The following is a 72,089-nucleotide window of genomic DNA, read 5'->3' as shown; positions in this document are numbered from 1 at the left end:
TCCAACCTAACTCATAGGCTTTCTTTAGAGCTATAAGGATATCTTGAGCCTTCATTTAACATTAGTTGCAAACCGTATACTACAAGAAAAAAAAAGTGAACAAAAAGAAACTATCCCACTCAACTTTACAAATCCCCACTACACTTGGATTGCTATGAGAAAACCTAGTAGTTTTACTTTTAAAAAAACTCAAAGAAGGAGACCATTTACTTGAGTATGTGCAAGATCATGGGGGGCCAAAAAGTGGAAATGGAAAAAAAAATGCATTTTAAGCTTTTCCAAACACACCAAAATCTGCTTTGACTTTTTGTTTGGGTTGACCAAAATTTGAATTTGGTTTGGTAATACCAAACCAAATCGGATATCCGATATTAATAGATATCTGATATTAACGGATATCTGATTTGTGATGTCACTATTATGATTTAACTATTGCGATGTCACTATTATGATTTCATACTTTTTCAAATCGGATATCTATTTAAATCGGATATTCATTTAAATTGGATATCCGTTTTACTCAACATAAAAAAGTATAGTCTAGTAAAATGGGCATAACTTTTGTGTTTCGTATCGAAAGTTTGATTTTTTATAGTTGTTGGAAAGGTAAATCAGAGGCCTATCAAATGGATAAGTTAATTTTATGATATTATAGACTAAAAATTAATTATAATCATTTGAAGTCAATCCTTCAATTTTAAAACTTTAAATACTCACAAATTTTGCATACAAAGTCTCACTTTTTTCCTATCACCTCCTTTATCTATCATTTGTCTATCTATACTTATATAAATATATTTTATCAATCTCTTTCTTTTCTACTTATGTCACTTCTTTTCTCATCCCATCTAGATAAATAAATTCCCAAGTTACATGCATCTCTGCATATATCTCCATCTTTCTATTCCTATCTCTCCCTCTCCCACTCCATCATTATCACTCCTTAATAATCTCTCTTCTCTCTATTTATCTCCATCATCTACCGTATCCTACCTATACTTATATATTACTTGTCTCTATCACCTCCTTTCTCTCCCTATCTTGTCCCCTCTATCTCTACATCCCTATAGATCTATCTTCATGTATATTTATATCTCATTATCTCCAAATCTCACTTATTCACTCCATCCCTCCCTCCATTTATCTTACTCTCTCTATTACTTTCTATCCATATCTATCTCTAGTCTCCATCTTCACATTTCTATCTCTTTCCCTATCAATCTCTCTTTCTATATGTTCCTCTATCTTTATATATGTTCCTTTATACATGATTAATCTACTTCTCTGTCTCTTCCTCTATCACCCTCTTGAAGTATCTTTTCCTTTCTCTACCTGTATCTCTTTATTTACTCCCTCTTTATATATCTCTGGCTCTCTCCCCTCATCCTTCTCTATAGTGCCTTTATATATCTCTATGTATCCATCTTTCTCTCTCTCCCTCTCTATCTATCCCTATCTATAATCTCTATCTCTCTTTCTCACCTTCTTGCACTATCTATACCTCTCTATCTATCGATATTTCTCTTCCTTTATATCTCTCTATCTCTTCCTTTTTTTTTTATCTCACTCTCTTTAACCCTCTCTATCCATTTTTCTCCATCTCTTTATATATTTATCTTTGTCTTTATCTCTCTCTTTCTCTATATCTATTCAACTTCCTCTCCCTTTATCGTTATTTTTTTATCTCTATCTTCCTCTCTCCTTTTCAATATCTAGATATGTCGACTTCTTTCTATCCATCCTTGTCCTTTAGTTTTTCTCTCTCTCACTTCATACTCCTTAATATCTATATCTCTATTTATGTCCTTGTCCTTTAGTTCTTCTCCCTCTCTTTATCTCTTCATCTCTCTTTACCCTTATATCTCTCCTTATTTGAAACTTAGTACATATGGTCTCCTAAGGGGTTATATGGTGTCCTAAGGGGTCATAGAACACCATATGACCCCTTAGGACACAATATGACCCCTAACGACACCATATGGTCTCCTAAGGGGTCATATGATCTCCTAAGGGGTCATAAAACACCATATGAGCCCTTAAGACACAATAAGACCCCTAATGACATCATGTGGTGTCCTAAGGGGTCATAAGACCCCTAATGACAACATATGGTGTCCTAAGGGGTCATAAGACACCATATGACCCCTTAGGACACCATATGACTCCTAATGACATAATGTGGCATCCTAAAGGGTCATATGGTGTCTTCAGGGGTCATAGGACACCATATGACCCCTTAGGACACCATATGACCCATAGCACCATATAGTGGCCCAAGGGGTCATATAGTGTCCTAAGGGGTCATAGGACACCATATGACCCATTAGGACACAATATGACCCCTGACGACATCTAAGGTGTCATAGCACACCATAAGACCCCTTAAGAAACCATATGACACCTTACGACACCATATGACCCCTTAGAACATAATAAGACCCATAACGACATGATATGGTGTCTTAAGGGGTCATATGGTGTCACAAGACACCATATGACCTCTTAGGACACAATATGACCCCTTAGCACACCATACAACCCCTAACAACACCATATGGTGTTCTAAGGGGTCATAGGACACCATATGACCCGTTAGGACACAATATGACCCCTAACATTACCTAAGGGATCATATTGTGTCATAAGGGGTCGCAGGACACAATATGACCCCTAACAACACAAAATGACACCTAACAATACCTAAGGGGTCATATGGTGTTCTAAGGGGTCATAAGACACCATATGACCCCTTAGAAAACCATATGACCCCTAGTGACACCATATGGTGTCCTAAGGGGTCATAGAACACCATATGACCCTTTAGGACACCATACAATGCATAATGACACCATATGGTGTCCTAAGGGGTCATCGGATACCACATGACCCCTTAGGAGACCATACGACCCATAACAACATAATATGGTGTCCTAAGGCATCATAAAACACCATATGAGCCCTTAGAACACCATACGACCCATAACGACACCATGTGGTGTCCTAAGGGGTCATAAGACACCATATGACCCCTTAGGACATAATATGGCCCTTAACGACATCATATAGTGTCCTAAGGGGTCATAGGACACCATATGACCCCTTAGGACACAATACAACCCCCTTAGAACACAAAATAAACCCTAACAACACCTAAGGGGTCATAGGACACCATATGACTCCTTAGCACACCATACGACCCCTAACGACACCATATGGTGTTCTAAGGGGTCGTATGGTGTCTTGAGGGGTCATAGAACACCATATGACCCCTTAGGACACCATAAGACACATAAAAACACCAAATGGTGTCCTAAGGGGTCATATGGTGTCCTAAGGGGTCATAAGACACCATATGACCCCTTAGGAGACCATATGCCCCATAACAACACCATATGGTGTCCTAAGAGGTCATAGAACACCATATGACCCCTTAGGACACCATATGACCCATAACGACACCATACGGTGTCCTAAGAGATCATAAGACACCATATGACCCCATAGAACATAATATGACCCCTTACGAGATCATATAGTGTCCTAAGGGGTCATAGGACACCATATGACCCCTTATGACACAATTTGACCCCTAACAATGTCATATAGTGTCCTAAGGGGTTATAGAACACCATATGACCCCTTAGAACACCATAATACCCATAACGACACCATATGATGTCCTAAGGGGTCATATGGTGTCCTAAAGGGTCATGGGACACCATATGACCTCTTAGGACATAGTATGACCCCTAACAAAACCTAATAGATCATATGGTGTCTAAGGGGTCATACGATATCCCATGACCCCTTAGGACACGATATGACCCTTTAGCACACCATACAACCCCCAACGACACCATATGGTGTTCTAAGGGGTAATAGGACACCATATGATCTGTTAAGACACAATATGACCCCTAACAATACCTAAGGGGTCATATGGTGTCCTAAGGGGTCATAGGACACCATATGACCCCTTAACACACCATACAACCCCTAACGACACCATATGGTGTCCTAAAGGCTCATAGAACACCATATGACCCCTTAGGACACCATAAGACCCATAACAACATCATATGCTATCCTAAGGTGTCATATGGTATCCTAAAGGTTCATGAGCCACCATATGACCCTTTAGGACACAATATGACCCCTAATGACACCTGAGGGGTCATATGGTGTCCTAATGAGTCATATGATGTTCTTTGGCCCTTTAAGATACAATATGACCCCTTAGCACACCATATGACTCCTAACGATTCCATATGGTATCCTAAGGGGTTATAAGATGCCATATGGTGTCCTAAGGTATTATAAGACACCATATGACCTGTTAGAACACAATATGACCCCTAACAACACCTAAGGGGTCATATGACACCATATGAACCCTTAGGACACAATATAACCCCTAACGACACCTAATGGGCCATATGGTTTCCTAAGTGGTCATATTATAACATCCTATGACCAATTTACAACACACTATGACCCCTTAGCACACCATGCAACCCCTAATGACACCATATAGTGTCCTAAGGGGTCATAGGACACCATATGACCCTTGAGGACATAATATGACCCCAAACAACACCTAAGAGATCATATGTTGTCCTAAGGGGTCATATGGTGTCCTAAGGGGTCATAGGACACCATATGACCCCTTAGGACACCATACAATTGAGGATGACACCATATGGTGTCCTAAGACCTCTTAAGACACTATTTTTCCCCTTAAAACACTATAGGGTGTCATTATGGGTCGTATGGTGTCCTGAGGGGTCATATGGTATTCTATGACCCCTTAGGACACAATATGGTTCCATTAGAGTTCATATGGTGTGCTAAGGGGTCATAAGATATCATATGACCACTGAGGATACCATATGACCCCTAAGGTATTGTTAGGGGTCATCTTGTGTCCTAAGGGGTCATATGGTGTCATGTCAATCCTAAGGGGTCATATAATACCATATGACCCCTTAGGACACCATACGACCCATAATGACAACTTATAGTGTTTTAAGGGGTCATATGGTGTCTTAAGAGGTCATAGGACACCATATGACCCTTTAAGGCACAATATGACCCCTTAGCACACCATATGACCCCTAAAAACATCATATGGTGTCCTAAGGGTTCATAGGACACCATATGACCCATTAGGACACAATATGACCCCTCACGACACCTAAGGGGTCATATAGTAAAGTTAGAGGTGAGGATAGGTATGACAAAGAGATGGTATTTGGGGAAGAGAGAATTAGAAAGAGTTGGGGGTAATTAGGGGTTGGGAGGAGAGGGAGGATGGGAAAGTATCAACAAAGGGAGAGAGGGAGAGATTAGGAGAGAGGTTCAAAGAGAGAGGTCTAGTGAGAAGGTAATTAGGGGAAGGGGAGGGGGGAGAGAGGGAGGGAGTATCAACAAAGGAAGAGGGGGGAGAGATGGGGAGAGATCCCCCTGATTACCCTCTCTCTAGTCCATCTCTTTGTTAATACTTCCCTCTTCCCCTCCACTCCCCCTAATTACCCTCTCTCTATCACTCTCTTCACCTCTCTCCACATCTCTCCCTCTCTCCTTTTGTTGATACTTACTCTTCTCCCTCTCTTCTTATTCGCTAATTACACCCAACTCTCTCTCACATTATTTCTTTCCCTCAATTACCCTTGATCACCTCTCTCCTCCTATGGGTTTATAGATACTTCCCTCTCCCCCTCTCTCCACCCCCTAATTACTCTCTATGTCTCTCTTCACCTCTATCCCCATCTCTCTTCTCTCTTTGTTGATACTTTCCCCTCTCCCCCTCTCCTCCTACCCACTAATAATCTCAAACTCTGCCTCTCATTCTCTCTTCACCCTAATCACCCCCTCCCTCTCTCTCTTCACCTACCTCCTAATTACCTCTAGCTCTCTCTCTCTCTCACTCTCTCTTCCCCCCAATTACTCTCTCCTTCTCATCTCTCTCCCCCTCTCCTTTTTTTGATACTTCCCTATGCCTCTCCTTGTCCCCTCTAAATTTTGTTGCTAGAGATGAGAAGGAAATGCAAAGAGACTAGTCTAGATCTTAGGGAAGAGAGAGTGACACAGAGGAGGAAATTATGAAGAGGTAGAAATATAAGCACCTTGTAGAGCTTGAGATAATTGATGAGGTATTCAATGAAAGTTAGAGATATAGGTCTAGAGAGAGATGTATAAATATTGACAAAAGAGGGAGGAAGAAACAAATAGGTGGAGAGATAGGTTTAGGAGAGAGAGGTGGAGAAAGAAACAAACATAGATAACATGGTTTATCAAAATTTATCGAACTCAATAAAATTCCTAAATTTTCTATTATTAATTACTTATTTAGTTTATTTTGAGATGATTATTACAAAAAAATCATGCAATAGAGAAATCATATGAAAAAGTATGAGCTTTTTATATTTTAAAAATGAAGGATAAACTTAAATGAATTATAATCATTTTTTAAAACAAATAATTGAAAATCTACCTATTCCATATCATAGAGCTCTGAATTACCTTTTCAATGCGTGTAAAAAATCAAAATTTCAATATAAAACACAAAAGTTATGCCCAATTTATTAAAATATTTTTTTTTATTTTTTCAAAATGGATATCCGATTTTAATGGATATCCGAATTTAAAACATAATTTTTTCCCTCCATTTTTTCGTTCGGGTCTACTTTGGGATTTGGCTTGGAAGTGACAAGCCTAGAAAGTCAACTGAAAAAACATGTTTTTTAGTATTCCTTGATTTTCCAGACTTTACACTGGTGGCCGACAACTTTTTTTATAGCCAAAATTGATAAAACGAAAAGGGTTTTTTAAGGACATTCCTAGCTTTCCAACAATATATGTCTTGTCTTATTTCTACTTTAATAAATAATTATTATTTATTTTCTAATTGAATTCTGACAAAAGTCCTGATTGATAGACTGATTGAAAAACACTCATAACTTTCAAATGATATAACATTTTTTGAATTAGAAATATGCATCACATCCTATGATTCATCTACTATAGGGACACATTAAAAAAAATTGAATTTCATAAGGTTTTGACCAAGTAAGGTGGTCAGACATAGGATTTTCTAAATTTCTGAAAAGCTGTAGTAAAAAATTCATAAATAATTATTTACTTTATAAAAAATAATAAAAAAATGAATTACATCTAGACATGAGTCTAATACTTATATTATAAATCTTATAAAAAAATATTATGATTTGATTGTGATTTGGGTGGTCAGACATACACCTACTTCTTATCTTTTTCCTGAAATTTTAGTACCACTGCATTGAAATTTGAAATTTTCATCAAATAGGATTTTTTTTTTCCAAAAAAAAACTAGTAGCTTAGAAACTACATTCAATTTTATATAGATTCTCTTCTTACATATTTTAAAAATAATGTTAATAACTTATTCAATTTTTCATGTCAGGTTGCATAACTCTGATTTTTTAAAATTTCATTGCCATTTAAGGGCCTGTTTTGGCACACCATGATCCTGCACATACCCACCTACTCTATTGAAATTATGAAAATATTTGATCATAGAGCCAATATAATGTTGGAATCAAGGAACGCTGAGGGGGGGAGGGTGAATTAGTTTTATGCAATCTTTAACATTATTAATTTGATTCTTCAACAATCTAATGCAAATCAACAAAAGAAAGATGTAAACACATAAGGAAAACATCCACAACACCACAACACTAGATTTATATGTGGAAAACCTGGTTAAGGGAAAAACCATGGTGGGAGCATATCCACAATGAGATAATACCCTATTAGGAGTAAGTGAAATATTACAATGGGGAATGCACATGCATTTAGGTACACTGCCTAGAGCTCACTGCCTTACATGAAGTCTCACTGACTTACAAAATGATTACAAAAGGTACAAGAAGGTTTGAGGGTGACCTCACAATGCTGGTTCCCACTTTTTTGTACATCCTGATTTTTGCTGAAATCATACATTTTTTTAAAAATATAATGATTTAAGCTTTAAGAGATCCCATTTGAAGTAATTAATTGGAGAGAGTTAGATCAAAGGCTCTTAGATCAAAATTCCTTGGATAGAACCTCTCTACTTCTAAATCATACTTGCAATGGAGTCTCCTTTGCATCTATCAAATGTTGATAAAAAACCAATTTTACATTAGCTTTTGGGGGGTCAAATGAATTCATTCAAAAGTTTTGTTTTTTTAATTATTTAGCCCTTATTATAAGCTTTCCAAATAGTATAATTTTTAATATATTTTTATTTATTTCTTATGAATGTAGAGTTTTCATCGAACATGAACTTCTTTGTTCAATTATTATGGAAAAATAGTAAACATCACACAAAAAATTATGAAAATACACATTAGGTATTGAAGTCCTCTTTCCAACAAAAAAAATTATTATTATTTTCGTTACATATACAACAAGTTATGCAATATCAAATGGACATATGTCAAAATTATTGCTAAATCAACTTCAAATTTTAATAAAATATGAAATATTGAAGATAATGTTACAAAATCAATTGCAAACACTAGATATGGATGCTACAAAACTAAATTCAAAAGAATCATGTTCATATCTATTATATAAAAAAAGTTATGCTATACAGAGTGAGTATCACTCTTTAAAAATGTTGTTTTTTGAAAAAAAAAAGTTTTTGAGGGAGATAGAAAATGGAAGCAAAATGATTCCAAAAATTATCAAAAAATATTTGTAGAATATACATACAAAATGGTACAAATCACTAGTTCACATCATCTACAAATTCCTTATTGTTTAGAAGTAATACATGTCTGAATCTGAAGTTTTTTCTAAAAATGAATATTGCAATGTCAAAGTTGGCAAAAAAGTGTAACCCACTATTGTGGGTTCACCCTTGAACTATTAAATAGCATCAACAAATTTGTGATTTTAGTTCTGGTTAAGCACAAAACACATAATCTTACTCTACTTTGTTATGATATTCTGCATTATATTGGAGCACTAATCTTTTAGCTGCGCATGTGAAACTGCACACAATCACTCATACACACTTCACACATAACCATCAACCACAAAAATAATCAAATCAATCAATCTTATATATCCACGACATCACTTTAGGTCTTCATCATGTCATCCCAAAAACCGCATAACACACAAATGAAACGTGTTACCCAAGTCCGCTCAATCCGATCCAAAACAACCAAGCGGACCAAAACAAATTATCCACACACTTCCCAAATATCAGCTTACTAACCTTGAACACACAACCAATCACCAAAATCACTCTACACAATCTACACAATGAATATTCACATGTTAATGCTAATGAACACCGTACTAACTAGAAAACTATCTACCAAATCTTTCAACTCACTCAAGACTTAACATTGGAAACAATAATCCTGGAATAAGGCATATTACACATCCAAAATGCATCACCAAGATCTGAAACACCAAATACTCAACACAACTGAATCACCAACCAAATGTAGTAAACTTTATCGAATGCTCTATTCTCCTCACCAAACCTCAATATCTCTTCCAGTATGGATGAATCATGAATTGTGGATTAGATATCTGACTCAAGTTGTCATCAATGCCAACATCTGAACATCAATGTTGTGTCTCTTGCCAAAAAACTCCCCCTTTGGCATTGATGACAACACTTAGTGAAAAATGACTAAGTATAGGACCAAAACCAAAACATATACACTGCAACAAGAATCTAACCACCAGACTCCAAAAATCAATAACTCCCCCTAAGATCAACATTTTTCACTCCTCTACTCTCCCCCTTTGACATCAATGGAAAAGGTAGAGTTTCGGAAACCAAAATTTTTATTTACATATGTACACACAGTCTTTTTATACTCACAGAAACTTGAAGATGTCTGCAAAACAATTCTTCAGTGAATTTAGATGGCCATCCTAGCCCTTCTTGAGACTCCCCAACATAGTTATAAGCCCACTGAACAAGTATGCAAGTGCCTCTACTTGCTTGATATCTGTTGGCTCCGTGGATTTGATGGCACTTTGGGCATCTTCCATACCACTAAGCATGAATCCAATTTGGGAGTAATGAGACTCCTAATTTCACAAAATCTACCAACTATTTTCTCTTTTTCCTGACTCAAACTCTTGATTTTCTCAAGAAAAGATATCACTTGGTCTTCGTGACTGCTCAAGGAGACTAATAAGGGATCGAATGAATGAGACATCTATGCAAGTTGATCCTCATGCACTCTTTATCCTTTTTCTCAATATCTTGGATGAATTGAGACAATGTTAGGCATGATTTGTAGATTTTTCCACCCTCAAATAGTGCATCTTGAATGCCCTTTACACAAGTACCCAAAGTGACCCTATCATCAATAATCATCTTCTTCAGTGTCCGGAGCCTTCTTGCATTGAACTCATTTCAGACCTTCTCTTCAGCAGATTTCTCAAAGGATTGAAAGTGGTTGTCCACAGAGTTAATTAATCTTCTCAATTGCCCAAATGGGGTGTCTGATGAGTCCTTTTGAAATGAAGGCATGAGTTTCTCCAAAACACCAGACGCCATATTAAGCAACTCACTATCCTCTGTGTTAGATTTTAGCAAGTCCTCACTAACTTTGGCTTGATAAAATGTTGCTAATTTGAGTGGTTGGATAGGGGACAAAGAAGCTAGGTTGATGGGGCCTTGTGTGAATTCCAGATCCTCTACATGGATCTGCTTCCCATTCACTGATTTCTCAGTGTCTCTTGCCTTAGCTTCAACCTCAACCTTGACTTCTAGTTGTTCCTCTTCTACATCCTTCTCTGTGTATGCTTCTTTTCCAAAGACCAAAGGGTTAGTTGCATCAACTAGAGGGTTATTACTCATGTTCTTACCCTCATCTGCTTTTCCAGCATCCTCTCCACCCTTGTCAACTACATCTTCTTCTTTAACTTCTTCCAGCTCAATAGTCTGAACATATGGGGTAGAAGTATCATCCATTGTCTGCACTTCCATATTAGTGTCACCTTGTCCTTTTATCTGATTTACTTGATACTGGTTATCTAACAAGACTTTTATCAAAATGTTTTCTGTTTCCTTGGCAACTTCATCAATTTGACCAAACATGATCTTATGCACTTTGTTCTTACTTCTAAACTCATTCTTTTCTAACTAAAGTAATCTATCTATCTCTTCCCTAGAAATAACTGAACAAAGATTAACTAATATATATTCTTTCAAGTTCTCATCTTCTTTACTTGTCATTTGTCTCCTAGCATCCAAAATGTCATACAAGCTCTGGGGTATGACTACCATTAATTCAATTAGAGCCTTACTATATACATTCAAATACTCTACAGTAGCTTCCTCTAGTGTCCTCTTACTAGATTCATCAAAATTTTCATACCATTTTGTTAATGGCTTCAGGTTACCATTCATAATAAATTCATTAACAATCTCACTCAAGGACATGAGAGGCTTAACTTCAAGTTTACCTTTCTTTAACACCTCATCAAGCTCAGATTTGGGTTTCTTACAAGATTTAGGTCCACCAGATGGTTTCTCCTTTGAGATATTGGTGACCTTAGCAGCTTTTTCTTTGACTTCCTTGACTGCTTCATCTAACTCAGCCTCTTCTTAATGAGCAAAAATGAATATTCTATCTTGTCCTCACTTCCTTTTTCCTTCACTAGATGATTTGGCTTGAGGCTTAGGTCAACTAACATGTTTCTGACCACCAAAGGAAGATGCAAAGCTCTTTGATTTTTTAGGCTTACGGGAAAGGGCTTCTAGTTTATCCTTCTTTGGTTTGATCATATCTTCTTCTTTCAAAATGTTTTTCTCTCTAGCTCTCTGGACCACCTCTTTGGTAATTCCCATGCTTTCTACCAGCTATTCTACTTCCTTCCTCACCTTCTTCTAAATCTCCAACTTCTTTAACTTAGAGTGTAAGTCCCAAACCTCTCCTCAGACTTATCCACCGGTTTTCTTAATAACTATTGGGCATATGCATCAAGAATGTGTCCTTCAACCTCATACCCCATGGGCATGATCCATGAATTTCTTGCCTCCACAACTTCCATAAGACATTGGTTAGTGTCAACCATAAAATAGATTGTATCCTCATACTTCTACACTATCTCCTTAGGAATTCTCTCTTTGCTCTACAAGGTTTTGAAGTATCCCCAATGCTATTCTGGACTGTATAATCTTTGAGGCCATGAAGTGTTTCATTTATTTGTACTACCATTATCCTTTCATAGGCCTAGTGAAAATTTTCAACTCTTGGAATCTCATTCATAAAGTGGAAGTAGAGACATAGAATCAAAGTTCAAAATTTAAACACATGCTTCTTATCCTACTTGATTTTCTTCAAATTTCTTAAAAGCTCACTCAGGAGAACTTCATGCATCATATTTCTTATCTTCCTTCAACATCTGATAAGTAGCATAGATAGTCATACCGGATACTGAATTATCCTGGCTAGAGTGATATATCTTATATCCCATCACCATTGATGCAAATAAGAAAATCATATTCAACAATATCATTGATTATCATTGACCTTTTGTCAATTTGAGAACCTATTTCCTCTATTACGATCTGCTTCTTAATATTTCTCAAGGCAGGAACCTCACTGATTGAGCTCAAGCATGTTACCACCTTAATTGCATTCTTGGTAATCTTGTGGGGTTTGTCAATCCACATGAACTCATCATGCATTCTTCTTGGAATGTATCAGACCCACTTAGGCTCGTTGAACACTAGAAAGTTTATGAACTTTGTGAAACCCTTCCCCTCAATCAACTTAAATTCAGGTTTTAGGCTTCCCATTCCATCAATCATGTGTTGAGGGTATAGTTTAATCATTTGAGCACTCCTAAGCTCCTCAATGTTACAGTGAATGTAAGCCCTAATATCTTCCACATGCAGTACTCCGTAAGGGACTGATGAAAATGCATCACTCGGATCATCCTCCGTTGACTTATATGGATGCTTCTTCAAATTAGGTCTGGCCCTCTCAGTGATATCTACCACCAACAGGGTCACAATACCAGAAGATGCCATATAAGAAAATTTAAGATTCAAATTGAAAAAGTCTTAACCAATAAATACCTTTCGACCGGATGGAAGATCGTATAACAAATATTCTTTTCACTCTAAATCTCTCAAAATTCTACTGCACTATGCTTTTTTGCTCTCTCACTTCCAATACAAAGTGACAAATGAAGGATCAATTTTCTTTTTATCCTCTGCATACCTAAATTTTAGGTATAATAAATGCTCTTAACCCTAATTCTTTCAGAATCCCTGGATTCATAGAGTTCTCCCAAAAGATCATCTGTGGATCATCAAGTCTGATAAAAAACTTCCGAAAAACCTTCTACTGAGTCAGTAATCATCAGATGAATCATTTGCAACCTTTCATAATCAAGTACATATCTCGAACAGGGGATTTGCAAACTCATCATGAAAAACATCCCCCTAAGGCCAGATGCCTTAGCCTAGTTACTAGATGAGGTTCCAACACCAGAATCAGGTGCAAACCCATTCACTGTATTATCATCACTCTTCTTTACCCAAGTCTTCTTCATCTGATCTCTAATCTCTTCAACTTTTCCTTCAAATGCCTTTCTCATATTACTTCACATTCTTGTTCTTGTCTTTTAGACCTCTCCTATTCACATTTCTACTTTTGCAATGCTTAGCAATGTGACCAGACTTGTTGCAAGCATAGCAAACAACATTTCCTTGACTAGGCCTAAAGTTCATTTGATTTTCTCTTGATTTGCATTGATTAGCAACATGTTGAAACCTACCACATGCATAACATCTAACATTTCTCCTATTTTAAAAGTTATTCACCACACTTCTGCATACATTTTCCTTATGACCATAATTAAGAATTTAAAACATTGATCGGTAAAAGATGGATCATTATTCATCCTACTTCTGCATTGACTAGCCATATAACCAAATTTATTGCAAACAAGGTAGTTACCATTAATCTTGTGAGCATTAGGTTGCCTTACGAGATTCTTTCTTGAGTTGTTCTTCTACTGTGCTAATTTGGAGCTTTCACCTTTCTCAAATCCAAGACCTTGGGTATCATTGGGATTCTTTTGACTTGCAAAAATCTCATCTAGTCTAGCTGAGCTAATCCAAAATTTCTCCTTGTACTCATTTTTAGCTTCAAGGTCAAATTTAAGAAGTAGGACCTTCTTTCCAAGATCTTCCTCATGTTCTCTAGCATCTTGAAGGTCACTCACCAACTGTCCATTCTCATTCTTAATTCTGCAACATTCTTTAGATTTGACTTTTAAAGATTGAGCAAGATTTTCTTCATTCTTCTTCCTTTCTTCAATTTCCCTTGTCAATTTCATCACAATTGCTTCCATCTCATTCTTCTAAACTACATTATCTCTGGCAAGCTTCTCACATTCTTCTGTCTTTTCCTTCAAGGCTTCATCATCCATGCTTAGACTCTCTTTCTTCTTAAGCTGATCAACAAGCTCCTTTATCTTTTCCTTGGACTTACTCAGTTGCTCCTTTAATGTTTGAATGAAAATTTCAGCATCCTTGAGATTTGTTTTCAATTCCCAAACTTTTGTTTTGGACTGATCAAGAGCATCAAGTGCAACAAGTAGCTATTGTCTAAGACCAATGGAATCCATTAAAGCACCTTCCTAGATCTTCCTCAAGCTATTAGGCTCCTTCTGAGGAACTACGCTCTAATTCCAATTGTTGGAATCAAGGCACACTGAGGGGGGGGGGTGTGAATCAATGTTCTACAATATTTAACATTATTAATCTAATTCTTCAACCATCTAATGAAAATCAACAAAAGAAATATGTAAACACATAAGGCAAACATCCACAACACCACAACACTAGATTTATATGTGGAAAACCCCATTAAGAGAAAAACCACAGTGGGAACATACCCACAATGAGATAAAAGCTTGTTAGGAGTAAGTAAAATATTACAATGGGGAATGCACATGCATTTAGACACACCGCATAGAGCTCATTATTCAAACAAGAAACCCAAAAGGGCTACAACCCTTAGGGAAGTAGCACATTCTGGGACAGGTGTTCTCATCCTATGTGATTTCAACCTAGGACCTTGAGAAAAGGACTGTGTGGAATCCTCATGGGTTGTTTCTTGACCAACCTTGAATCTTTTATAAAATTCCTCTTCTTTTGTGGGTTCATCTAGCTCTTTGAATGTCTTGGTGAGCTCATAGTCACTAGAGGATTTATTTGAACCCCATTCCCATTCGTTGGAATCTGTGGAATAGCGATCCTCTTGTTGAATTTTGGCAGCCTTGATTTGTAGGGCTTCTTCTATCCTTTGAGTGTGGACCTTGGAAGTCAGGAAACCAAGTCCTTTCGAGTGTTCCTTTTTGAAAGTCAATTAAGGTTGTAAAGGTTCAATGATGCCTTCCTTTCATAACCCAAGAGGGCTTTTTCCATCATACCCAAATTTTTGTAGGATCTTGAAACCTTTGCCATATTTTTCACATGGTAGACTGATGTGATCTTGTGTATCATCCTCAATGTCTTTGTAAAGAATTTTGTATAAGTCTTCCTCTTCCAATTCGCCCCATCTTTGAAAGATAGTAGGGTCCCATTTGAGTACAATGATGGATACTTGCTTATTAGGATGTGGTCTTCCATATTCTTTTGGTGAACTCATGACTTGTCGTAAGTACATGTTCTGATTGAAAGTGTATTCCCCCATGCCCTTGTCCTAAAATTTGCCTTTAAGCTCACCTTGTTTTGATGTCAAAGGTCTTAATGACTCAGGATCAATATATGCCGAAGAAGGAATAGCTTCCCGATTACTGGGAATGATGGTCTTAGTTTTTGATCTCAGGTTATTGCAGTATATGAATGGATTAGGATCACCATTAACTATTATCTCAAATCCATTGTGAGGAAACTTAATGCATTGGTGATATGTAGATGGGATTGCCCTCATTTCATGAATCCAAGGACATCCTAGCAATATGTTGTATGTGAGATCTAGGTCTAGGACTTGACAAACCACATCCTTCGTAACTGGCCCAACTCTGAGAGGTAAGGTGACTGTGCCTTTGGATGAACGCTCTTCATCATCATATGCCTTGATGGTGATTTTGTTTGTAGAATTCACAGCTTTGTCAGAATATCCCAATTGTTTAATTGTGCTCAATGTACAAATATTTAGACCAGCTCCTCCATCTATCAGGACTCATTTTATTAGATGTTTGTGTATGAAGGCTTCACTGTGTAATGGTGCATTATGTGGCTGACTTACGAAGGCGTCATCGGCTTCTGTTAATGTAAGAGAGTGTGGAATGGAAAGGTATCCCACCATGGCTTGAAACTGGTCCATGTTCAGATCAGTAGGGATAGCAGTGTCTCTTAAGATTTTGTCGAGAATAGCTTTATGTGAGGGGGATATGCGTAAGAGCTCAAGGATGGAGATGAGTGCGGGTGTCTTCCCTAACTATTCTACAAGGTCGTACTCAGGCTTGGTTGCTAAGGAAGTGGTGTTTTTGGCTGGAGCACCTTGCAAAGTGAATTTACCTCTGTAGGTTGTAACATGATATTCAGAGGTAGGCTCGGAAGAAGATCCAACACCTTTTAGGACAATCTTGGGTCTCTGGGTAGAATTCTAAGGGTTTTTGTCCTTGATGATAATGGTAGAGACATAATTGTCCATCAAGATGTGATTGATAGTTGAATCATAGTTGTAGGATGCTCTGGTATAGTTGGTTTGATCCTCTGTGGCTTTAGCTTTTCCCTTGTCATGCTTTGGGAATGGTTCTTTAAACATCTCATGTTCCTAATTGGATGAGTGTCCCTCAATCTCAATGTCACCTCTATCAATGAGATCTTGTATGATGTTCTTCAGTCGATGACAATTTCCTATCTTATGACCCTTTCTCTTATGAAATTCACAATATTCATCATTGTTCCACCAATTTGGTTTGACCTTTGGTTCATATGGAGGAAAATCTAGAACTACGATTACCTTGTTTGCCACTAGCTTCTTGAAAACTGACTCAAGTGGTTCTCCCAATGGAGTGTACTTCCTTCGTGATCTAGAAGTTGTTTGAGTGTTCACTTGATTGTTTGTAGAACTTGATCCTGAAAAAATGAATTTGGGTTGCACTGTGTTGGCATCAACAACACCATCATTGACTGTGTTCTTGTTTTTATTCCAAAATCTTGGCTTGTCTTTTCCTTTAAAGTCATCTTTGTTTTCCTTGAATATCTTAATGACTCCTTGTTCAATTAGGACCTTTTTTGTCGCTAAGCCTTTTTCAATGACGTCTTTGAAGGTGGACAAACAAGCTTTCCTTAGATCATATCCAATGTCTTTGTTAACATTTTGGGTGAACATCTCTACCATTTGTTTTTGTGGAATTTCACAAGAGCATCTACTGGCTAGATTCCTCCATCTTTGTAAAAATGAAGCAAAAGACTCTCCCTCTTTTTGCTTGGTGTTGCATAAAGTAGTGACTGATATGTTTGTCTCTATATTGTAGGAGAAATGTTGAATAAATACCTCTGCTAGGTCACCCCATGACTTAATACCAGGTGGAAGTTGGGAGAACCATTCCATAGCTTGATCACCTAAGCTTTGTGGGAATAATCTCATCAAATATGTCTCTTCTGCTACTACCTCAATGTAGGCTATGAAAAACTATCTTATGTGTGCCTTAGGATCCCCTTTGCCTCTGTACTTATCAAACTTAGGCATCACAAAGTGTGTAGGAAAAGGAGGCATCGAAATGCTCTTGTCAAATAGATAAGGACATATGTCTCTCATTGTGTATGTTGGCTTTGGTGTATTTATGTCCTCCATTTTCTTTTGTAAGTCCCTGATTTGTTGTTCCAAATTACTCTTAGGTGGAGATCGACTTCTTAGACCATACCATATGCTTGAGGCACCAATTGGAGGAGGAGAATGTTGCATATATGGATGATATTGATCATACACATGCTCATATGGAGGAGGGCTATAATGATGCTGCATATATGGACCACTTGGTATAGATTCATGTTGAGGAACGAAATATCTGTTTTGTCCATGTATACCATACTCTACAGGCATGTCATGTTCTAATGTGTTGCCCCCAAATTTGACATGGGATTTCCTTGTGTCCAAATTTTGAGCATGCCTTTGAATATCCAATTGCTTTGGTGGTTGATCCTTAGCATTGGTATGTGATTGAGCATATCTTTCTGCATAAGACTTCCATGATGGTTTGCAAAGGTGAGTATCATATGCTTGACCATGTGTGTATGGGACCTTTGGTTTTTGAAACAAAGATGATGGTGATTCAGGTACCATATATGGTCCTCTATTGCCTCCACTATTAGGTCTCCTTTGATCCATGTTGGAGTGAGTTTGTTGCAAAGGTCGATTTTCCATTATTTGAGACATGTCAAAATCATGAGGTATCTTGGCTCCACTTTGTGCCATCATTTGTAAGAAATATTGTCTATCTCTCCTCATTATTTCCTCAATCAATTGATTAAAGCGGGGGTCCATAATGGATTCTTCCACATCTACTTAATGTATGGAAAAGTTGTGCATATTGTCATTGTGTGTATCATTGTTGTTTGTAGTGTCCATGTTCTCAACATTTGGAATGTTTCTATAGGCATCCATGTCAGGTAATGTATTATGATCAGTATTGAAAAAGACATCATTTTCATACTCATAGACACTCATGTTTGTGGACTCTTGAGCCTCTTTAGTTTCTCTCCTAGATTTTTGAAGACGGGTTTCAACCATGAACTAGGTATTGACCAAGATGTGTTAGACTAGATGAAAATGGAAAAAGTATGGAAGACCAAGAGTTGGATGTAATGTAGATGAATTTGAGGTGTTCTTGCAATGTCCAAAGTGTAAGACCAAGTATGTATGTAGTAGAGTAGGTGTGACTTCCAAAGAGAGGATAGTTTCTCTTGATGAGGTAAGTTGACCTTGACTCTAAGTAAGACCAAATGAGACCCAAAGGTGATAGACCTTGATGAGGGACCACTTAGAAAAGTGTTGTTGTATGTAGTGTGTTGACAAAGTATGATGAGGACAAGCAAGTGACCTTTTGACTCAAGTTTAGACAAATGTGAATGTAATGTAAGGTGTAAAGCAATGATGGACTATGTGAGACCCAAAGATAGGTTGAATGCTAAATGAAACCCTGAAGAAATGACCTAGGAAGCTCAAGAATTCTGAAACTGACTGTGTTTGCTTGCTAGACTGTACAAGTTTTTCAATTCTGAACACAGATGCGCCTGTATACTTCACAGACCCGATTTCCTGACATAGACGTGGTTCTGTTCAACACAGACGCGTTTCTGAGATTTTTTTGTGCAAATTGCAATGTTGATTCTGGGAACACAGACGCATTTCTACCCTTCACAGACATGTTTATACAACACAGACACTATTATGTCAGACACAGATGTGTTTCTGCAAAATTTGTGCAATTTTTTCCAATCTGTGAAGTCGTTTTTGTTGTGACCAAATCTGGCTGCTTGATAGTTTTTCGTGACAAGAGGACAAAGTGTTGATGAAGACCCAATGTTTGCTAGTGTCTAGACTCAAAATGACTCCAAGAAAAGTGTGTTGTTTGATGTAAAAATGTTTTGCATACACTTGAAGACACAAAAGACACAATGTTTTTCTATTTGGTCTTGAATGTTTAAAATAAGTCAAACACAATTCTTATGGCTGGCCAAGACAATAGTTGTTGATCCCACATGGAGTTTTACCCCCAAGGCTACGCTATTCAGAGCGGATACTTAGATGCTTGACCTCACTGGCTCCACCCTCAACACTCACTTCTCAGGTTAGCCAAGCATTAGTCCCAACGAAAACTCCCCGTGGCAAACTTTGTATCTCTACTAAGAACCGTATGTGTGTGGGCCACTACCAGAGGTCTGACCTCCTGCCTCAACAACTAGAAGGATTTGGGCTTCTAAAACAAAAAGGTGCTAGTAAGGGCATCCACTCATGTGGCCATACATGCGGCACTTTCAGCTCTGTAAATACAGAAGGCTCCTACTCGGTAGGGGTTATTCCCTACAACTAATCAAATAAATTTGATCAAACAGGTTTATGGGGAGACATAGTGTCGGTATGAACTAATCAGCACACGTTATTCATAGTTTTCACCATGAATACAGTTATTTATAGTGGTTTGGAAGAAGATGGCTTTTTTTTTGCTACCACTTGGGTCGTTCTCTTCTCACTAGTATTCCTAATGACCACACGGGAAGACAGGCCCTCTAAAGATTAAACAAAAAGAGCCTATTGCTCAAGACACAAAAGACAATGATTCAATTTTAGTGCACCAATTGAAGTGTTTGCTATTCTATTGAAAACAAAGCACACAATAAAATAAATAAATCCAAAAACCCTTGCCAAGGTCCTGCAACAAAGATTTGTTAGTAGTTTGGATTGTTTGAAATAATCACCCCTTCCTGCAAGCACACAAGTTAGGTAAATTTTAAATCCAAAAGACTTTGTGAAAATAGGGGCCTTCAACAAAATGATTTTGCTTTCAAGACAAGCTGCACCAATTTCGTTAGCTAGATCTGAAAATGTTAGCTCAAAATAAATCGGATCTGAAACCTTAAATGCAAGACCCAAAACTAAATCAATAAACTCAAAAAAAAAAAAAAAAAACCGATGCACACAGATGCAGTTACCTTCGACATAGACGTGACTCCCTGACACAGACGTGGTTCTATGAGGCACAGATGTGGCTCCAGAACCCAGATGCGACTTCTGGACACAGACGCGTCTAAAAACACTGCAGATGCGACTGAGGAACACAGACGCGGTTTCTAGAATCTACAAAATAAAATACTGTCGAGAACATAGACGCGATTCCAAATGTCACAGACACGCTAGAAAATAAAAAACGTGATCCGAAAATACGCAGTTGCGAAAATATCAAAAAGCTGTCGAAAATGTCAGATCTGCAACTTCAAAACACAAAATCTGTAATAAGGATGTTAAATGCAAAAGGGACAAGAGTCCCACCGAGCGTGCCAAAATGTATATGGTGAAAATGGATAACAATAATAACGATATTGAAAGGCTAAATGAATTCAACCACAAAACCCTAGCCTAACAACAGCAAAGATCCACCATAACATATGAAGATTACCTAAGACAATGCAAATCAAATGAAATCACAAAGATTATACCATCACATGTCCAATAGGGTTTGGATCTCCATTCTTCCTATCTCCATTGATCTTGCTTGATATATTTGCTCTTAGATTTTATGTGCACAAGAGCTCAACAAAGAACGGAATGTGGTTGCAAGTAGGATTGCATATGCCATGTAGTCAAATTGATCAAGTAGTTCGGTAGTTAGGATATTTGATTAGGGTTTGATAATGAAGGAAGCATCTCCTTATATAGAAGACACCATATGAAATGGGGGGATAAGATTGAGAGGTGTAAAAGGAGGTCGGCTATGATTAGTGGGTAGGTAAAAGAAATAATAAAATAATGAAAGGGGTAGGTAGTGTATGAATTAAGAGGTGAATGACATGTGTCATGGGTAGAAAAGGCTAATGAATTAATTAAATAAATAAAGATTTATTTAATTAATAGAAGAATTAAGCTTAGATAATTAAATAAATAAAATATTTATTTAATTAGACTGGACAATTTTGGGTGTCTACAATATGTAGTATTAAAATCAATGTATTGATTGATTTATTAATGACAAGGTGTAGGTGTAATCTGTTCTATAGTTTGTTGAGAGCATTATGTTGGCATTTGGCATAATTGATGCAGAATGAGATGATGCAGGTGATACAGTTGAAGACCGATGACTGCACCGATAGAGGATAAAAGACTATTTGTGATGAAGAGATTGAAATTTTGTGATTAGATGACCTGATCAGTTATTTGTGTTGTCATTGAAGGCAACTGATGTCAAATGATGATTACTGATGTTCCTGATGTTTTCATCTAAGTGATTTGATTTACCAGGAGACAAGGTTTACCAATAGAGAGCTAAAGTTTGTGAAATAGGACTTTAACCGGTAAAGTAGAGATGTTTTGGTTGAATTGGGTGATTCACGATGATTGGTGATTTGCGGTTTGGAAGGTGAGCTTGTATCATGGAAATGAGTATCTATCCGCAACTGAAATTTGTGATGACTATCGAAAGGCATGTTTCTAATTTCTGATGAAGTTTGACTAAGGTTTTAGTAGGGTTTAAGGACCAATGAAGATATCATAAAATCGGTAATGATTTTTGTTATGGTGGTGATTGAAGATGAGTCTACATGAAGGTGGTAACATGACACAACCCATGTGAAATTTTTTATTGCTATTTTGGTGTGATTTAAGGAATAATTTATTGGGAAACAGTGAAATTCTTAGTGGAGTGTTTTGAGGTTTTGACTTTGGTACAGATTAGATTTTCGTGAACGATCAACCAACAGTTGATATTGCATTGTAATTTGATGTAATGATCTATATATTGATCTGAGATGATCTCTTATGATTTTTTATTGTATTCTCAAGATGTAATTAGGGTTTAGTGGCCGACCTAGTTGAGATGGCTATTTAGGATGGCACAGTTGATGTTTATTGTGTCGATGGTCTTAAGAGAATGTGTTGAGCCATCCAAGAGAAGTGTGAGATTTTCCTGAGAGTTGCAGAGTGTTGAGCATAACTGGATCTGATCTAGCAAGCTAAGAAGTGCAAGTAACAGATCACTTTTTCACTATTGTTCACTAATAGTTGCAACAGGTTAAATCCCTTAACCAGGTAGGTCCTAACAAGCCTTAAAAATTTAAGTCCCCTAACAGGGCATCTCTCAAAAGAGTGTTACGGGGTGATCCTAACAGATCATCAAGCTCCTAACCGGGCTGCTAGGCAAATCCCTTAACCGGGTGACTCCTAAAAGGGTGTATTGTAAGCTCCTAACAAGGTGTACTTGAAAAGAGTACAAATATTTGTGAGTGCCAACTCCCACCATGGTTTTTCCCTATTTGGGTTTCCATGTCAAAAAATTATGGTGTTCATGTGTGGAATGCTTTTCATGTGAAGTTCTTGTTTATGTTACATTTCATGCACTATTTCTGAGTACACCGGTTATGATGTTTTATCAGAGGTTTATCAAAGGTTACCGGTACTATTAAGAGTTGGTAGAAAAAATGTTTGATCTGATAAGATGAGGTTAATGAGTTGGTAAATGATCAAATTTATATGACTGCTTAAGTGGTGAAAGAATTAATAGATGTGGTAAATGATTTGATTAATGTGTTAGCTAATCTGATTAAGAGTTTGTTAGATCTGATAAAAGAAGTTGAGATATTTGATAAATGATTTCAGATCTGATATAAGTTTGATTTTGGTTTAAAGTTTCAATTTGTATTAACACTGATTCACCCCCCTCTCACTATTGACTAGATCTTCATAGGATTAACACTTTGATGATATCATTTTTTGTGTCATCATAAAAAATCCATCTCAAAAGAATATCTTTCTTTGAAGCAATTATATATAATTAGTTTACATGTCTTAATGCATCTATTTAAAAAACATTGCTGCATAGTAATTAATGTATAACTAGTATATATATAAACTAAGAGATATAGTGTTGAGGCATCTAGCTATCTTAAATATTCGAATGATATGCATAAGATATCTATACTAGTTTACTCTATATTTACCTACATAATTATTTCAAAAGTATTGTTATTTTATTTATAAAATTCCTACTTTATTGGGACTCAAACAATAAGGACTTGTATGGATAAGTATCCAAAATGAGGAGATAAAGTGTTTAGAAGAAAATAAAGATGATAGGAGAAATTCTTGTAGAATCCAAAGTCATTCAGACTTTTAATTATCACTTCTTATTTTCTCAAAAATCATAGTTCTATCATGAAATGGTAGGGTTTTGCACAACACCCCTTATAAAAAGCTTTTCAAGAAAATTATTAAGATCCATAATAAGCTTGAAATTCTTTTCCTTTACAAAAATATCTATGGTAGAAATTTCAGCTTCTTCTTCTTCTATGCTTTGGAAATATAGTTCATGTTAGTGTGTAAGAAGTTAAGGTTTTGTTGGAGTATTAGCTTGCCTATGGGACTTTGGTTGGTTTCTACTTTCTTGGTAAGTGAGTAATGTTGAACACACCTAGAGACTGAGAGGGGGAGGGGGGAGAATCATTCTTCACTTAAAATTATTTTACTTCTAATTAGTCATTCATTATGCATTAATGATTAAACAAAAAGAGTAGAGAGAAAATAAATACACAACCATAACACTAGATTTAAATGGAAACCCCATAGAAGAAAAACCACAATAAGAAAAACTTCTGGAGCTCTTGTCCAAATCCAACATCACAAGAGATTATAAGATTACAATAGGTTTCTATGGGATGAGTCTATAAGGAAGTATACACTCCTTTGGAAAAATAGGTCATAAATTATCTTCATAACCTCATCCAATAAATAAGTATTCTCCAAATGCTATTGAAGAATATCCTTTCCTGATGATGAGTGTTGAATATCTTCAAGTTTCTTTTTATAGAGAGGGGATATATTAGACAAGTCAACTTGCCCATCATGTCTTGGTTTTGGAGAAACTACAAAGTCAATATTGGTTGAAATTTCAAGAAATATTTAAACAAATTAGAGGAGGAATAAGTTCATTGGTCAACCTACCCCTCAAGGCTAACTAATTTCCCTTTAGTCTCTTGCTCCTTCTCAGAGCTATCCTTAGTGGTATCACCTATTTTCCCCTTGACTAATTTTTTTGTAGCATTCAGACTCTTCTCAAGATAATCCTTGGTGTTATTATCAACCCATTCTATATTTTTCTGGATGAGGAACACTATGTTCTTCTTGTTGCCTTATAGTTTGTGTATTTAGTTTTCTTGCATTGTTCATCATTCTTGTTAGGTGCAACATTCTCTAATGTGCGAACATCAAAGGATTACAGATTTATATTTTGTAAAAATAAATTAGGCATGCCTTTCTGATTGAAGACATCTAAAGGAGGAGAAAAAGTGTGTTCATCAATTACCACTTGAGCCCTTTTTAGATACTCCAAAATTATGGCTATCTTTTCCTCAGTTTCCTTTTCTATCTTATCTCTATCCCCCTTTTCCATAATCATAAGAATATTTACTCTTTGTTTGGTTTTGAGTTCTTGATCTTTTCTTTGAGATAAATTATCTTTATCTTCTTGTGTGATGGAGGATCTGGCCTTATCAAGTTCTTTCTATCTCAACTTAGTATCCTCTTTTATTGCCCCTTTCCTATTATCATTGAGTGCATGAACAATAATTTCTAGAAGTTGATCAATAATCTCATTTAGTGCCACATTGTACATTATCATATAAATAACTATAGCTTTTTCAATGGTTTTCTTGTCTACAAAAGGCTCCTTTGGATAAATTTTTTTTGTTTTCTTTAGTAATCCAAATTGTGCAATACCATTCAATATGATATCAAGTTGAAAAGGATCTCTAGGAGTTATTACCAAAGGAGTTTTCTTTATATTATTTTCTTTCCTCTTCACCTTAAAGGTTTCCTCTACTTCTTATTCTTCTTCATCACCCTCTATATACACTAGTTCTATCTTTCTTGTTTACCTTTTTTCCACCAGTGCTTTAGAATTTTCTCTTCTTCTAGTAGAGGGAGTTTGGGGAGATCCAAAGGACTACAAAGTAGGGGTGGTGGAAAATGTGGACCTATTGGACCTTCTAGGTCCTGGGTCCCTCTCTAATTTTACAAGAGTTTATTGGGGGTCCATCACAAGAGATTTTGTCGAAGAGTTTAATGGAATTCCCCACATATTATATACTTTTTCTCTATTCTTGTTCAAGTGTTCCTCTAACCTCTTCTTGTTTCTATTATCTTTGGTCTCATCATATATTCCAAACCTTTCTACACTAAGATCTTTAGGCTTTCTAAGAAATATTTATCAAAAGAAATTATCTCCTCTTTAGTGATCTCATAGGAGAGTGTTGGAATCCAAATTATCTTAAGCTATATAGCCTCCATGCAACAATTTTCCTTGTCAAATATGAAGGTGATATGTCCTTCATACTTTTCTATCATGCAGTAGAGATTCTATATATATCTTGCATATATTTTTGAATTGTTTTAAATAAACCCCAATATGCCTAATTGTAGATATTATCATCCCTAAACCCTTTCATGTGATATTTGATTTGTGTGACAACAAGCATGTGCAATTTCTACACTTTACCCTTGAACTCAAGCAACTAATTTAGGAAATAGAACATTAAAAGGATGATTAGAGATCCATATCTAAATTTATATCCAATTTCCTTTTTTCTCTTTGAGTTTTTGATGAGTTGTCCTCTCATTACTAATAGTCCAAGAAATGACTATGCAAAAATTTGGTGTCCTTGACAATGTTTAGTCATTTTGAATTAATGTTGCTCTCTGTGTTACCCTCAGGGTTTAAGGTTCTTAGGTTTAGATGTTCCTGGGTGAGCCTTTTATTTTAAAACCTAAAGCTTGTTATGTTTCTTCATTATCTTTTTCACTTAAACATGAGGGTCTTTTCCATCGACAGAAGGGACCATGTTCTTTTCACTAGGTGTTATTTCTTCTGCCAACCTTTTAATTTTTCCTAGAGACTATGTCTTTTCCATTATGGTCAGGCACCCTTTTAATATTTCTATGGGCATTTATTTATCCTAAGTCCGACCTTAATGTTTTGGCTTATATCTCCATGTTTAAGTATCGAGCAACTAAAACATGGATTTGCATGTGTTTAAATGAATGGTGATGTTATGACCCAAGTGTAAAGACACTCGAAGGATAGTGGTAGGTTTTAGGTGGACTTTGTAAAGCTGCAAGTAATGAACAAACGGATCGGATGACCCTCAGAGTCCTTCGATGAAAGATGTAGGAAAGTTAAAGACAGTGACATCATGAGATGATGCCATGTGTCCTAGGTAGGCTAAACAAGTCTGACAATGCGGCGGCTAACAGAATTGAGATTCAGAGATGATTTGGCAACACTTCATCAAACTTTTAATGGGCCCACTTCCTATGTTGGAAGGTCAATGTCAATATTGACCGATGGTGATTGTGCGATGTGCCATGTTGGACAGATCTACAATGGATATAGAGCATTTTTTCAAAAGGAGTGATTGGGGCTATTTCATTGTTATTCACACAAGAAAATAAAGCAAAAGAAGGTAATCTTGTTGGAATCGAATAAATAGAGATGTGTCGAGGCATGTGGATTCCAATTAATTCTCAAAAGGTCAATTAGGGAGGTGTTTTGTTGGGTCGAGTCGTATTAGTGGACAAAGATGACAGTACCAGAGGTGGCAATATCAACAAGTTTTCATTGTCACCATGGAAAGAAGTTGAGATCTTTAAAAGGATCAAGGGGATAAGGATGATTCATGAGATAGAAGTGAAGTGATCAAGGACCTGTCAATAAAATCATAGGATGCATACTATCAGAGATTCTCACAGTAAGGCGGAAAAGTTGTTGCCGAGAAACTTTCAAAATATAGGGATTCAGTATCCAAAAAAGGGGGATTCTAAAGCAGAAATTTTATAGTCAAGAAATCAAGAAATCAGGAACAAAACCATTCAAGGTGAACTTGGTCAGAAGGGCAGTAAATTGGTAGTTTGAGTTTGATGATGCTTTGATTTGATGCATGTGATTTCTTGAATCCATTTGCTGGCACGATGAGTAGAAAATAATTGGAATGATGATTTTTCCTATGCATGAACACCGCCAACAAAGGCATTTTCATTATAAATACAACTGGGTGGTATTTTCAATTGGTAGAAAGAACAAAAAATTCATTATCTTCTCAGAAGGTTTTGAAATGGTGAAAAATGATTTTTGAGCAGTATCGTGCTAGGAGTTACACTAAGCTTTATGATACCAAATGGAATTCCTTTGGGAGTGAGTATGCTTATAGTTGATGGAGTCTTGAAAGTGGGTGGATAGTTAATGGAGGCTTGAAATCAGTTTCTAATCAGATCAAGCCCTACAAGACTCATCCTCCATGTCTCCTCTGTCAGTCATTGACAAAGGGTATAAGGAAGGACCTCACGAAGGAGCAAGAGTGGAATAAACTTGGGGAGGAGGCAGAAGCCAATCATTTTTGCAAAGACATGCAAGCTGTGACCCCTTATTCTTCTATTATGTTCCTCTACAAGCTCCTCTTTCCACTTTCTCTAATCCTGGGCATAGAGGCTTGAACTCCTTTTTTAGTGAAGGAGCAATTTTACTTATTGCTGGGATATAGACCCTCTTCGAGAAGGGAAGTACTCTGCAGAGAATCAAGGCGCATCTCATGGTCCATCTGGAAGCATTAGGGGTGATAATGGAACAGCTCGGGAAGTTTTGTTTCTACCAAAATGCAATTAGGAATTTTGATTCTAATTCATCATGAACACCAGCATGGACATTCTTTTGGGAGATTGTGAGGAATATTTATGTAACAAAGTTATAACTAGTCTTATGAGCCTATGACAGGTGTCTCCTCTAGCATGAAGCTTGTTTTCTCCCTTGTTTCTATAAAAGGGAATCCAGGGCCATGAGACAAAGGTCAAGAAATTTGGTCCACAAGTTTGCATCTAAACCCTTGGTCATGTATAGTAAGTCTAGGTGAAATGTGTAGGCTGTAATGGGAATTTGCAGAGAAAATAAAATTGGTCTTATGGCTTATTTTGTTTTAGGTTCTTGAAGGAGTTATATGTAAGATAATTTATAACAAAAAATAGCTTATTAAATGAATGCAAGCATAGTTCAAATTTATTTTCTCCAGTGTGTAACTCTATTATGTTTTGAATGAGTAAGATCAAGAGTTTTTCTCATTCATTGCATTGTTGTGATGTATGTGTTTTCTATCTTATGCTATGATCTAAGGGGTCAGTTAAATTGCTAGGATAGGATCTGTAGACTAATGGGACTTACACATGGATTCTGATAAGTATTTTGGGTTGGGACAGATAGATGAGATGCATTGTAAGGAAGTGTTATCTTAAGATCTCCACCTATTAGATCAATGTTTTGTTCAGTTATATTTCATCTTATGTTTTACAATTTCAGTTTCCCAATGGATAAGACACTGGTCATGGCTTTAGTCATTTCCAGTAACAGTTCTTTACTCATAGCTCATTGATAGCTTGTTGTAAATTGCTAATATTAGAATATCTTTTCATTTATGTATATGTCGCTATTTGTCAAAAGTTGTCTTACGCTCTGAAGTAGGTCGAGGATCACTGAGATCTAGCCACTATGTAGCATTCACCCTCTTTATTGAGCCCCTTTTAGGAGTGAGACCTTCTTCTTTATTTTAATGTCGTTTGCAAGTGTGGTGCAGAGATTTCAGGAGCATTAAGGGATCACCTGCCCAGGTTTCACAAAGGCCAAAGTGAAGAAGGGTTAGCATAATCCTTGTCATATGTTGTTCCAAGTCCCCAAGTATCTCTAAAACAGTTTGGAGTTGGCCTCTCTATGCATGATTGGAGGACCCAACTTGATTCCTGCCCCTGTAGTAGTGTAAAACCCCACCGTGTGTAGTCTAGAGGACCAACAAAATTGGCGACTCTGCTAGGGATAGCTATCTAGAATCTCTAGATAGAAAAGATTGAATCATCATATTGGTTGAGATTATACCATTTGAGCCACCAACAAAAATGGTGACTCTCCCGGGGATAGTTTCCTAGAATCCATGGTTAGAAAAGATTAAATCATCATATTGGTTGAGATTACCCCATCTGAGCCACCAACAAAAATGGTGACTATGTTGGGGACACTTGCACATGATTCATGAGCCTATAAGGTTCCAGATCCTTTTTCGGTTGAGTCAATTCTCATAAATGTTGCTTGAGAATCTATTATAATTCATCTTTCAATGTAAGTTTTGTCAAGATTTGTCCATATTTCAGGATTATTTCATAATATCTCACAAATTGTGGGTGGTGACTCTGAGATCTCTGCACCAGTGTGCATTATTTGAAAAAGAACTAAAAGAGAATCATAGAACTTGTAGTAGAGATGGAGCATATTTAAGCTCTTATGATGAAGTAACCCGACAGGTTGACGAAATAATTCACATGATGAAAAAGGAGTTGTAGTACTGGTTTAGGATCAAATCTGACCTGAGAACCTAGAGAGGATGCACAAATATTTTCAGATCTATCTCTATAGCAAGCCATCAAAGCTGATTTCCAGCCACTACACTACTTCCAGGTACTTTGGATTTTCATTAGTCAAATGTATTTTTTGTGAAAGTCATTTGTAGAAAATTTACTTCTCTATCAAGTGAGATAAGCACTAAGGAAGGGAATGGTGGTAATATTTTTACACACTTCTAAAACGTAGGTTGAAAATTTTGTAATAAGTTGAATGAAGTATGTTTCTGAGTCATACATTTGTAGTATTGTAAGACTGTTGAATAAATGCATTGCTGCTTGTATATCCCTAAGAAATATTCAGTGTAAACATGTAGCATATGCAGTCATTGTCAAGCCATAACAGGATATTTTCTGTTGAAAGATATTAACCATTAAATTTTAATGGTATCCAAGGTTTCCTAAACCCTATTCCTGCTAATATTAGAGAACATTTACCAACTTTTAATGGGAAAGGATCAAAATCAACACATCAACACATGTAGAGGTTTTCTGATTTGATAGGAGATTTTGAGATAAGTCGGGAAGATGTTTGCATGAAGTTTTTTGTTCAATCTTTAAAAGAAAATACCAGAGACTGGTTTTCATACTTGCTAGCAGGTTTTATCTCTTCATGGGATGAGATGAATGCAACTTTCATGAAACAGTTTGGTGAAAGAGTTAATCCAAGTTAAAAGGATTCATGGGTATTAAAAGAGAAGAGGATGAGTTGCTCCCTATTTTCAATCTCAGATTTGCAAGAACATTGGAAGACATTCCTAGAGGTTATTGGCCAAATGATGTAGTATGTTTGGTTGTTTACTTAGTTGCATTTGATGAAGAAATGAGCTATTTCCTAAGGGATAAGGATCCTAAAACCTTGTACTAGGCTTATAGGATAGCAATGGATATTGAGAACAATTTGAAATATGGAATCCTTAAGGGTTATTTCACTACAAGAGTTTGTTATCCTGAGGTAGCGGATATTGAAGAGGTGTGAGCCAAGAGTTGAAGATCAATGTCAAAGCACTTACACTTTTTTTGATCACAAAGAACATGTTATAACCTATGATTCAGATCAAAAAATGAGTGAAAAGAAATTGTCTTAGATAGTGGTTATTCCTCATATTAGTGAAGACGAGGTTAATGAAAATGTATATGATAAAAATGATACAATGATGGAGGTAATTTTAGTGGTTACACCATGTGACATAATTATTAGTCCTTTCAATAAGGATGTCACACAAAGGGTTTATCTTCACTCTTATGGTTTGGATGGATATGATAACCTGTATGAAGGAGAATTAAAAGTTTGTACATCTGATGAGGATAATGATGATACACAAGGTTTTGGTGAGACAAATTTATTTTCTCAGGAATCAGTTGTGTATAATGATGGAATATTGAATATTGTTACACCATTCTTTATTGATGATGCTTATAAACTAGAGAACCCCATGGTATTGTTCCAATGAAGAAGATATGCTTCAGCCTATGCTTATGCCATGTCAATTTATTTAGGGTGATGAGTATGAAGAAATATTCAAGGTACATATGCTTGTAACAGGTATTATAAGTAATGATATACTACCTATCCCATTACAAGTAACACTCTATGTAGTGGATCAAATTGTTCCTGAACTCTCTAATCATGAGAACAGATGTGAATCAACAGATGTAGTGGGAAAAGATGAAGAAAAGGGCCAAAGAAGTGATGATGATTTTGTTGAAACTTATGAGAGTTATAACACTAAATATTATGATGTTGAAAATTGTTATAGCTCAGATTATGATTAAATTGTGCCTAATAAGGATGAATGTGAACTTGAGGTAGGTAAAAGTTTCAATGAAGTTTTTAATACAATGTTTGATGAGGATGCAGATATAGATCAACCTCTGCTTTGCCTAAATATTTATGAGAAGTTTTTTCATATGATTTCCAATCCTTTGTATGAAGAGATGGTTGAGAAACTAGAAATGGTGAAGATTGACCAAAATGTGAATGCTGAGTTAATTTTATGTGATGAAGATCAATTTTATCCCATGACTGGTTATGATAGCAGGTTTGTAGGTGTTTTAGAATCTTGTAAGCAAGGTTTATATGATTGAAAAAAGGTCATGCAAGATGATCACATAATTTTATTTAGCAGTGTGCAAGAATACAAGTCAGAATTCCTAATCACATGCCAGTTGAGTGTTTTCCTAATTAGAAGGGACTTGGATGATGTCAAATGCAGGGTTAGTTTACAATTTGCAAATGTTTTTGAATGTGGTCAACATGTATATGGGAATATTTTCAAGTCATTGATCACATATGCAGATGAGAATCAAACCTTTGATAAGGGTAAACATTGGTGCTTCAGTTTGATGGCCTTGGGGCCATTAGTCAGAGTTTGATTTTCTCAAACTATAATATAGGGTGCAGGGAAAGGAGGTCAACTTTGCAACCCAATGGAGATGTACAAGTGTGTTCATACTTGTGTTGGTAATATGGAAATTGAAATACAATTGAGGGACATGAAGCTTTGATGAAATGGAATGGAGTTGGAAGAAAAGCTAATACCAAAATGGAAAATTACAAATGCAGGTCATAAGACTTGTATAGGAAGCAACTGTAATAAGTTTCCAAAAAAAGGTGTTGATCTTGATATGGAATACCAGATAGGCAGATAAAGGAAGGCACGATAAATTTGATGTCATATGCTCAGGCCCATAGCTGATTAAAAGCAAGTGGGGAGAGGATTTCCATTTCTTATCTTCTCCAAGGAATAATAGATGTAGTCCTTGAACTGCCTGTTCATGGGTAATTCTTGGAATATAGCTTCTTTTTGAAGTTTTTATTTTCCATGAGCAGTAGATTAGGCCTTGTACATAGTAGAGTAGATTTGCTTTTTTGCTTTGGGTTGTCTTGTCTAGGTAGTTCTCTTTTTGGTATGCTTTGTATCTGGTTTGCTTAACCTGAGATTCTGGATCCTCGTATCATCCTAGAGTGATGATCATCCCCAACCAGAGCCACTGATAGTCCTGAAAATGACTATGCAAAAATTTGGTGTCCTTGACAATGTTTTATCATTTTGAATTAATGTTGCTCTTTGTGTTACCCTCAAGGTTTAATATTTTTAGGTTTAGATGTTCCCGGGTGAGCCTTTTATTTTAAAACCTAAATCCCATTATGTTTCTTCATTACCTTTTTTCACTTAAACATGAGGTTCTTTTTCATCGATAGACGGGACCATGTTCTTTTCCCTAGGCATTATTTCTTCTACTGGCCTTTTAATTTTTCCTCAAGACTATGTCTTTTCCATTATGATCAGGTCCCCTTTTAATATTTCTGTGGGCATTTATTTTCCCTAAGTCCAGCCTTAATGTTTTGGCTTATATCTCCATATTTAAGTACCAAGCAACTAAATGTTCCAAGAATTTGCACATGTTTAAATGAACGGTGATGTTATGACCCAAGCGGAAAGATGCTCAAAGGATAGCGGAAAGTTTTGGGCTAACTTTGTAAAGCTACAAGTAATGAACAAATAGATCGGATGACCCTTGCAGTCTCATGATGAAAGATGCAGGAATATTATAGACCATGACATCACGAGATGATGCGACATGTCCCAGGCAGGCTGAACAAGTCCGACAGTGGGGCAGCTGACAAAGTTGAGATTCATAGATGATTTGGAAATGCTTTGTCAAACTTTTAATAGGCCCACTTGCTACGTTGGAAGGTAAATGTCAATATTAAATGAAGGTGATCGCATGATGTGCCATGCTATACAAATCTATGACAGATATAGAGTGTTTTTCAAAAGGAGTGATTGGGGCTATTTCATTGTTATTCATGCAGGAAAATAAAGGCAGAAGAAGATAAGCTTGTTGGCATGGAATAAACAGAGACATATAGAGGCACGTGGATGCTAACTGATTCTCAAAAGGCCAATTAGGGAGGTGTTTTGTTTGGTTGAGTCGTATTAGTGGACAAAGTTGGTAGTACTAGATGTGGCAATATCAACAAGTTTTCATTTCTAACATGGAAAGAAGTTGAGATCTTCAGAAGGATCAAGGGGATAAGGATGATTCATAAGATAGAAGTGAAGTGATCAAGGACCTCTTAATAAAATAATAGGATGTGTACTATCAGTGATTCTCATAGTAAGGCAAAAACGTTGTTATTGAGAAACTTTCAATATATAGGGATTCAATATCCAAAAAAGGGGGATTCTAAAGTAAAAATTTTATAGTCAAGAAATCAAGAAATCAGGAACAAAACCATTTACATAAGGTGAACTTGGTCAGAAGGGCATTAAATTGGCAGTTTGAGTCTGATGATGCTTTGATTCAATGGATATGATTTCTTGAATCCATTTGCTGGCAGGATGAGTAGAAAAGCATCGGAATGATGATTTTCCCATGCATGAACACCACCAAGAAAGGCATTTTCATTATAAATGTAGCTTGGTGGTATCTTCAATTGGTAGAAAGAATAGAAAATTCATTATCTTCTTAAAAGGTTTTGAAATGGTGAAATGATTTTTTAGCAGTACCGTGCTAGGAGTTACACTGAGCTCTGTGATACCGAATGGAATTCCTTTGGGAGTGAGTATGCTTATAGTCGATGGAGTCTTGAAAGTGGGGAGGATAGTCGATGGAGGCTTGAAATCAGTTTCTTATCAGATAGATGAGATGAGATGACATGGATTCTGATAAGTATTTTGGGTTGGGACAGATAGATGAGATGCATTATAAGGAAGTGTTATCTTTAGATCTCCAACTATTAGTTCAATGTTTTGTTCTGTTATATTTCATCTTATGTTTTACAATTTTAGTTTCCCAATGGATAAGACACTGGTCATGGATTTAGTCATTTCTAGTAACAATTCTTTACTCATAGCTCATTGGCAACTTGCTATAAATCACTAATATCATAATATCTTTTCATTTCTGTATATGTCAGTCCTTGTCAAAAGTTGTATCACACTTTGAAGTAGGTTGAGGATCACTGAGAGATAGCCACTTTGTAGCATTCTCCCTCTTTGTTGAGCCCCTTTTAGGAGTGAGACCTTCTTTTTTATTTTAATGTCATTTGCAAGTGTGGTGTGGAGATTGCAGGAGCATTAAGGGATCGCCCTCTCGGGTTTTGCAGAGCCCAAAGTGAAGAAGGGTTAGCATAATAATTGTCATATGTTGGTCCAAGTCCTCGAGTATCTCTAAAAAAGTCTAGAGTTGGCCTCTTCACGTATGATTTGAGGGCCCGACTTGGTTCCTGCCCCTATAGCAGTGTAAAACCCCACCATGTGCAGTCTGGGGAACCAACAATTACCTTGTAGAGATTGAATTCCTTTCCCTCTTTTTCCATCTAATTCATGGTGTAATTGTAGTAGCGATGGTTGATCCTTCTCTATTTGTATAATAAACTTTCTATGCAGCACCCATATTGGCATACCTGACCCCTAGACCAATTATATCATTGACACTAAGGGTTTACTTATCAAATTTTGCACTAGTTAGTTTATGACCTCCTCAATTTTTATCACCTTCATTGTTGGGATTTGTCCAATGGAGTATAGACCAGTAATAGCCTTAATTGCCTCCCTAGTAATTTTATGGTGTTTATTGAGATACATGAAGGGATCATGTATTTTTCTTAGCACATACCTAACCCATTCATATTCATAGCAAAAATCAAGGTAATCTTTTTAGGTATCCTAATGTTTTGCTTCTATATTTGCATACTTCATTTTGTAATAGTCATTATCATCAAAGAGTTCATATCTAAGCTTTTCAAACTTGGTATGGAAGACCTCTAACCATAACCTTCTTGGATAAAAGTATCAAACCAAAATAAACTAAATATCCATACCTTAGATGCCGAAGTTTGGAGGGGTATCAAATGATAGTCTTGAAGACTAATTTCTATTGCATTGGTGCACATTTCTCATTCCTAGGAGCTACGACTGTAGATTGGGTTGAAAAACATTTTTATATAATCAAAGGAAACATTTGATTATTTGTCATTAGCATTGCTCCAACAATTTTATTCATCCCATTTTTGTCAAAGATTACACACTCCTTTCTCCATCAATACCTTGTAATCCCTTTGGACTAGTTGTCCAAAATTCAAGAGATTGTGCTTTATACTAGGGGCCAAATACATATTTTCAATCTCTTTCTTGTCACATTTCTTGGTGCAAATCATAATAGACCCTTCATCCACAACTTGAACTATTTTATTGTTTCCCATTTTAATCTCAGACTTGGTATTTTTATTAATAAATACAAATAAAATTTCATTATCACTCACATTGTTTCTACAATCATTGTCCAAATACTAAACTTCAATCTTTTCTACCACCAATGTTGCACATGATGGAAGCATTTGACTGATTACCTTCAAATACCTTTTTATCAACCATATTTGCACTTTTTTTTGGTTGATCACAATGCTTTTTCTTTACACACTTGCATAATGGGCAAGTGTATGATAATAATTTAACACTCTACATTTCTCTTATCATACCTCTAACTTGAGCTAGTGTTGTTATTCTTGGCTCCAAGTTGGATTTATAGTTGTTTTCCCCCTCTTGGTTGTGTGTTCATGTAGAGCTATCTACTCTATAACTTCCTAATTTGAAGTTTATTCTTCCTCTACTTCTTGAGCTTCGTCTAGAGCCGTTCCTACGTCTCCCCATACCTCTTGTGTTACTTTGAACTTTGAATGCTCTCTCTTCAGAAGAAGTTGAAGACCTATTTAGGAATTGCTTGTAGGTTTAAAGTGAAACCATCAACTCATCAACTATTAATTTTGGGAGGTCTTTTACCTCTTCAATGACAATCACTATTGCAACAAACATTGAGGGAAGACTTTTAAGGATTTTCTCTACGATCTTGTATTCTTCCATGGTTTGGCTATTTATCCGTAGTTGGTTTATCAAACCAAAGAATCTCATTTGGAAATCAAAAATGACCTATTTTTCCTTCATTTGGAGAGTCAAAATCTCTTTGAATCATGCGGAACTTCACCAATCCAACTTTATCAATCCCCTTGTAACTTGTTTGGAGGATTTTGCAAACTTAGTTTGTGTAGTTAGTTGTTGTTGTTCCAAGGAAGATTTCCTCTATTAAGGATGCCTCTATCAAACTCAGTTATTTTGCATCTTTCCTTCTTGGCTCCTTCAACTAGGTCTTCTAGTTGTTTGTTGGGGCTACATACAATTCTGGATCAATCACATCTATGAACCCAATGACCACTACCTTGAAAATATCATCTTCAACCATTAATTTTTTTATTTTATTTGGCCAAACATCATAATTTTTTCTATTGAATGATGGTGTCTATTGCCAACTCTTGTTGTCTTCTCCAACCATGTCTACAACTCAATAAAACTTCTGTAGTCACATAAATCTGTCCACTTAATTAAATGAATACTTAGTATTTATTTGATTATTTAACCATCAATTAATAATTAATTAAATTAATATTTAATTAATTCATCTTAACCCTATTCTTCTATTAATTAAATAAATTATTTGATTTATTTGATTTAATTCACTTAACCAAATTCAGACCATTAATTAACTAAAAAAATCATATTTATTTAATTAAATCTTCTCTCACATTTAAATAAATTAATATTTATTTAAAACCCCCAAAATCCCACCTCTCACATTTAAATAAATAAATCATTTATTTAAAATCACCTTTATCCTCCACCCACTTGCATTTTCCTACAAATACAAGTTGCACAATTATTTTAAATAAATAATTTATTTAAATCACCTTTATCCTCCACCCACTTGTATTTTCCTACAAAAACAAGTTGCACAACTATTTTAAATAAATTATTTATTTAAAATCCTATTTATCCTCACCCACTTGAAACCTTTAATGGTTTCCCTTAAAGTAGTCAAACTTGATGGCTTTAAAGTCTTCAAACTTGATGGCTTCCTTCTATAGTCTTCTTAAGACTTTAATGGTTTTCCTTAAAGTCTTCAAGCCTTTAATGGTTTCCCTCAAAGTCTTCAAGCATTTTAAATGCTTTATCTTCTTTTTCTCATTTAAATAAATTAATATTTATTTAAATATTTATCCAAATTCAACTTACACCATTTAATTGAAATAAATGATTTTATTTTAATTGAAAATACCAAAATTTCTCCCACTTGCATTTTCCTACAAAATCCACTTGTATGCCTAAACCCCTTCTAGATTCTTCTAAACCCTTCCTAATTAGCCTAATCCATCCCCTAAATATTGTCACATTCCTAAGCAAATTGGAGTCACTTCTCAAAGACTCCAAAGTCTTTGAAAAGCAATTAATGCTTTGTGTGTTCAACAAATTAACCCTCAAAGTCTTGGATAACCTTTGAAAGCTTCCAACCTTCAACCACTTAATCCCCAAAGTCTCCAATAACCATTAATGGTTAATTCAACCCTCCCACATGGTTAAAACATTTGTTTTGACTCAACCTCTACCCAACCCAAAGGTCTCATCAGGCCTTTAATGCTTTGACCATGATTATCTCTTAAACATTTGCACAAAGGTTTATCCTTGGATTAACTCTTAATCCAGTGGGTAATCTTAATTTAGACTTGACCCTTACCTTCTAGATAACCATGAAGTCTTCTCAGGCCTTTAATGCCTCCAACCTCTTCTCTCAACCCAATCCTATGTTGACACTTGTCACCATTTTATTGGTGCCAATTGTGCACATGGATCCCCAACTTTCAAACTTGGCCCTTGATTAAACCATTCAATCTTAACCCTTCATTTCCCCATTTCTTCTATAAATAGAACCCTTCTCCTCAAGCAAAGGGAGAAGCATTTAGAGTATTGTTGTTATACTGGCATTAGCATAGAGCTTTCTCATAGCATCACTATCTACTCTTGCATAGTATTTGCTTATCATATTCAACCATCTTGAATCTCCATATGGCATCCATGGCTAGTGCTAAAAGCTGAGAGCTACACTCATTTGGGACTTGGAGAGGAGAGGAACAAGGGAGGAACAACTATGAGCATCTTGATTAGCTATTTCATTCTATGTTTATATGCTTTCTATTTCATGCTTAATATCTCTCTTGATATGCCTGTTTAGGATAATCTTTTGTTGCTAACACTAACGTTTGTTTCTTGTGCTCTTGTGTGTGTTGCCATCAAACAGATTTTCTAATCCTTTTTGCAGAGCATCATTTGGTGAACCCGACGTGAATCCAAACACCAAAAAGATCAATTTTTATTTTTTTTTAACCAATAACATGTTTGAATGTTGAAAATGTCACACAGGTTGCACTTTTGACACTGTTTTGGTGCGTTTGGCATTATTTTGGCGCTATTCCCCCTGTTTTAGTGCTTTTCCCTTCTCTGTCTTTCCCTTTCTTTTAATACGTTTGTGTTAAATAGTGCCTCTGTTCAAACGCAGACTAGCGCTATTGTAACAAAACGTTGTACAAATCACTTTGTAACAAAAAAAAAATAAAAAACCAAAAAAAAAATAAAAAATTTAGGCTTGTAGAAGCCCACCAAATAGGCGGATTTTACTAACTATTTTTCTCTTTTGTGCAGATTTAAATTAGATTAAAGAGTAGATTTATATTTTTTACTAACTTGTTTTTGAAGTTGGTTTTAAAAATGAATTCACTTTTTATTTTGGTTTAAAATTAACTTCACATTTCAAATTTGGGCTTTTGAAAAAGAATCACACATTTGTTTGGGGCTATTAAAAAGAATTTCATTGTTCAAAGGTAAAAAGAACCACAAACTTATACAAAAACAACTTTATTTTTTTTGCAAGTTAGAAAACAAACTTCGTTTTGGTGCTTAAAATCAACAAGGCAAATTTTATTTCTTGCATCAAGATAAAACTCACAATCCACACTTCCATTTTTGGTGCAAATAAAATTCACAATCAACTTGTCTCATTTTCAAAGCAATTTTACTTCATGCAAACGTGTTTTTCATTAAGTTGACCAGGATTTCAAATTCTAGTTTACTCAAACAATTGCTTTTGAAAATTAAAAAGAACACCATGATTGTTGGAGCAACATCTCCAAATAGTTAGATCACATTGCAATGACAGATTAAAAAGAACAAGTGTTTTTCGTGCTTGGCACACTTGTGCAAAGAGTTGGTCGAGTGGTCCTACTTCTAACACACACTATCCTCTCCCTTGGCTTTCGTGGTCCTAGGTGCAAGAGAAAAGTGTTAGTAACACTCAAAATTTTATCTTTTTAAGAGAGGCCTGCCAAGAGACACATCACTCTTGGGAACGACCTTGAGTGGTAAATCCTTCGAGCCGCTATAGAAATCAGGTGTGAGCGAAAGCTGTAGCCTTGGGTATAGCTGTTCCTACAGTGTAACTGGCTGAAAGGACAAATGGGCCCCACCACCAGTTACAAGGCTCTTAAGTGAGTCACTGCAGAATGAACTTATGTCCAAAAACATCGAACATGACTAAACACCTTTAAGTAGTAGCCCACCCGTTCTATTGATTGAGGATATTTGAGGTATAATTTAGTGCAAGAGCATAGATGGTTTTGCTCCCAAGATACTCACCATACATATTTCCTTGAGTAGAAACATAGCTTTTTGAAAAGTCACTTGTGGCTTGATAAAAGTGGTGACTCCCCCATCATAGGGATCATCTATTTGTTATGCTCGTGCAAGACTTAGTATATCACATCCTTACCTGCCACGGCGGGATTCATAAGGTATGTAGTACCAAAGTCGAAGAAATATCAAGATGTGGGCTAAATTTATCACAACTGGCCATTTGACCTTAGGGATAAAAAGTGTTTGAAATGTGTTCGTTTTACAGACCTAGTGCAAATTGAGCCGACTTCAGGCTTTGGAAATACACCTTAAAATACATCTAAAGGAAGGGTCATATACAAGTCCAAGGATTGGGTTGATCTAGACCCATACTCATTTGTGCCTTTGAGGCAACATTCTTGTGTTTGTGTGCTTGCTTTGTTTTCTTGTCAAGGAAAAATCAAAAAAATCAATCCCAAAAACAAAGTACTCATCCAACATTTCTCAAAAACAACCAAACACATCAAAAACAAAGTACAAACAACAAAGAGTCAAATTTTATGACCATTCTTCACATCTTGCGAAAGAAGAAGTGTCATCAGAATATCAACTTAAGAAGGAGACCATTAAGCTCAAAGGCTTTGATCAAAAGGAGGAAATTCTTCTATCTCAATAGACAAATCTTTGTCTCACATAGAGTCTTTCTACATCGCATGCATCTCTATCTTCAAGGTAAAACAAACGAATTTGATTCCGAATCATTGAACCGCAGAGCTTTTATGCAATATAGAGCTCTGAGTTATCACAAAAATCAAGGAGGAAAGATTAATCTCAACTTCTTCCCAAACATCTGTATCACCTACAACACAGCTCGAGAAGTGCCACCAATGCCTGAAAGGGAAGAAGTAGAGTTTGTTCCATTTGTAACACAAAGTTTTTATTGAAGTTGAAAACAAAACATCCATCATCTCATTCATACATCATTATTCCATCATCAATTCATCCCAAAACTCTCAAAACATTAAGAGGTTCTTGTCCCAAGTTCTCTTTTAGATATTGCTTGAAATCAAACACATCACATCACTTTTAGATTGTTTCTACATCTAGGATAAGCTCATCCTAAGAGACACATCTACGCAGGTTAAAACTAGTTCATGAGTGAATCCTCTCATTACTAGGTAGTCAAAATCTGTAACACATCTCAGATTTCTCTACACCTTATCACATCCAAACTCATCAAAACAAACAAGCAATTCAAAGAAAGAATTCTGGTTACATTTACCTTTAGAGTGCTAGAGATCTACAATCCACTAATCATCCATCTTTCATCGAACAACTCATCATCATCTTCAATCAACTTCAACACAAACTTGCAAACAAAATGGCTCAGACCCGATCACGATCAAGGCAACGAGAAATAGAAATTGAGGAAGAAGAGGACAACCTCAATGAATTTCAAGAAGCACTTGGAGGAAATGTAAATGATGAAAACCCAAGTAGTCCCACTCCTTCAACAATCGAAAGGGTTCAGCATAACCCTCACTTTAACAGATTATTTGATGAAATTCTCAGGAGCAATGCGGATGCTCACTTCTTAAGACTTGCTCAAGAAGGAGCCAAACTCCCCTCAGACTTTGATCTTGCCCAATTAAGACAAGCATCAGAAAGACAAAGTCGCCATGAGGAGGAAAGGCGTAGAGATCCCATCAGATATAACATCCCTCGAGGTAACCCACCACCTCCTCCTCCAAATGAAATGGAGATGTTGCGGCAACAAGTCGCGAATCTCGCCCAACAACTTCATAGTGGTGTTAAGACCAATCAATTTTCACTTAACGACATCTGTCCCTATCCGTTTGATAGGAATCTTTATATGCCACCCTTTCCACGTGGGTTCGAAACACCCAAATTTGAAAAATATAGAGGAAAGGGGGATCCCCGCGATCATGTCTGAGAATTTCATTCCGCTTGTCTCGAAGTTGCATATGAAGACACATACTTAATGCCCCTTTTTCCCCAAAGCTTGGGAGGAACAACCACATCATGGTTTTCCCAACTACCAGGTGGCATAAGAACATTTGAGGAACTCATCCAGAAGTTCCTATCTCATTACTCTTATAATATTGAACGCGACATCACCATGGTTGATCTATGCAATACCAAACAAAAACCAGGTGAACTATTCTCAGTATTCCTGCAACGATGGCGCCAAATGTCTAGCAGACGTTCTCTTCAGTTACCTGAACGAGAACTAGTGGAAATTTTCATTTCCAACTTAAACGAAGAAATGGAATTTCACCTGGATGTCAAAGACACAGACTCTTTTAACGATATGATCACCAAGGGTATAAAATGTGAAAGGGCACTCATCAAAAAAGGACTCATCAAAATCTTTAATGAACCCAAAGATGGTCCTCGCCCGCTCTTCAATAGTGATAAACCGAACTTCTGGAACAAGAATAAGAATATCGTCAACGATGGAGTTGTGGATGCTCGGACTATCCAAAATGCACAACCTGTGGTTCGATTTGCAGGACAAAATCCTCCACCTCAAAATAATACACATGGTCCTCCTAATCAAGGTCGCATCACATCTCAGGATGAACCAAGACCTCGTCCACAAAAACAAAAACGCACTTACACTCCCTTAGGGGAACCCATTGAAACAGTGTTGCGACAACTCCTCTCTCAAAATTTGGTCACTCTACCTAAGCTATCAAACTATGAGCCTCAAGTCAAACCAGCATGGTGGAAAGATACTGAACACTGTGAGTTCCATCAAGGAAGAGGACACAAGACAAGTAATTGTCACCGATTGAAAGATCTCATTCAAGATCTTATTGATCGAGGAGAAATTGAGATTGAAGGACATGATCCAAAAACGACAAATAATGATCATCAGATGTTCAAAAATCCACTTCCATCGCAAGATCAAAGGGGTCCTTCCACTTCCAGACGAGGTCCTGATACCACTGATTATACGCAGGCTGCGTATAATTACACTGTCAATCACCTGTATGATGCCAGTGAACAAATTGCAACTATCACCTTCAAAAATCCCACCTCAAATTGCAATGTTGTTACGCGTCGCAGCAAAGTTACCATCAAGGCAGCTCCACAAGGCACCACCTCCATCCCAAAGCAGTACAATCTTGTGGAACAATTAGACAAAACGCCTGCGCTTATATCCATTTTAGAGCTATTACGCCTGTCACCATCTCATAAAACTATCTTGGATCAAGCACTCCAAGAGGCGTCAGTCCCTGCAAACTTGAATACAAACCAATTTCAAGCCATGGTTGGAAATCTAAAGTCATCACCTTGTCTCACTTTTTCTGAAAGCGACAACTCTTTTTTCCAACAACCTCATAACGCCTCACTCCACATTGAAGGCTTTGTCAACCAACACAGGATCAAGCGAGTCTTGATCGATAATGGAGCAGGCCTAAACATTTGTACACTACAGTTGGTCACAGCATTGGGATATGCAATAAAATCAGTGGATCCTCGCAAGAAGATCACCATCAAGGCCTATGATGATGCAGAGCGTTCATCCAAAGGAGCTGTGGTACTACCAATCCGAGTAGGCCCCGTGGTAAAGCACATCATTTGTCAGGTTCTGGACCTTCCTCTGCCATATAATCTATTATTAGGGAGACCTTGGATACATGCCATGCAAGCTGTTCCATCTACCTACCATCAATGTATCAAGTTCCCACATAATGGTGCAGAGATCACAATCCTGGGTGATGCAAATCCTTTTGCATTTTGCCATAATATCAGCCATCAACCAGAGATTACTGTTCCTAATAATAGGGAAGCCATTTCCTCCACATCATATGTAAATCCCGCCTCTCTTGCCAGTTCAAACACTCCTATACCCAAGCAAGAAAAGCTTAAGATGAAAGTCGCAGAGGAAGGTCCTGGAGAATACAACTTGAGTCAGCTCTTTTGTGTGGGACAAATGCCCACTTCTCCTAGAACACATGGTAAACCACAGCAGTTGCTCCAGCAACCACTAATCACGCCTCCATGTGCCTTAACGCCTTTCATTCTTGGAAAGAGTCAAGAGGAAGAGACACAAGATGAGGACCTAGCGGACTGGATCTATAAAGATCCCATCACCACTGACAAACCGCAAGTTACACTTCCTACAGAACAATATGGCAAAGGCCTCCTCATTATGCAAAGAATGGGATATGATGGTCAGAGTGCTTTGGGATACTGCAAACAAGGACGACATGAACCTCTGCTGCCAGAGTTCAAGCCCAAAGGTAATACAGGCCTAGGCTTTGAAAAAGAGATCCTTCCTAAACTCAAATTCAAAGGAAAACCCAGCAAACCATTTTGTCCACCTACTGCAAAGAGGACACCTTTCATAATCAAAGCACCATCAAACACTATCCCCACTGCCCCATCGAGGCTCACAAACCCACCGCAACCATCATCAGTGCCAAACATACCACCAATCGCACCAGTAATCCCATCAATAACACCAATAGCAGCAGCGACTGTATCAGAATCCGCAGCAGCATCTATGGCCCCAGCAGTTCCTGCAGAAGCCACTGAGGCAACACGGCCGATACTTCCTGTAACAAATCCTTTAAACCCCATCACGGTTCCTGCAGCACCGATCACCACAAAGGTACATAAACCAATCACGCCTGTCGTGTTTAACTCCAAAGACATCCCAGTATGGTATAGCAATCGGATGCTGGAGAGTGATTCAGAGACCGACTCACATGAGTGGGAATTCGATTCAGTGCAACTTAATACTTCAGATGAGGAAGACACATCACCACCTCCACCACGCAAAGACATCCCTGTTTACGGAGAAGCACAGATAAAGACCACTTGGGTACTTGAGCTGGAAACATCTTCCACAGACCCTACGTCTCATCCTACGCCTGATTCTGACAGGGAGAGTACCATCAACGACCTTCACCACACTGTCTTAACCCTCACTGATACATCTCCCGCACTTACCTTAATCGATGAAGTAATGCCCATTATCCACCCTGAACTCATCGAATGGAACCAACCAAATCCCCCATGTCTTGACCTCTTCCAAAACGATGAGGCTATCATTGACTTTTTGGAATTAAGGGATAATCTACCAAGCGGGGATCACAAAGCTGGATTCGCCATTGAACTTAATAGCGCAGCATACTTCGGGGCGGATGCCAAACCCTTCAGCTGCAAAAATATAACATTAAAACATGGATCTTCCAGTGAAAACCACACTGTGGCACTGTTTGATCCAACAAAAGTAAAAAGAAAGAGCGTATCCAACGGTGAAAACCTCTCTGAGGCACTTGAGGATGAAGGGTTTGACATCCTCCCTGCTAGTACACAACAGGAACGATCAACGATTCTTATCGAGGAAACCAAAGAATACAATGTGGGGACTCCTAAAAATCCTCATATCATACATCTGGCATCTCTTCTCACTCCAGAGGAACAGCCTCAATTTATAGAGTTCTTCCAACAGCGTCAGATCAACTTTGCATGGTCATATGCAGACATGCCTGGGCTTGATCCTGATTTAGTCATGCATCATGTCACAGTAGCAAAAGGAGCCAAACCTGTCAAGCAGAAGCTTCGTAAGATGCATCCTCAGATTGCCGTGCTAGTCAAAACAGAACTCAAGAAACTCCTGGATGTTGGTTTCATTAGACCAATTGATTATGCAGAATGGATCTCCAACATTGTACCAGTTGGCAAACCAAAAGGGGGCATCCGCATTTATACAGACTTCAGAGATCTGAATAAGGCATGTCCTAAGGATGACTTCCCTCTACCAAATATCGACATCATAGTAGATTTGACAGCAGGACATGCCATGCTTTCACTCATGGATGGCTTTTCAGGATACAATCAAATAAAGATCGCACCAGAGGACCAACATAAGACAGCCTTCACATGTCCATGGGGCACATACTGCTGGAATGTAATGCCTTTTGGTCTAAAGAATGCAGGAGCAACCTATCAAAGAGCAATGACCACCATCTTCCATGACATGATGCATACTATAATGGAAGATTATGTGGATGATTTACTAGCAAAATCACTTACTAGAGAAGGACATCTTCACATCTTAGATAAAATCTTTGATAGACTGGAACAATACCATGTTCGACTCAACCCAAAGAAATGTGTCTTCGGAGTGACCTCCGGGAAGCTTCTAGGATACATTGTCTCAAGCAAAGGCATTGAGGTCGATCCAGCAAAGGTTAAAGCAATCATGGACATGCCACCTCCAAAGAATATCAGTCAGCTAAGAACACTACAAGGACGGCTTCAATCTATCCGCAGATTCATTGCACAATTGGCTGATAAGTGTCACCCATTCACACACCAGCTACACAAGAACATCCGCTTTCAGTGGGATGACAGATGCCAGCAAGCATTTCAGGCGCTTAAAGACTATCTCATGAATCCACCATTGCTGATGCCACCAGATCCAAGTAGACCATTATTGCTCTATATCTCAGCAACAAGTACAGCATTGGGTGTACTACTGGCACAACATAATGCAGAAGGAAAAGAGTGTGCTATTTACTACATCTCTCGCACACTGGTGGGCTATGAACTCAATTACACACCTATTGAGCGAGCTTGCCTAGCAGTAATCTTGGCAGCCACTAAACTGAGGCACTATCTATTAACACACAAGGTGCAACTCATTGCAAAGATTGATCCACTCAAGTATTTACTTAGCAAAGCAGCATTGACAGGTCGCTTAGCCAAATGGGTGATGATTCTAAGTGAATTTGATATTGAGTATGTGGACCGTAAAGCTATCAAAGGTCAGGTTATTGCAGATCAGTTGGCCGATGCACCTCTCATAGGTGATCATCCTCTCATTTCCAATTTTCCAGATGAAGAGATATTCATGATTACAGAAGCACAGTCATGGAAATTATACTTTGATGGTTCATACACTAGGCACGGCTCGGGGGCAGGCATTCTGTTTATCACACCTCAAGGTGATAGCATCCCGAAGTCTTACAGGCTCACATTTCCATGCACAAACAACATAGCAAAGTATGAGGCCTTGATCACAGGACTCAGATTAGCCATACAATGGAAATTAAAAGAATTGCAAGTATATGGCGATTCCCAACTAGTCATTCGACAAGCAACAGATGAATATCAGACCAAAGATGATAAACTCATGCCATATAAGCAAATGGTGGACAATCTAAAGGCATCATTTACTACTATCACTTTTGAGCAGATACCAAGAGATCAGAATCGAGCTGCTGATGCCATGGCTACCATCGCATCTCTACTAGATCTTCCACAGAATTCAACACGCTACGAGTTCTTGGTAGAACAGCTTTGGATCCCCGCTTATGATATCCCTGAATCCGAGATGATATGTCGCCTTGTCGGTTCAGAATCCCCATGGTATGGTGAGTTCTACACCTATCTCCGTGATCACACCCTTCCTCCTAACCAATCAAATAACCAACGAAAAACCTTCATTCGCCAAACTGCTCGATATACCATTATTGCGGAAACCCTATACCGACGTAGTCTTGATGGTACTCTCCTTCGGTGTCTGGAACAAGATGAGATAACAAAGGTTTTGGAAGAGGTACATGAAGGAATTTGCGGGACTCATTCAAGTGGTCCATCACTAGCCAAGAAGATCATGCGAGCTGGATACTATTGGCCATCTATGGAAAAGGATTCCTACTACTTTGTCAGGAAATGCAAAAAATGTCAAGTTCATGGCGACCTAATACATGCACCAGCTCAAGAACTGCAACCAATCACAACACCATGGCCTTTCTGTCAATGGGGCCTTGACCTTGTGGGTAAGATTCATCCATCTTCATCCAACGGCCATAAATTCATTATTACCGCCACCGAATATTTCACCAAGTGGATCGAAGCTGTTCCACTTACCCAAGTCACCGGCAAGCAGATCGCCTCATTCATCCTCAATTACATCATCTGCCGATATGGTGTGCCCATGTCCATTGTCACAGATAACGGTCTTCCTTTCAAAAATCAGGATGTTCGTGAGCTTTGTGAGAAATTTCATATCCAACACCGCTTTTCCACTCCCTATTACCCACAAGGCAATGGTCAGGCCGAAGCATCCAATAAAAACATACTAAGGATCCTAAAGAAGACAGTCAATGATGCCGGCCGTGATTGGCATGTTCAATTGAATCCAGCGCTATGGGCATATTGAACTAGCATTCGGACCCCTACAGGTGCAACTCCTTATTCATTGGTCTATGGTGCCGAAGCTATCTTACCTATTGAGGTTGAGATACCATCACTACGGGTTTCCTTGCATAATCTCATCGATGATGAAGCATACAGAGTCTCACGCCTTCAGGACTTGGAGTTACTAGATGAGAAGCGACAAGCGGCATACAATCACCTCAAAGCCTATCAGCAGCGCATGAGTAGAAGCTACAATCACCGAGTTCGATCTCGTACATTTGAGGTAGGTGATCTTGTTCTTCGAGAGAATCCTCGCAACCAACCAAACCGAGAACATCAGGGCAAGTTTGAATCAAATTGGCTGGGCCCATATGTTGTCACTGCTGTGTTCGGGTCCGGGGCATATCAGTTGGCTACATCAGATGGAGAACCGCTCGCAGATCCAATCAATAGCATGCACCTCAAACGGTTTTATACCTAAGGTGTATAGAGCATCAGGCTCCCCTGCATATCAGAAAATACCAAAAACATTCAGAAAAATGTCCTAAAGAAAATACAAAAACATTCAAAGGAAAATCATGCATCCAAACGGTGAACAACCACTCCGGTGGCACCTTGGGTAAGTACGGTGGTGAAAACCTGGCAAACAGGCGCCACTCGTAAAGGCTATGGCTCCATTGTCTTTCAAACTTGTTGCGATCACATCTACTTCATACATACATCCATCCATCTGAAAAACCATGGCTTGTTATTTCTCTGCAATTATGATAAATACTTCATGCATCTTGCGTCCCGCTTCTTCATAAGTCATGTCTAAAACTGGGGGCAATGCCTTTAAACTATTGATGGAAGTGGATTCTACATTGTCTTATGATTCATTCTGTTCTTCATTCAAGCAATCATCAAAATACCAAAAACATTGGAAAATATCTCAACAAAATCCAAAAACATTCAAAAATGTCTCAACAAAATCCAAAAACATTCAAAAATGTCTCAACAAAATCCAAAAACATTCAAAAATGTCTCACAAAATACCAAAAACATTCAAAAATGTCTCAACAAAATCCAAAAACATTCAAAAATGTCTCAACAAAATCCAAAAACATTCAAAAATGTCTCAACAATCATCAAAAATCCAAAAACATTCAAAAATATCTCGAAAATATCAAAAACATTCAAAAATGATTCACAAAATCCAAAAAACATTGAAAAACCATCGAAAATCACCCAAAAACATGACAACACCTTGTACATATTCATCCGATCAGATACAAAACAAACATTGACAACTACTCACACACTGACCATTTACCAATCAACCAAAACAATCAACATCAACAATCCAAAAAACTGTCTTAAACAAGGATGCATCCTTCCTTACCAAAACAAAGACAAGATGACATTTTCTTTGACAAGAAAATTCTGTTAGGCTATCAAATACTTGGTTGATTTGTGAGTACAATTGTTTGTTTATCTGTATCGGGATCTTTCAGCATTGTTTTGTATCGTTTGCGCATTATTTCCGATGAAGTTCTGGGGCATGTACTAATGGTGTCTACGTGGGAAGTTCACTAGGCTATGTGATCTTATGCCAAATGCAATCATAGATCACTACGGCTTGCTGACTACAGCGTATACCTCGACCATATGAGCATGAACCATTACCAAGGATCCATATTCTTTTATTCTTTATGTATATACTGTTTGTTTACAGGTACAATGCTCATTCTTTGGTTCCTCCTCATCCAATTTGGATAAAGGTTTTTATTTCTTAGTACGGTATGCACTTGTCTCAGGATATGATCAGCCTAAGATCAAGGAGGACGATCCAAGTCATGCATGAACGGAGATAATCCTTGTCTTTTCCGCAAGCAATACTCAGGTCAACTTGATCCATTATATCAAGTTGCTTGTATTAACTTGCTATATCAAAATCCATGTAAGAAATACTCTGGTCATCTTGAATCTTTATGTCAAGTTGCTTGTATTTTCTTACAACATTTTAAAGCTCAATGATGAAAAATAAAGCACCATGGATCGTCATTCCATCTCATTTGTATATATTGCATTTCGTTGCATTCCACCCATCCATACATTCATAATAGTTGCATATCATGCATACATAGTCATAATAATGCATACTCTATTTTACTCATCTTCTTCCATAGGACTCGATCCTAGTCCTCCATATCTTCTATCTAACATAAAATCCCCCCTCACCCTCCCTATCTTGATCATCAACATCATCTTAATCCCTTCATTGCTTCCCATCCTCACTCATCCACAAAATTAAACAAGTTACTCTCTCTACACAGATACATCAACTCATGCACACCTAGACTATCAACAGATACTCTGATCAAGTATCTTCGGGTCTCAACAGGTAATCGATTATGGTAATCCTAGACTACATCAGGCATTTATCACAATGACCTAGTCTCAACGGGGCTGCCATGATTCCCCACAACCATCCATCACATGCACACACTATCAATTGATCAACCAATCAAACACAATCACATCAGACAATTACATCAATTGTCTACGTCTCAACGAGTATTTTGCTTCATATACCTTGACTTCATCAGGCAATTACATCAATTGTCTAAGTCACCATCAGGTCACTTTGATTCACTTACTCAGACTTTATCATGTCCAAGCGACCAACTGACATCAACTGTCACGCTTTGACTTGACCGGGGCAATTAAACCGATTGCACCAGATTGTCCAACCAATTTTGATCAATTGTATAGCATCAATCCAAACCCCACACTACATCTGCTATGTATCTCTTGCATGACCTCAGGGTACCCACTGGCTTGTTGTTTCTTCATATTCACTCCATTTTCTCCCATTCTTTCATCATTAGTTCTAATTTCTTCTATTCTACCTCCCCTCCACTTTGCATTCTTTTTCGAGAGATCGCCCGATTTTTCAAAACAAAATTTGGCCCATCTCTCGCGGGGGCATACCACCCATTAAATTTACATTTTATGTGGCATTTCTTCACACCTATTTTTCTTTCTTTGAAACGACGCGATAAACCGCACCGTCTCAAAGAGGGGCAAATGTAGTCACATAAATCTGTCCACTTAATTAAATGAATACTTAGTATTTATTTGATTATTTAACCATCAATTAATAATTAATTAAATTAATATTTAATTAATTCATCTTAACCCTATTCTTCTATTAATTAAATAAATTATTCAATTTATTTGATTTAATTCACTTAACCAAATTCAGACCATTAATTAAATAAATAAATCATATTTATTTAATTAAATCTTCTCTCACATTTAAATAAATTAATATTTATTTAAAACCCCCAAAATCCCACCTCTCACATTTAAATAAATAAATCATTTATTTAAAATCACCTTTATCCTCCACCCACTTGCATTTTCCTACAAATACAAGTTGCACAATTATTTTAAATAAATAATTTATTTAAATCACCTTTATCCTCCACCCACTTGTATTTTCCTACAAAAACAAGTTGCACAACTATTTTAAATAAATTATTTATTTAAAATCCTATTTATCCTCACCCACTTGAAACCTTTAATGGTTTCCCTTAAAGTAGTCAAACTTGATGGCTTTAAAGTCTTCAAACTTGATGGCTTCCTTCTATAGTCTTCTTAAGACTTTAATGGTTTTCCTTAAAGTCTTCAAGCCTTTAATGGTTTCCCTCAAAGTCTTCAAGCATTTTAAATGCTTTATCTTCTTTTTCTCATTTAAATAAATTAATATTTATTTAAATATTTATCCAAATTCAACTTACACCATTTAATTGAAATAAATGATTTTATTTTAATTGAAAATACCAAAATTTCTCCCACTTGCATTTTCCTACAAAATCCACTTGTATGCCTAAACCCCTTCTAGATTCTTCTAAACCCTTCCTAATTAGCCTAATCCATCCCCTAAATATTGTCACATTCCTAAGCAAATTGGAGTCACTTCTCAAAGACTCCAAAGTCTTTGAAAAGCAATTAATGCTTTGTGTGTTCAACAAATTAACCCTCAAAGTCTTGGATAACCTTTGAAAGCTTCCAACCTTCAACCACTTAATCCCCAAAGTCTCCAATAACCATTAATGGTTAATTCAACCCTCCCACATGGTTAAAACATTTGTTTTGACTCAACCTCTACCCAACCCAAAGGTCTCATTAGGCCTTTAATGCTTTGACCATGATTATCTCTTAAACATTTGCACAAAGGTTTATCCTTGGATTAACTCTTAATCCAGTGGGTAATCTTAATTTAGACTTGACCCTTACCTTCTAGATAACCATGAAGTCTTCTCAGGCCTTTAATGCCTCCAACCTCTTCTCTCAACCCAATCCTATGTTGACACTTGTCACCATTTTATTGGTGCCAATTGTGCACATGGATCCCCAACTTTCAAACTTGGCCCTTGATTAAACCATTCAATCTTAACCCTTCATTTCCCCATTTCTTCTATAAATAGAACCCTTCTCCTCAAGCAAAGGGAGAAGCATTTAGAGTATTGTTGTTATACTGGCATTAGCATAGAGCTTTCTCATAGCATCACTATCTACTCTTGCATAGTATTTGCTTATCATATTCAACCATCTTGAATCTCCATATGGCATCCATGGCTAGTGCTAAAAGCTGAGAGCTACACTCATTTGGGACTTGGAGAGGAGAGGAACAAGGGAGGAACAACTATGAGCATCTTGATTAGCTATTTCATTCTATGTTTATATGCTTTCTATTTCATGCTTAATATCTCTCTTGATATGCCTGTTTAGGATAATCTTTTGTTGCTAACACTAACGTTTGTTTCTTGTGCTCTTGTGTGTGTTGCCATCAAACAGATTTTCTAATCCTTTTTGCAGAGCATCAACTTCAATACCTAGAAAAAACAAATTCTCAACTCATTATAAGACTCAATGCCTTCTTGCTGTAATACTAGATTATTAAGTTGTTAATAAAATTTCAAAGAGAGAATAGATTCAAATTCTAATAACTATAAATTAGTTTATTCAACTTGTAAAAATAATTACATCTCAAAATAAAGGTTTTGAAATTATAAATATTTTTTAAAATCATAAAATGCAATTAATTAAACTAACTAATTAATTTTTATCTTTATATTGGACATCCTTAATCAGCATTATGCTCCCTATTTTATTTTATTGTATATGTTCATATTTTATTATCCCCATTGATATTGGTAGAGTTTTAAAAGATGACCAATTGTTACAGGCAAAGTGTATAAGGGAAAGTTACCCAATGGCCAGTTTATAGCCATTAAACACATTTACAAACACATTCCCACATTTGAAAAGGAGATTGAGATCATTTCAAAAATCAGGCATTAAAATTTGGTCTCTCTACTTGGCTACTATGATTCTCTACTTGGCTACTGTGATGAGAATGGTGATAAATACTTTGTTTATGAGTATTGTGCTAATGGAAATCTATCTCAGATGCTTTTGGGTAAAAATCCACTCTTATCACTGATTTTATCAGTTTACAAATTATCTTAACATTCATTTTCAATCTTCATGTTTCTTTTTTATCCCACTATATTATATACTTCAAGTTCCATTGATTTAGTTTGGCAAATTAAGAAGATTAATAATGTAATTTCACTTGATATTCATTCTAATATTTGAATATTAAACAGGCCTAGAGCATATAGTGTTATCATGGGAGCAAAGAGTGAAAATTGCATATGACATTATTGCTGGCTTGTAGTTCCCTTCATTTCTATCCAAATGGATGTATAGTTCATCATGATATAAAGGCAAAAAACCAAAACCGACAATTCAGTTTCTTCGTTCAAGCTATTTTGATTTGTTTGGTAATCTTGTTGATTGATCGAAATCTTTTCAGGGACAAATTAAATCAACTTCATTTTTATATTTATTGGTATTGGCATAGTGTAATTAATTGTGGCAATATGATTTTTAGTAAAGATTCAAATCTCATTTATTTTACTGTAAAGTTTTCATTTTTTTTTTTTTTTTTGATAAAAGTGGATAGAACCATTGAACTATATTAATTTTTAAATTTTTTTTACAGTGTCTGGTTTAAAAAGCACTGAAGGGAAAGAACCGGTAAGAAAACCCTTTAGTATTGCTTAAGTAACACAAGCCTATTCTACCCAATGCCAAATGCCCATTGGCATAGTACATCAAAAAACCCATCCCAATTACATAAGACGCATTAGATATAAAGGAAGCCGTAGACAAAAGCATATAAAAGGAAGATTAAAGTATGATCACCAAAGGATGCATATCCATTGCTGCAAAAAAACACCAGTCTGAACCACCCTTGTCTATGAAACACAATTCTCCAAACCATTGGTTAGAATGATACCACATAGAAGAAAGGAAACCATAATCAGAGACCCTGTCAAAATAAACATTGTGATCAAGCATAGCAGAACCCACACCAAATAAGGAGGTTGATGAAGACTACAACTATGCCCTTCTTTACTTCAAATATTTCAAAACTAAGGAAGGGATCTCATCTACACTTACCTCCCACATATTAGTATCACTATCAATGGCTAAGTTAGCCAAGAAATCTGCAATCTTATTCACTTCCCTATAACAGTGGGAAATCAAGAAGGAATAAAAAAAATCTAATTTTTGCAAAATATGATCAAGTATATATTGTAATTGCCAACAATTCAACTTCTTTTTCATGACACTTTGAATAATAACCATAGAATCACCCTCAATTATTAAGTCCTTAATTCCCAAAGATATAGCCATATCCAAACCAAAGGACAAAGCAAAGAATTCTGCACAATTGTTAGACTTGAAACCAATCGCATGACAACGAGCCTGAATAAATCTTACCTTGTGATCATAAATTACCATACCTGACCCTACTAGGCCAAGGTTCCCACGAGAAGCACCATCAAATTTAAATTTAAAGTGCCCTTGCAGAGGAGGTTTCCAACAAGAAAAAATTCTCTTACTTATAGCATTAGTCTTATTTAAAATAGATCCATGAGAAGGTAAGACTGATAACATTCTCCAAACTCGAGTTACCCTACCATCCCAATAAGAAAAAGAGGTAAGGGTTTCCAAATTCTTATAGATAAAAGACAAAGTTACTTTAGAGATGGAAGATTCAATCCTCAATAAAACCTTAGCCAAGGAAGAACTTGTTTGTTTAAAAATCCTATTATTACGCTCTAACCAAATATTCCAAATCACAATAGATGGAGAAATAATCCAAAGACATGCATAGAAAGATGAGGCAAACAGGAGAGGTCGGGCTCTAAAGTGGGAAAGGAGATCCTTACCAATAACAAAGGATAGATTAAGCTTTTCAAACAACCACTGCCAGCAAGCATAGGCAAAATCACAGTGAAGAAACAAGTGTGCAGATGATTCTAAATTTTTATTACAAAAGACATAAGAAAATATTGCAGTAATACCCAACCTATCCAACCTCATTCCTGTAAGGACCCTGTCCTACATTGCTAACCAGGCAAAAGCACCAGCCTTTGGGAGGCAAGCCATATGCCAAAACAACTTTTATGGCCAAGTAGATAAATATTTAGCAACCAAGAGAGTATTATAACCATCCTTAACTGTGTACTTACCAGAGATATTCCTTGTCCAGATAAGTTCATCGTCAGCATTAGAAAGAATTATTAATCTCTCCCCCAACATCTTTTCATATTCTAATTTCACATTTTGATCAATATCTAAAAACTCAATTGATTTCCATTTTGCCACCTTAAGATTCCCACTATACTCAATTTCAAAATAATCAGCCACAAAGACACCCCAAAGGGAAGAAAGAGTGGAAATTAAAGGAGACCAATCCCTTGAGTTCACTACAGGGGGATGTCCATTCCAAACTTCCTCCCAAAACCTGACCTTTCTACCATTATGAACAATCCATGAGAGATGAGGCAAAATCACTAATCTACATTTACATAGAAAATTCCAAATAGCTGAACCAGACGGTAAATTAGAAACTTGAAAAACATACACTCTTCGTTCGTTATTTAAATATTTAGCAAACATGATCTGTTCTCAAAAGGAGAATGGTCTCTCATACAATTTCCAAACCAACTTAGCACCTAAGGCTAAATTCTGACTTTCTAGACTCCTAATGCCTATGCCCCCAAGATTTTTAAGAAAACACACTTTATCCCATGCTACCAGAGGGAGTTTCTTCTTACTGTCTTTATTATTACTCCAAAGGAAGGACCTAAGAGTATCTTGCAAACTAACAAGAGCCGCTTTCAGAGACTACAAAATAGACATGAGATAAATAGGAACATTCAGGACAGACTTAATAAGAATAATCTTACAAGCCAAAGATAACCATCTATGATTCTAGTATAGGATCCTTCCAAAGATAATTGAAATGATCTTATCCCAGAAATCAACTCTATCCTGCTTAACGAAGAAAGGTATACCAAGATAAGAACAAGGAATATTTCTATATGCAAATCCCAAAAAAATCTTCAATCTATCCTAAACCAATTGTGAAGCATGAAGGAAAAAAATCTTTGACCTATCAACATTGACTCTCTTACCAGAAAAGGATGCATAATTCTATATTATCCCCTTTATCACTCTTGCCTCACCCAAAGAGGCCTGGCCAAATAAAAAGGTATCATATGAAAATAAGCAATGTGAAATGCTTTGTGGAACATTCTAAATCCTAATTCCCTTCCAAAGCCCTCCCAGCTTAGCGGCTCTTATAGCCCAACTGAACGTTTTAGCTAGAAGAATGAACAAGAAAGGAGATAGGGGATCCCCTTGCCTCAAACCCCTAGAAGAGGAGAAAAAACCACAAGGGAAGCCATTAATTAGAACTAAGAACCTTGTAAAAGAAATACAAGCATGAATCCATTTGACCCATGCCTTAGAAAAACCCAATTTAAGTAGAACAACACACAACGCCCTCCATTCTACTCTATCATATTCTTTCATCATATCTAATTTGAGGATCATGGCCGAGATTCTCTAAGTAGAAATAGAATATAGAACCTCATGTGCCACTATAGCTCCCTTTGCCATCTCCCTTCCTGGAACAAAACCAGCTTGTTCTAAAGAAATGATCTTTGGTAGAATTTTAGCCAACCTTAAAGAAATAGCCTTGGTAAAAATCTTGTACAAAGTATTACATAAAGCAATAGGGCGAAAATCAACAAATGTCTTGGTAACCTCTTTTTTAGGAATAATTGCAATCATTGTAGTATTAAACTCTTTCAAAATAGACCTATTCCTTCTAGCTTCCTCAAGGGCCAATAAAACACCATTTCCCACAAAATCCCATCATTTCTGAAAAAATAAAGGAGTAAAGCCATCCGGTCCCGGAGCCTTATCAGGGTTCATTGCAAAAAAAAACATTCTTAACTTCATCCAAAGAAAAAAGAGACATCAACATTTTATTATCTTCTGAAGATACCAAAGAAGGAATATTAGAAGAAATGTTATTATGAAGATCTCCATGCTCCGAAGACAATAGTGACTTAAAAAACCTAACTGCCTCTAAAGCAATATCCTCCTGTTGTATTAAAAGTCTGTCATTTGGACACTCAATACAAGATATCCTATTTCTACTTCTCTTTTTTTTTTTTGTTGAAGAGTGAAAAAAAATTGTATTTCTATCACCATCTGAAAGCCAGATCTCCCTCAATTTCTGTCTCCAATAGATTTCTTCTCTGGACAAAACTTCTTCAAGCTCTGCTTTTATCAATTTTAGTTCATAAAAAATAAGAGGCACCCTACCATGTTGAATCACATGTGAATTAAGACATTCAATCATATCTTGAATCCTATGTTTTTCCTAAAAGTTGTTCTTAAAATGCAAGATATTTCATTCTCTAATATTAAATTTCAAAAATCTCAACTTCTTAGCATCTGAAACATTCAGGATCTAGAGCAATAAGGAGCAGAACTCCACCATTTTTTGAGAAAAGGCAAAAAGGAAGAATCTCTAAACAACATAGGTTCAAATTTAAAAGGTGACTTAAAAGGAGCTTTATCTTCCAGAATTGATAGGGAAATTGGAAAATGATCTTACCCTGAAATTGGAAAAATAGAGGAAAAAAATTCGAACTCTGAATCAATCCAAACATCTGATAACAAAAACCAGTCTAACCTTTCCGCAATCTGAGAAAAATCTCTTCGCATATTTGTCCATGTGAAAATCCCATTCTGAAACTGACAATCAAAAAGACCCGTGTCCTTAATGAACATCCCAAAGTCTTCCATAATTTTTTTATTAGGAAGAATACCTCCTTTCTTTTCTCCCAAGTCAATGATAGCATTAAAATGTCCCCCAAATATTATATAGGGATCATGCCTTAAAGGGGAGGAAATCCTCTTAAGTTTTCCCCATAATTTAGTCTTCCTTTGAATACCAGAAGGAGCATAAATATTAAAAAGCCAAAACTTAACCTTCGAAAGCTTGCTTTTAACTAAGGCCAACATCCAGTTTATAGTAGAAGCAACTAGCTCAACCTCAATGTTATAGTTATTCCAAAGCAATGCCAAACCCCTTGACGCACCACAAGATGGAGAGGAAAGGAATTCCCAGTTTCTCCAAGAAGGAAAAACCAAATCAGTAGACTCCTTTGACAATTTTGTCTCTTGCAACATGAAAATATCACACTTAATTAAGTCCATCTGGGACTTAATTAAGTGCCTCTTGTTAGGGGCATTTAAGCCCCTAACATTCCAAGATATAATTCTCATTTCTCTCGAGGGGAGACCGAGGCTCCCCTCTTTCCTTTAGACGGAGAAGACTTTCCTTCTCCAAAACTACTTTGAAGATTATGCTTCATAGCCCCCAACCTAGTCACATGAGGACTGATAATAGACCTCTTACTGCTCTTACCCTTAGGAGTATCACTTCCTTTCGTAGCATCACCAAGAGAAACCAAATGCTTCCCTTTCCCAACACCAGGAGAAAGAGACAAAGTCTACTAAATCCTAGCATCAATTTCCAATTGAGTCTTTCGATTCTTTGGAGGCCTACCCCTACCAAGAGAAACCATAGATGAAGCCCTAATTAGAGTAGTTTGAACAATTGGTAAACTCTTACTTGACTTAGGAGAAGTCATGCCTAAATTATCTATGATGCCCACTTCTGATGAGGCCAAAACCTCAAAAGGGTTAGCAGATGCAAAAATAGGAAGGGTTGACTTAATTCCCCCCAAGTCATTCTCAATGAAATAGATAACCCTATTCGTAATGTCCTCATCCATCTGATGCTCATGATCTTTAAAAAGATCATTTACTTGGTGAACCAGATTTTCATCTGGCACAATAAAATGAATGTCCCCAAACTGAATATTATTTCCTAAGGTGGCGTTATTATCCACATCCACATCAACATGCTGCGAAGAATTAGACACCAATTCTTTGACTTGTTGAGTAAGGATAGCATCATCAGGAAACCCTAGAGAAGAAAACCCAACATTAGACTCTGAAACAACCCCATCATTCTTCGCAAAAATCTGACCAATCCCTTGACAACCTTCTAAGTATTCTTTTGACTTCACAGGATAGACAGGATTCCCACCACCATCATTTAGTTACTTATCCAGGGAATTTGAGGTAGTGAGATTTGGAAGCAGATCATCCACATTGTTGTTCCCCAAAACCACAATATTTTGGTGAGCTACTGTCTTATCCTTACTTATAAATAACCCTACAAACTCCAGATTATGAGACACAACATAAACCTCTCGCTTCCCAACATCCCTCATAGCCTGGTTAACCACAAAAGTAGCAGGAGGTTTCCCAGTGGAACCATTAACTAATAGTTTATCCAGAAATGGATTATCGTTACTAACCAAGCAATGTTCTGCCTTATCCAAAACATGGGATTTCAAAAAATCCATAAGAAAAGGAGCATCCAATTGCAAGGAAGTTTTACCAAAGTCTTTCTCCAACTTATTAATCGGTTGTTTCCAGATACCCTCATGAGATTTAATGAGATAGGACCGAGGGCAAACATTATTAGGGTTAGTCAGGACACAAATTTTTACCAAAACCTCCCTCTCCACAAAATCAAATCTTGATGATAAGAAAGAACCACAAGTATTACTAATTTGTTCCAAAACCTCTGGGTCCATAAATTGAAATGGTAATTTGGGCAAGCCAAACTAGAAAGGAACTAATTTAAAGCTTGACCAAGCAAGGACATAAAATGGTTTCTAAGCCGAAACAAACACTAAATTTTTACCAAACTAGTAATGTGAAGATTTTAAAACTTCATTCCTAACAGAACAAGAGTTGAAAACAATAATAAATGTATTTGCAGAGAGTAATTGAAAATAATGCACATCATACCACTTTTTTTGCAATTTATGATGAAATTTAGATAAACTAGTTGCATCCCCCCATATTTCCCTAGAAATAGCATGTGTATGCAAACAAAAAGCTTTCAAATCCACAACATAATCAAGTAAATCAATGCATGGAACAGGAGCCCATACTTGCGAAGACCCACCTCCTAAATCAGAGCCGGTTTGATTTTCACTTACCTTATCGTCTTTTCCTGATATCGAAGATTCCCTTACCTTATCCCCCCTTTGATGTGACAAAGATAACTCAAGCGGGTTACTGTTAGACTGTTTGTCCATCATCTTTTCAGTAACGTTCAGCCAAGAAACCCTAATTGCCTCATTTACAGATGAAAACTTCACAACTTTCGCATAGGACGGTTTTCCTCCCAGCTCTATAGATCGTTTACCCGGAAGCCCCTTGAAATGATTTGGGATAAACTTTTTCCGTGGGCCCTAACCAAAATGCCTATGATCCAAAAATTGGTGATGCCCTTCACCAGATCTGTCCATACTTCGCCAATTTCCACTGCTTGGACCTCTGAAAAAACTTTGAAAATACTTGGAGACCGGTCTGAAATTTCGTAAGTCTGCCCTCAATTAATTCTGCACCGCCATATCTACCCATTTACCCTTCGCGAAGACCAGCTGTGGGACATGCGGCGGATCATCCCAGCCCACATCAGCCCATGCGCCAATAACCCTAATTTTGCCCACACCGAACGAGAAATTGCAGAGCACTTTTAATTATTACACGATCTCCTGTCTCGATCAACTCCAGGCGGCTGAAAAATAGTAACACAGATTATGCGGCTGCAATTTCGACTTTTATTTACTTCTATCGATAGTACTAGTTTGATGCTTTGCCCTCCAATCAGACGACTTCCTTATCTTGACACATGACCTCGCTCTTTGATCTGATCTTGCAAATCAATGAAGAATGTGCAGGGGAAGCGGCTTTGAGTAATCACATCAACAATCCTCTCACATCTAACCGCCTCAATCATCTTTCGGAAACCAGTCTAACCACCTCATCTTTCGGAAACCACTGAGCTCGTAGCCGGGGTAAAGTTTTCATGTTGAAGATGAGGTTGCTAGTTTATAACTTCATCAATTTAGAAATTTAGATTAAAACTATTTGTTCTTTTTAAAAACACCATAGAACCACGGAATGCATACCCCAATTTCCCATGTTTCTGAGATGGAGGGACTTGAAGAAATGTCTGACCGAGCGCCACTGAAATGCCAGGGACGTAAGGGGCACTGACTCTTGATCCCAAACCACCACCCACCATTCTTATTGTTAATGCAATCATTTCAATCATTTAGAATAAAAAAGTTTCATTTACAATTTTTATACTTATTCTTGATTCACTCCCCAAATTTCAAACTTCACCCACTATTATTAATATTCAAATTGCAATACAATAATTGTCATATTTTTAATTTTTATTAATCTAAATTTTATATAATATAACAAATTTCAGTTACAGTTATTAAACTTATTTCTTAAACATTTTTATAGTTAATTTTTCAAAGGACTATATATAATTGTGCCCCATTCCCCTTCTCCCCTGTACCCCCGACATCCCTATCTTAATCCCTTAGTCCGCATCCTCCATCTTAGTAGAATAGAGTAAAACACATACTATATATTTAGTTTAACCAATCACATATGCCCACACAATCAGTATTTGAATAGATATAATACCTTGTTTTTAACTGTACAAACTTGATAAGCTCTTCCTCTTATTTGAAAATTTCTGTGTAATTTTGCTCTACAGCCAACAAATATACTGCTTACCGAATCCATGGAAGCAAAGCTTGCGGATTTCGGGCTTCTCAGAATGTTTAAGATAAATGAAACAAATGTTTTTACCGAAGTGAAGGGCACTCTGGAATATCTGGATCCTGACTATGCTAGTGAGGGAAGGCTAACATGCTCTACTGATGTTTACAGCTTTGGTATAGTTTTACTCCAACTTCTTTCCGGTAGAAGAGCAATTGACATCGATCAATCTAATCAAGAATCCCTTCTTAACAAGGCCAGTTTTCTCTGCATACTCAGTTTTGTCAAGAGATTCTATTTCTCTAAACATCATAGATTTTAGAACTTCAAGGGCTTTTCTTTAGTATTTTGGTTTATATCCCATTGCAGATGTGAAGTAAATGTTATTATAATTTTATAGTTTTATAGGCAAAGAAGATTTGCCAGGAAAATCCCATCGATCCTTCGAAATATGCAGATCCAAGGTTAAATGGAGAATATAGCAGGGAAGCATTTATATTTGTATTGAAGTTGGCTGTAATTTGCACAGCTTTCACATCTGAAGGACGTCCATGACTGTCAGACGTGTAAGAAGAGATAGAGAAGGCTTTAGAGCTTTCTTCTTGCATAGAATAGTAGAAATGCAGCAACCTATATTCAGGAAGTAATTTTTATTTAAGATGGTTGGTCAATTGCTTATTTTATTACGAGCTTGCTCTCAAGATTATGTAATCCAGCCCTTAGAGATTTAGAATTAGTGCATGTAAACTTGTATTTTTACTTGTAGAAATGCAGCAACCCAAAAAGCAATAATCAGGTGGTAATTTTGGTTTATGATGGTTGCTCATTTGAGTTTGGTGTTTTATTACGAAATCATTTTCAAGATTATGCAATTCAATTTTATTTTAAATTAAAAAAATTTAGTTGGTGTTCTTTATATTTTGGTGGTGATTTCAAGAATTTTGTTCTGTGTAATTTAATCTTCAAAATTTATGAAAGTTGATGATCTTATAAATTTTATTATTTTGCATATTCAATTTACAAAGTAAATAATTTTTAAAAAATAAAAAATTAATTTGAAGAGAATTTGAATTTTTTTTTATTGTGGAGGTCCAGATCTAAACTAATAACACAATTTCTACAATTAAATCTTGAAGTAGTAAATATTGAAGCAAGGGCACGAAGCATGTGGCCCTCTGACAAATATGACATGTTATATTATGCAGTATTGCAAGGGCCTTGCAAACTTAAAGAACTTATGACAAAGGGAACTCGAGCGATGCAATGAGATAATGACACCCAGAAACAAAAAATAAGAACATATCTCCCTTGTTCACAGTAATAGTACACTAATATAGCAACAACTGGCTGGCAGGGTAAACACGAATAGGGAGTTCGTATTTGAAGACGAGGGTTCAGAGCCCTCTGTCCTCCTTCCAAAGTTCCAATCGTCGTGGGAATTTGTAGGCTATTCTAAAACTGTTGCAAATGAGCATGCCAGAAGAAACACCATTCTTCTCATTTTTTGATAGAACCAAATCATGCTGCTTGCTCTTCCACCAAACGCTTACCACCTATCGTAACAGTTAATGAGAACGTCAAATTCATTCACAATGGATTTGTGTTTACATAGATTGATTGCACCCTTTTGTGACTGTAGAGATCTCTCGATATGATTAGAAAAGCACTCAAGTATGAACTAAAACAGTTACCCACTCAAAAACAACAACCTCAGTTATTCTCACTTATTCTGTGAACTCAAAAACTAATGTTTACATTGAACTTTGAAAAAAATGTTGGAATTAATGAATAAATGTATGTGAATGTTGTGAGCAGTCTATTAGAAAGCTAGCAGTGCTAGTTTCAGTTTTCACAGCTTGTCAGAGTAGGACTCTAAAATGTGGCAAATTAATTTCATGTAACTGTCTAATTAAGATTTATGTTTGTGGGAAATTGTCGTGTTTCTTAAGGTGATATAAAACACGTAATCTTCTAAAATAGAATATACAGACAGTATCGTCTGTATATCTTTTATCTATCTAAATTTTCTCAGAAGCAGCTAAGAGATTCAATCCAAATCATGGTAACGAGAAGCAAAACTGGCCCATCCAGATGTTATGACATGCAAGTATAATATTAGAGCTCATGGAATATGAAATCCCCTGAAGTTTGGTTTGCACAATTGACATCAGGCAGTATACTAGTAATTAAATGTTATGTTTACAAAAAAGTATTAAATACCTGCATCGGTTCTCTTACTGCAGGAAAATATGCTCACGAGAGCAACATAAATTACCAATTGGCTGAACTTTCTTCCTCCACTGCTTTATTCATCAATATATTCTGTATTAAAATACTGATCAACTGGGCTGCTTCTTTTCCTGCTGTACTGGCTTACTATTCTATGCATTGTTTTTCAAAATTTTTAATGTTCACAGAAAAAGGTACTTAATTTACCTGAATTCTTTTCTGTGGGAAGTTTATGAGTTGCTTATAAAGTGTAAAACTTTGATTGTGATCAACGAGGTGACTGTCTCATTTGCATAGCCCATAACGATGGGCTTCTGTATTTTTCAAAAGCTGTGTTATTTTTTTATTTAATTAGGACACATTGAAATTACTGAACAACTTGAGGGATACCCAATATGGAAGCTAACTTTGTATTTAAATGTTATTGCTGAAGATTCTTTCCTACAAGTAAAAACTGCCTCGATATGTCCATCATACAATTATATGAATTTGTCTTATATTTATGTATTGCGTTGCAATTATCTACATAATTATCACAATAAAGGATATGGGAAAAAATGTAATAATATGAATATTTTCAAAAGTATTTTGCATATTGCAGCAGCTTTTGGAAATACTATAGGGCCATCTCTTCACACATTGGAGAGATGCATTTTCACATGTACTTTTGTGAATATTGATATTAATAATATTTTTCATGATTTTATTGAGATTAGATTTGTTGAAGGTGGATGGAGACACAAAAGATATGAGTTAGGAGAGACATCCAGAATGTGGTGGGAAGCTTCTATTTTAAATGCTCAGCTTGACAATTTGTTCTATTTTAAATGTTCAGCTTGACAATTTGTTTGTTTCTGGTAAGAGAAATGAATTCTTACCAATACGTCCTTTTAATTTCAACCACGAATGCTGTCATTTTTCTAATGACTAATGTCTTCTTTCTATTCTTTGTCTTGTGGTTGCAACCAAGTCTTTAAACTTACTCAAATTATTTTCTTGTATGATATCTTTGAACCATCTTTACAATCTCCAAATCTTTTCTTCAATTATGACAACTTTCTCTTGGATTCCTCTAACTATTGCAGCACTCTTTTAAAAACTTCAAAAATTCAATCCGAACTTTCTAGTAACTTCACTATCTATAGATGTTTTGTTAGACAATTTTCTTTGAACCAAAAAATTTATCTTTCTTGAACATTCAAGCCTTTCATTATACCTAAACAAATTTTTTACCATACCTATAATCTTTTGCCAACTTGATGTATAACACCATCCACAATCTAGTGCTTTGTCATTACAGCTGACGTGTCACTCTACTATTCTATTGTGTAGATCTTCATATGTCAAACTTTTTTGCAATCATGACAATGTGAAATGGTGACATGTGTTTCTTTTATTATGAGAGGGTTTCAACATTTTTGAATTCTTGTAGTTGTTTCTGGATTAGATTGTGTTTAAGAATTTTTGCATCAACATTTCAAATCACATTCCGTGATTCATCATCAAGATGATAAAGAGAGCATAAGGAGATAAAAAATTGGAAGATGCAGAACAAGAATCAGACTAAAAAGGAGAGAGGAGGGAGGGGATTATAGGAAAACCTACGTACAAAAAGAAACAACAAGACAAGGACCAAAGAGCAACCAAGAGTCAAAAGAAATAACCAAAAAGATTAAAAGGGTTGATAAAGAATAGAAGAATACATATAAGATTTCTACACTTATATTGATCAAAATAGGGAATTATGAGGGAAATAAGGCGAGGGTAGCCTATGACATAAATAGGTTGAAGCCAAGTATTCAGGAAGAGCTAACTTTGGTTATGATGATCGCCATTGAAGATGCTACTTAGTTTTCAATAAACTTATAAGAGAAGCTAAATAAAAGTTTTGAAACCAAGCAAAGTGGAAGAGGTTGCGATGGAAAGAATGACAAAAGATCATATGGAGGATGAAATGAAAAAGGAAAGAAGAATGACAAAGCTAGCAATAGTGAGAACTAAATAGGAGATAATTCCTACCGCACTCATGAGAAATAATGGTGACCAAAGAGGAAGAGGAAGGTCTATACGAGGACCTAGAAGAGAGGCTTTTGTGAAACCCATTTCCAATATGGAGAAGAAGGGCACAAGCATACACATGTCCACAACATCAAGGAAGAACAAATATGAGAGTTGAAGGCAATGCACGAGTTGCACTTGTAGATGAAGATGTTGAATTTGAACAATATGAAGATGTAGAAAGGCCTTAGAAATTCTTGTCATAAGAAAAATCTTGCTAAACAATGAGAAAGATCTAGTTTATGAAGAAAATAAAAAAATAGACACAAATTACTACAAAGCAATAAACACAAAATTGCTTCAAAAAGCAGATAAAACTTTATATTCATTCAAAAAAACTGAATACAAAATACTTCTTGATCATGTGATCAAGGATCAATGATCGAATGATTAGAGACAAAGATTTCATTACAATCTACCTCTTTATGTAGAGGCCTTTGGCACATGAATTCCAGCTAAAAATAAAAAAGCAAACATGCAGTTAGCTTTTTATGCAAATTATATTTAAAAAAAACATATCCTTAACTACAGTTAACAATTTGATATAAATTCTATTTTTAGAGCTCTTATTTTTAACTCTTGCAAACTAGAGTTCTTCCTATACAAGTGGAAGAGATTACCAATATTCTATTTTTATGAAATGCAATGAACTACAATTTTAACTACAGTTGATTACATCCATGTGAAGAAATTAATATACCAACAGTTTAGAGGAAGATTTTTTTTCACATAAGATTCAAATGTGAAGGAAAAGTTTGTAATAATTTATCATCGATAATTCTAGCATTAATAATATTGCTTAAAAAGAGATGGTTAACAAATTGTAGTTTGAAAGGAGACATCCACATCCATTTAAAATTACTTGGTTGTGAAGGACCATACAAATCTGGTCAATGAGCAATCAAGTTCCTGAGCTATTGAATAAAAGATTGATTCAAGAGGGTTTGAATCCATTTGCAGTATCTGTACAGTACAAGCACAAAAGAAAGATGGTGAATGGTGGATGTGTATAGACCCTCAAATCATTAACAAGATCACAATCAAATATAGATTTCTAATATAGATTTCTGTTGTAAGGTTTATGATCTTATAGATTGTTTGAGTGGATTAAAGTATTTCACAAATATTGATTTGAAGAGTGGGTTTCATCAGATCCATATCAAAGAAGGGGATGAGTGGAAGACAACTTTCAAGACTTAAGAGTTCTTACACAAGTTGTTAGTCATACTGTTTGGCTAATCAATGCAGAAAAAGAAAGAAAGAGAAACAATTGTGCAGCAGTTGGTAAGTTAGTTTTTTGAGCAGTTAGATTTTTGCAGACAAAGGAATGTTAATGTAGCAGTGAGTGAAGAGTGTGAGCTGTAGCGGTAGACTGAAAAAAAGAAGATAGAAAAGAGTGTGTGTAGCAATACGGAGCTCTAGACAAAGAGAGTGTTGTGTAGCTTCAGATAGTTACAGAAAATTATCATGTACAACATCTCCAGATAGCTATAGAAAATTATTATGTAATCTGAGATTGAATGATTTTGTAAATGCCATTTTATGATTAATAGGATTCTTTTTGTTTTCATCTAGTTGTCTCGATAGTGCTCTACTACTGACTCATCTTTAATTTGTCCATTGTTCGTTCATAAATGAATTATTTCGAACAATTTTTAGTCAAAGCTTTCTTATAAGAGTACTGATATTGTGTCGTAGTCATCTATCTATTTTCACACTTTGCAGTCGAATTTCTCTTCAAATTGATAGTCCTTTTAGAGTCTAAACAGAACCTTATTTTGTTTTAAGACTCTTTCAAATTGATAATTAAAACAGATTTAATGAGAATAGTAATATTGGGTCGTACTCTTTCATCTAATTCAATGCATGTGTAACCAAAACTCTCTTCATAAATTTCAATTTGATATTTCTTTTAGATTAGAATAGTGCCAGGTTTGTGATGGTATGCCACTAATAGTAAGTTGTTAAGTCTATTTCAAAATGTTCTTCAAATTGAAAATACAATCATTATACAATTTTTTTACTCATTAGCCTGTTTCTCTATCAAATTGAGAGTTCTTATAAAGCTGGGTATACCCTTTAAAACATTTAAAATATTGAGTATTGCGAGATGACATTTTCTTATAATTCATAGTTTCTGAGATGTTTCTACTATATGAAATTACTCTGGATTGCACTTTTTTAAAGCTATTTTGGCAGTATTACTTTTATCAACCTTTTTCTTCTAAAGTATAATATATCTACAGATTCATTGTTCTACTTTAATATTTTGTGAACACTAACACAATTTCTCTCATTTCATTCATGCGTGGACTACCCTGCTTAATAAAATGTGAACTGATAAAACATTCATCTCCAGATTGTAGCCTAAATTTCACATTATACCCATATTCGCCTTCTCCCAGTTGCTTGAACGCTTATGATACTACGATTACCATTGTACGTGGGAGGAAACTGATGGCACAACCATGCTGTATAGATGCTTATGTAGCATTTTCTCAAGCCTTGGTCGTGAAAGCAAACCATAGTTCGAGTTCCATGTTCCTGGACAAGGATGAGATGTTGGCTTGCAAAGACACTTTAATCCAAAATCATTCTGAGCTTGCAAACTGCCCATTTTACAAATTTAGCGAATTTGAAGCTGGGCTTCGCTACAATAAGAGCATTGATGCAGACAATGGCAAAAAGCTTGGAATGCAGTTGAAAACTCTACCAACAATCTGTGATGGAACACTCAAAGACAGGGATTATATGAGCAAAAGCCCGGCATGCAGTGACTGTTATAGACATTTCATTGATAAAACCAGATTTCTGAGTAATATATTGAGTCTAGGAAGTAATGTGAGAGAGCATGGACGAGATTGTAGACTGGCCCTTATGATTGCAATGGGTGCTTCTCGCATAGATGATTATCAATGGTTTCCGTACTTCTCCACTTGCTTGGTGCATCAACGCCTGCATGTGCTTGATGAACGTAAGTTCTTTCAAATCCCTGTTAAACGTGCAGGATGATCTTCTATAAGGCACTAATTATTTTTTAAATTTATTGAAAATGAAATTAATCAGTTTCATGTCAGTTTATCTTTGGTGCACGACATAAAAGTTTTTGTATGAAATATAATTTAATTTATCAGCGTGTGTATATGGTCAACTCCTTTCCTTATCAGAAAGACATGGCTCTTCTGAACTTTATTTAACTTGGATTTCTATATACATTGAACTAATATTTAGAGATATAGATAGATGGATATTTAAAGGACAATAGGAAAACAAGTAAGATGTTTCAAATTTGCATATTTGTGTCTGTCAGTTTTAAATTACACATTAAGCAATATATTAAATCTAGATAATGTGAGTCAATTCTTTCTGAATGTTTAACGCTTTTAAGTTTAGAAGTCAAAGCTTAATGTGTCTGATTTATGTCTATATGCCATCTTTTTCAATAAGTTTTTTTTTTTATTTCTCCCTTCCATGTCAAAAATAAACAATTTTTACTTAATTTCAGAAGTCATTCCTTGGTGGTTTTCATTAGTATTTTGTTCCTGACCCTTATAAAGTTTTCGGGCATATTTTAAATTTATTCCTGCATGTGTTGGAATGGCTTAAACCACACACACTAAGCTTACAGTTCTGAACTTAAAAGTTGACTGACATTTTCTATACTTAATATGTTGCTTAATGTATGTGGTCACACTAAGAATACACTTCTAGACTTAAAAGTGTGAAACACTCAAAAATTGACTAACATTCTCTAAACTTAATATGTTACTTAATATATATAATTTAAAACTGACCGCATGTATCTCCTTTGAACATGATTTCATAAATTTTACCATCAAAACAACATTTTCCTAGCGCATTTAACTTTTTTTTGTTAGTGCTGGTTTGCAGAAGACTATTTTCGACCCGATTCGCAGCATATTCAACCAGAGCGCTCAAGCAAAATAATTCAATATGGTAACCATCCTTATCAGAAGACATAATAATGTTTTTTTAAGTAGCTAGCAATTCTAATTAGTTTTGTTTCTCTGTGAACGGGTCTAGCAGGAGTAGGAGCTATAGTTGGACTCATTGCCATTGTACTTGTTTTGGTAGTTTCGGTTTCTCACTGGAAAAATCATAAAAAAAGAAAGAAGGTATTCGAGCTAAATGTTGAGAATATGTATTATATGACTACATTTTTTATCATGGGATTATACTACAAACACATAAATGCCATTTTGTTTTCTTCTGCTACAGGTGAAGGCAAAACCAAAGTGCTTGGTACAGATGCATCTCCTTTGATTAGATTTTCATGCGAAGAGATTTTAAATGCAATGAACCATGTCTCTCCATGGGCTTTCCTTGGAGAAGGAAGTGCAGGTGACTTTAAACCCCCTGAAGTACACTTATTTTTAATCATACGGTATATGGAAAAGAAAATCTTGAAGCGTATTTTGTATTTCTGGAGTTCATTACAAATTATGTATTATATCTCCGTGTGCCGTCTTATACACAATCCCCATATCACCACTAGGTTATCACTCCAAGCACAATACATCTACCACTGTTTATTCTGTCCAACTTTGGACTAGACATAGTAATTTGAGACAACATATCAATATGTTGTGTCTCGAACCCAAGATCTCCCTTGGAACAGGCTCGCAACAAACCATTGCATTGTGGGATCATCTCCTATTATATGTCATGTATTATTTATAAGTATGTTTTTTTTTTTTTGAAATAATTTGTTTTTAGATCTGTGTGAACATTTTGTTTTCACTTTCAAAGATTTTATGTAATGGATTGGTTTATGGAGTTGGAGTGTTTCTATAGTAATCTGTCACATTTCAAGTGGTTTTGA

The 72,089-nt window shown here is 36.3% G+C and overlaps 1 pseudogene; it reads left to right on the top strand.

Moving 5' to 3' along the window:
* Positions 1 to 31,053: 31,053 nt before the first annotated feature.
* LOC131873939 (putative proline-rich receptor-like protein kinase PERK6) lies at positions 31,054 to 63,514 on the top strand (annotated as a pseudogene).
* Positions 63,515 to 72,089: the final 8,575 nt, after the last annotated feature.

The sequence above is a fragment of the Cryptomeria japonica genome, chromosome 3, assembly GCF_030272615.1.
Source record: "Cryptomeria japonica chromosome 3, Sugi_1.0, whole genome shotgun sequence".
Taxonomy (NCBI): domain Eukaryota; kingdom Viridiplantae; phylum Streptophyta; class Pinopsida; order Cupressales; family Cupressaceae; genus Cryptomeria; species Cryptomeria japonica.
Note: the sequence above shows the minus strand (reverse complement) of the source record. Positions and strands in the feature narration are given on the sequence as shown.